The following is a 72,089-nucleotide window of genomic DNA, read 5'->3' on the forward strand; positions in this document are numbered from 1 at the left end:
GAGCCTGGCAACTAATTTGGTGGCCAGTCAGAAAGCGAAGGGAAACTTACTGACCTTAGTTCCCAGTCTGCACGGCCACATTCCTGTACAGCCCAGCTAAACGAAAAATATCCATAGTTCTTCACGGGATTAGGGCTGCTTCAATAAAATTTAAAGTTCCAAACAAGATTTTATTATCTTAAAGGCTCACACAAATTACTCGAAACTTCTGAAAATGCTAAATACATTAAATATTGTTAATTCAGCCAATCGTTTAATAGTTCAGAGGCGACTTCTACAGCAAGTTCCTCCCGAATAGTTCATTACTCTAATTAACGGTGCTCTATTAATAGTTCGCAGTAATGTTAAAAAAAAAATTAATGCTCGCCTTAAAAGTGGAGTTAGTCACCACTTGCCACGCGGAATTATACTTCACACGGACGTCACAATAACAGTTTGTTACCGAAGTCTAAACGATCCAGGACGGTGTACAGTCCTCGCGATTTTCAATGTCCGTTTACATTGCTAAGTACGCGCATGTCACAGCCCGCTATGACGTCACCCGAGGCGAGGCGCGATCGGACGTTAAGCTCGCGTGGACTAGGTGTTGGTCTAATGCGGAGTGAGCTTACTACTGCCTCTGCCGCTCTTTTTATATAGCTCCGGCGCGTACCGCCAAGAGAGCATCTGTTCTTTCCGTTCCTATGCAGATGCCTGCAGCCTCCAAATGATCGCTATCTCAGGCACATAATCTTAAATATCACATTTAATAATAGCTTTACAAACTTCTCAATTTTTGTATACATACATCTGAGCAGTACAGAAGCACGTAGAAAATCTCAGCCCGCTAAAATTAAAACTTTACTCTCTAGAATTTTTACAATGGAACTAATGGTAGATTGTTACCTCTGAACCATAGCTTTATCAAGACTTGTATCAGCTGTTAATTATGCTACAAGACTAAAACTTGGTGTAGCTTTGTTAATTGTCCTATCTGATCATTGGTCTTAAAGAATTTGTTTTATCATTAAAATTTAAAGTACTTAATCTATAATGCTTATGTACATTTTACTCACAAAAGTAGTTTTTACTAAATTACTAAAAAAACTAGAAGAGGTAACTGATTGTGGTATTTCCATTATTATTATTAGGGTGAACTGAAGCATCCTACTAATTTTCAATATTGTAGCTCTATTATTTCGCGCCTCTGATTTTTCCGAAAAACGCGGATTCTGGAGTCAATTTTAGTTTTATGGTTTTGGAAACCAGCACCACTCATTAATGACTTCTTACTGCACCTTCTCACCAAATTTTGGCTTCCTAGCGACATTATTTAGCGCGTCCTATTTTTCTTTCAAAACGTGAATTTTACGTAAACTACTAATTTTATAACATTAAGATTTGTTACCTGAAACATTATTACATAGAACTATACTTTAACAAAGTTTTACACACAAATCTTAATTTTTACTTTTATGTTAAATGTGGTGCAATACTATATGCAGGCGCGTTACGATGACGTGACGCTACTAGCAGTGAACTAGGGTAAGTCCCGTGCACTCGCTCGCCTCTGATTTCTTATACATGATACAGCGCTTGCTTTGCTTCAAGTGGGCCGCGTCTTATAGCGAGGGGTAGTGACTTCGCGGTCGACAAGAGAGCAACAGGAGTCAACCCAAGACATCGGTCTGGCAGGCGCGAGCTGCGGCGCCGTGAGACAGGAGATCGGCGCGCCTTCCTGCGTCCGTTGACGCGGCTGGTAACGGACGGTTCAGGAAAGCGATTTTGGGGTGCTGTGCCAGGTCTTCTCGAGAAATCGCAATTTATTAGAAGTTAAGTGACTGGTGATATGTTGTTTGATTTACTCTTGTTAAATTCTACTTGTTTGCTTGGTGAGGTCACCAGCCGTTTTGCTTTGGGGTCGTCCCACCATTCTTCTGCGTTTGCCCAGGTGTCAGGGAGGCGTCCGCCCTTGATGCTCGGCCCCGCCCCCTCACGTCGCGCCGAGGTGGCTGTTTATGAATTGGGTGGTCCATTTTTCCCTTGTGGGGTAGGAGTGTGTTAGAGCAACCTGCGGTTCGGTTTGTTCGGTAATCTCCCTATCAATCTACAGTACGCTGGTAGCTGCCTCTGTTATGTTTGTCGGATTCGGTGTGTTAAGGAATTTATTGCTTGAAGTGTAACGGCCTAATTCCTGAAATATTTTTTTATCTTCCCTGTCATCTTGAGAGGCAATGTATGTGTACTGCAGAGCATGTTTGGCCAACCTTGTATAATTTCATATAAGATTGGATTTCATTGGCTTTTATTTAAATTGTCATTTTAGTATATAAATTTGTCACCCTTCCCCCGTAAGAATTTTCTTAGAAGTTAAAATCAAGTTGCACCTTCGGTGGCAAGTTAATCTTTAAGTTTTAGAGTTTTGTACCATTTCCGTCTATCCTATGGGGTGCGTAGTTTCTGAGCTTGTGTGAATTGGTAAAACTTTTACTTTAAGGTAATCTGGTGTGTTGCAGATTTGCATCTGTGTAGTCTTTCAGAGGTTGTTGTGAGCGGTCGTGCCTACGGGCGTGTCAAAAGGGAGCGGCAAGGTTCTTAGCCTGAAAGCTCATACACTCAAAAATTGGTTTCTTTCTGCCTCTGAATAAATTGTAACTTGATATTTAGAGCGTGCTTTCTGCTTATAAGTTTAAATCTGTTTCCAAAAAAAGCTTTTAGGAATAAAATTCCCGTTTGTTAAAAGCAATTTCATTTTGATTTCATCAGTTACTCTCTGGCAACTACTTCCACGCTCACATAGTGTGATTAAATGATTTAACGTTCTTGATGAATCGCTAGTAAATAAAGTAAATTCTTAAGAAAAGGTTTTAAAAGTAAATTCACGGTTCACCAGTTGTGACTACTTCATTGTCCTCTACAGCCAGAAACGTCACAAGGTCAGCCTTGGGCCATGGCGGTCTCAATAACGCGGGGACAGACTGCATAGAGAAAGGGTCTGATCCCCTTCTTCCAAACTCCCATACTGGTACTGATTCCTGCCGTGATGACACTCCTGCGCGGGGGTGACACTGAATGGATGTTCTTTGAGCCACCTCTGCAGCAAAGGGCGTCGGCCAGTCTTCTTCCGTCATCATGACCACGCAGGCATGACCAGCTCATGCTCTACTTCGAACAACATATGTAGCTCTAGCCTGATCAGAGCACATCAAGGGCAGCCACGCACCTCCAAGTGTCGGGCTAATTGGTTATTAATATTCAGCACTACAAATGGATGGTGGAATGTCCTCGGGAAGGGTGGCACTAATAGGCTCTTCAGCGTACCACAGACAAGCACCGGACACGGATCATCCCATTGCTCCATCGCCCACTGTGAACACAGCTCCGACACGCCCTACGAAGTTCTCCTCCTGTTGCGTTGACACCTGACACCGCCCGCTGTCAGTTTGCGTATCGCCCGTGAGCCGTCCATCACTGTCATTAGCCTCCCTATCGGCGGTGCAGTTGTGTGGCACACACCCTCGGCGCGAGGGGAGGGGGTGGGGGCTAGCACCAAGGGCGTCCGCCGCCCTAACACCTGGGCTGCAGCAGAGGCGTTTACGGGAAAGTGGGTTTCCTCCACAGTCCGCTTCTGGTACTCATTGCAGCGCGGCTGGCGGAAACCATACACCTAAGACTTTCTGCACTCACAAAACAGTACATTTTCACGTCATGATTTCAAACAGTCTCTTAACTAAGCTTAATTTGCGAAGTAACAGAATATTATCTTTATTTTATTATCCTCGCTATAACAATCCTACTCGGCCCACTACACTTTACAAAAAGGGAACAAACTTAAGAAACAATGAGCATAATGAGCTGCCACTTGGTTGGTTCTGCATCATGACTAAGTATGAATAAACTGAGATTCTAAGAATGAATGTCCAGTGGTGACTCGCCAGGAATTAATTTAACAATACACCCTAGCTGAACAACACAATGATAAAGAGGTTCCTTAATACTAGATGCCCAAGAATAACTTCGCAGTTGGCAATCATCATACATAAACTGAAGAGCCAAAGGAACTGATACACCTCCCTAATATCTTGTATGGCCCCTAAGAGCAGTCATAAGTGTCGCAAGACGTCGTGGCTTGGACTCGACTAATGTCTGAAGTATTGTTGGAGAGAACTGACACCATGAATCCTGCAGCTCTGTCCATAAATAGGTGTGAGTACGAGTGGGCTGAGATCTCTTCAGAACAGGACATTGCAAGACATGCCAGATATGCCCAATAATGTTAATATCTGGGAAGTCTGCCGGCCGGGGTGACCAAGCGCTTCTAGGCGCTACAGTCTGGAACCGCGCGACCACTACGGTCGCAGGTTGGAATCCTGCCTCGGGCATGGATGTGTGTGTTGCCCCTAGGTTAGTTAGGTTTAAGTAGTTCTAAGTTCCAGGGGACTGATGACCTCAGACGTTAAGTCCCACAGGTCTCAGAGCCATTTGAACAATTTTTGGGAAGTCTGGTGACTAGTGGAAGTGTTTAAACTCAGAAGAGTATTTATGGAGCCCGCCTCTAGAAATTCTGGACGTGTAGGTTGTCGCATTGTTCTGCTGGAATTTCCCAAGTAGGTCGGAATGCACAACGGACATGAATGGATACTCGTTGATGCTTACGTATGTGTCACCTGCCAGAGACAAATCTGGGCGTATCAGGGGTCCCATATCACTCCAACGGCACACGCCTCACACCATTACAGAGCCTTCACCAGCTTGGACAGTCCCCTGCTGACATGGACTTATCAAGTTGTCCCCTTACCCGTACATATCGATCCGCTCGATACTATTTGAAACGAGACTGGTCCGAGCAGGCAACATATTTCCAACAGCCCTATCTCGTTGTTGACGGGCCCAGGCGAGACCTAACGCTCTGTGTCATGCAGTCATTAACGGTAGACGAGTGGGCGTTCGGCTCCGGAAGCCCATATCCATGATGTTTCGTTGAATGGCCGCAAACGAACACTTGATGGCCCAGCATTGTGAATCTGCAGCAATATACGGAAGGGTTGCGTTTCTGTCACGCTGAACGATTCTCTTCAGTCGTCGTTGGTCCCTTTCTTGCAGGATCTTTTTCCGGCAGCGGTGACGTCGGACATTTGATGTTATATCGCATTCGTGATTTTCACGGTACACTCTTGAAATAGTTTTATAGGAAAGTCCCCACCTCGTCGCTATCTCTAGATGCTGTGTCCCCTCGCACTTGCGCAGACTGTAACACCAGATCTTCATTTATAGTTAAGGGTAACCGGTCGTTGACTATCTTCTTCTGTGCTGGATGCACAAGCATTGCCCGAACTCTTATGGGACTGCCGCGAGTAATGAGTGTAGTGGGAAGGGGCACAACGAATGAAGTGTGTGGACAGTAAGTTGGGAATGTGGGCCTCACGACGTGCGTCCGAGGGATAAATCCCTGCAGTCGTACGATCCCCTGTGCCCTCGGTGGCTCAGATGGATAGAGCGTCTGCCATTTAAGCAGGAGACAACGGGTTCGAGTCCCGGTCGGGGCACACATTTTCTACTGTCCTGTTCATGTATATCAACGCCTCTCTAGAGCTTAGGGATTTGATTTAATTATCATGTCATTCTAAAAGAGCTGCATGGTCCCAAATGGTATCTGTTCTGTCGGGTATGTCCGAAAGAACATATACCATCTTTATATACACTCCTGGAAATGGAAAAAAGAACACATTAACACCGGTGTGTCAGACCCACCGGACACTGCGAGAGGGCTGTACAAGCAATGATCACACGCACGGCACAGCGGACACACCAGGAACCGCGGTGTTGGCCGTCGAATGGCGCTAGCTGCGCAGCATTTGTGCACCGCCGCCGTCAGTGTCAGCCAGTTTGCCGTGGCATACGGAGCTCCATCGCAGTCTTTAACACTGGTAGCATACCGCGACAGCGTGGAAGTGAACCGTATGTGCAGTTGATGGACTTTGAGCGAGGGCGTATAGTGGGCATGCGGGAGGCCGGGTGGACGTACCGCCGAATTGCTCAACACGTGGGGCGTGAGGTCTCCACAGTACATCGATGTTGTCGCCAGTGGTCGGCGAAAGGTGCACATGCCCGTCGACCTGGGACCGGACCGCAGCGACGCACGGATGCACGCCAAGACCCTAGGATCCTACGCAGTGCCGTAGGGGACCGCACCGCCACTTCCCAGCAAATTAGGGACACTGTTGCTCCTGGGGTATCGGCGAGGACCATTCGCAACCGTCTCCATGAAGCTGGGCTACAGTCCCGCACACCGTTAGGCCGTCTTCCACTTACGCCCCCACATCGTGCAGCCCGCCTCAAGTGGTGTCGCGACAGGCGTGATTGGAGGGACGAATGGAGACGTGTCGTCTTCAGCGATGAGAGTCGCTTCTGCCTTGGTGCCAATGATGGTCGTATGGGTGTTTGGCGCCGTGCAGGTGAGTGCCACAATCAGGACTGCATACGACCGAGGCACACAGGGCCAACACCAGGCATCATGGTGTGGGGAGCGATCTCCTACACTGCCCGTACACCTCTGGTTATCGTCGAGGGGACACTGAATAGTGCACGGTACATCCAAACCGTCATCGAACCCATCGTTCTACCATTCCTAGACCGGCAAGGGAACTTGCTGTTCCAACAGGACAATGCACGTCCGCATGTATCCCGTGCCACCCAACGTGCTCTAGAAGGTGTAAGTCAACTACCCTGGCCAGCAAGATCTCCGGATCTGTCCCCCATTGAGCATGTTTGGGACTGGATGAAGCGTCGTCTCACGCGGTCTGCATGTCGAGCACGAACGCTGGTCCAACTGAGGCTCCAGGTGGAAATGCCATGGCAAGCCGTTCCACAGGACCACACCCAGCATCTCTACGATCATCTCCATGGGAGAATAGCAGCCTGCATTGCTGCGAAAGGTGGATATACACTGTACTAGTGCCGACATTGTGGATGCTCTGTTGCCTGTGTCTATGTGCCTGTGGTTCTGTAAGTGTGATCATGTGATGTATCTGACCCCAGGAATGTGTCAATAAAGTTTCCCCTTCCTGGGACAATGAATTCACGGTGTTCTTATTTCAATTTCCAGGAGTGTAGTTAAGCCTAACCGGCCATTGACCTTCTTCTTCTGTGCTGGATGCACACGCATTGCCCGAACTCTTACGGGACTCGGTAAGAATGTCTACTGCTAGCAATGAGTTTCGGGAGGAGGGGCGCTAGGAATGTTGTGCGTGGACATTAAGTTGGGAATGCTGGACTAACGTGGAGCTTTCAAGGGATAAATTCCTGCAGTCGCTCTATCACCTGTGCCCTCGGTGGCTCAGTTGGATAGAGCGTCTGCCATCTAAGCAGGAGAGACCGGGTTCGAATCCGGGTCGGGGCACACATTTTCAACTGTCCCCGTTGATGTATATCAACGCCTGTCGACAGCTTAGGGTATCATTTCATTGTAACACCATGTTCAAACTCACTTAAATCTCGATAACCTGCCATTTTAGCAGCAGTAACCGATTTAACAACTATGCCAGACACCTGTTGTCGTATATAGGCTTTGGCAACCGCAGCATCGTATTCTGCTTGTTTACTTATCTCTGTATTTCAAATTATTCAAATGTGTGTAAATTCCTAAGGGACCAAACCGCTGAAGTCATCGATCCCTAGACTTAACGCTACTCAAACTAACTTCTGCTAAGAACAACACACACACCCATGCCCAGGGGAGGACTCGAACATGCGGCGGGAGGGGCCGCGCAATCCGTGACATGGCACCTCCAACGGTGCGGTCACACGCGCTCTGCTAAATCATCACAAAGAATGACTTGCTTCCTCTAAACGTGCACAAACGCCCTGGATCGATTCATGGTGATATGTTACACACATTCTCTCAAACCAAAATAAACTATTCATTATGATAGTGGCATAATATGCTCTACTTCAGTGCTACATCAATTTACTTTACTTTTAGTCTCAATCGACACAATTAAGATAAATTGGAGAATACTATTCAAATGAATAATTCCACAGACTATACTTTACATCCTACAATTACTGGAATTCTGTCTCTTCTTCTTCTTACTCGTGGTATCGCTGTCACAGACAGTAGTCCACTTGCTGGCAAAATTTCCTTAAATACAGTCCTTGTTTCAACAGACAACAACATTTACATATTGTCACCGACACATAACATTATGAAATACATGAGAACACATGACACACATCTCTAACAACGGCAAATTGACATCTTATCCCTAAACAAATGACAACAATATTCACAAACAACTTGATCAAAAAATAACCACATTGCATGAACGGAGCTCATGCCGTTTTGGGTGCTTTTACTCTTTAAACGGTTTCACTTTATACTTGTGGTGTAGCCCTTTCGGTTTTCACGTATGCAATGCTTCACACAAATTTTTACGCGCTAAAAGTGTGACCCGGTAAAGTCCGATGAAAAGGTTGAAAAACTTCTTACACACACCTTAACTTCTAAGGTCATCAGTCCCCTAGAACTTAGAACTACTTAAACCTAACTAAGGACATTACACACATCTATGCCCGAGGCAGGATTCGAAACAGCGACCGTAGCGCCTAGAACCGCTCGGCCACTCCGGCCTGCTTCACTCTGGGATCAGCCACCTTTCTTATGTCTTGCAGCGAGATCTCGTTAACCATCCTATGTCAAAATCTCAGCTCTTCTGATCAAGGTACAATCTCCTTAATTTTTCTGGGTAGTTCAATGTTCTTAAAAACTAACACAGGTGATAGCATTGATGATGTATTAGATAAGTCATTCAGTACGTTTTGGAACGCCCTCATGTAAGTGTCCCACGTGCGATCGTCTCTGCCTGCAGAATTTAGGCTGGACGAAGAGGAGTTTAATTGTTCCTCATTGTCCGTCTTCAGTGGTTCGACCAAAACTGCAGCCCATTGTCTGAAATCATGCGTTTCACCGGGCCAGCTTCTCTCAGAAAGTGGTTGGCAAAGGCTGTCGCAACTTTCGTTCCGGTGTCTCTTTATAACGGGGTAAGGCACAAATATCTGTACGTGAGCTTCACAGCCATTAAAACATAAGCAAGCTCTCTCTGTGAACGTTATCACCAACATTCCAGGCTCTGGCGTTGATAGCCAGAGACTGTGCTCATGTGTGTGAGAGAGTTGTATTTGCGTGAGTGTGTTGTGTATGTATGTTGCCTATTGTGATGAAGACCTGTTTGACCACAGGTTTTGTTTACAGTCTTTTTGTTGTGCCTATCTGCGACTCAGCATGTCCACTATATGGCGAGTAGCAACTATCAATTTCATAATATTGTCGGTGTATATTGGTAATACATAGTTTCTGCTTAGTTCCATAGTTTCATTCATGAGTTTCAAATGGCGCATGTCACTACATCCTATTGTAAATGCAGCTAATCGTTTCCTGATGAAAATAGAGTGCTGCTCCTCTACTTGTTTCTTATTTCAAAAATGTCAGGCTCTTTCACATAGTATTATTCCCCATTATGGGCTCAGTTTCTAGATAACCATTTCATGATGTATAAATCACAGTCGCTTTTGAAACATCGTTACAGCGCAGAAGCGTCGAAACAAGCGTATACGAAAAGGCCGAGCGCAGAATCTTGGTTTGGAGGGGGTCTTGATACATCACTCTAAACATCCGTCTAACTGTAGTTATGTTACAGTATCTTACGCAAGGCTTGAACGTTGAACCAGAACTGACGCTCAGGTAGACTAGCTGCTCGTTTAATTCCTTTTCCAAAAGATTTTAATTGGGCTGAAGTTAGTGCTCAGCTAGTGGCACCATTTTTATGTGCGCTAGTCAGGTTTTACCTGCAAAAACAGTCACCCTCGTTCGGCTTTTACGTGCAAAGGGAGTCACTCTTAAATAACTCGGGGCTGTAGCGCGACTGACAGTTCAAACTTGGTCCACCGGTGTATCTGACCTGTATCAAAGATACGTTTTAACTGTCTGAATAAAACCTTGCTTCATTTGGATTTTCTAGGCAAAAGAGACGTGTTCTTGCAGGTTTTGAAGCGCCTCATTTCTATAGTTCGAAATTGTACGAATCCGTTAAAACTCTCCAGGAAGCTAGCTATAAGGATAAAATGAAAACTAGCTTTCCTATATTCAATAACATCTACCCGTTGTAACGATAAAGTGCTAAATGTAGCACGTAAAATTCATTCTTACGTGAACTTGTAAGTAGGCTGTTTAGGCTTGTATATTGGTAACGCCACGTAGCCTTCTGTATGAAAGTCACTGGCTGTGCTGTGTGCAGTCTGTGGCTGGTTGGCATTGTTGAAATATTCTCTATTGTAGTGGGCAGATGGCTGTTAACAGCGCGTAGCGTTGCGCAGTTGGAGGTGAGCCGCCAGCAGTGGTGGATGTGGGGAGAGAGATGGCGGAGTTTTGAGAGCGGATGATCTGGACGTGTATCCATCAGAGGCAGTAAATTTGTAATACTGGATGTCATGAAGTGATATATATATATATATATATACACTCCTGGAAATTGAAATAAGAACACCGTGAATTCATTGTCCCAGGAAGGGGAAACTTTATTGACACATTCCTGGGGTCAGATACATCACATGATCACACTGACAGAACCACAGGCACATAGACACAGGCAACAGAGCATCCACAATGTCGGCACTAGTACAGTGAATATCCACCTTTCGCAGCAATGCAGGCTGCTATTCTCCCATGGAGACGATCGTAGAGATGCTGGATGTAGTCCTGTGGAACGGCTTGCCATGCCATTTCCATCTGGCGCCTGAGTTGGACCAGCGTTCGTGCAGGACGTGCAGACCGCGTGAGACGACGCTTCATCCAGTCCCAAACATGCTCAATGGGGGACAGATCCGGAGATCTTGCTGGCCAGGGTAGTTGACTTACACCTTCTAGAGCACGTTGGGTGGCACGGGATACATGCGGACGTGCATTGTCCTGTTGGAACAGCAAGTTCCCTTGCCGGTCTAGTAATGGTAGAACGATGGGTTCGATGACGGTTTGGATGTACCGTGCACTATTCAGTGTGCCCTCGACGATCACCAGAGGTGTACGGCCAGTGTAGGAGATCGCTCCCCACACCATGATGCCGGGTGTTGGCCCTGTGTGCCTCAGTCGTATGCAGTCCTGATTGTGGCGCTCACCTGCACGACGCCAAACACGCATACGACCATCATTGGCACCAAGGCAGAAGCGACTCTCATCGCTGAAGACGACACGTCTCCATTCGTCCCTCCATTCACGCCTGTCGCGACACCACTGGAGGCGGGCTGCACGATGTTGGGGCGTGTGCGGAAGACGGCCTAACGGTGTGCGGGACCGTAGCCCAGCTTCATGGAGACGGTTGCGAATGGTCCTCGCCGATACCCCAGGAGCATCAGTGTCCCTAATTTGCTGGGAAGTGGCGGTGCGGTCCCCTACGGCACTGCGTAGGATCCTACGGTCTTGGCGTGCATCCGTGCGTCGCTGCGGTCCGGTCCCAGGTCGACGGGCACGTGCACCTTCCGCAGACCACTGGCGACAACATCGATGTACTGTGGAGACCTCACGCCCCACGTGTTGAGCAATTCAGCGGTACGTCCACCCGGCCTCCCGCATGCCCACTATACGCCCTCGCTCAAAGTCCGTCAACTGCATATACGGTTCACGTCCACGCTGTCGCGGCATGCCACCAGTGTTAAAGACTGCGATGGAGCTCCGTATGCCACGGCAAACTGGTTGACACTGACGGCGGCGGTGCACAAATGCTGCGCAGCTAGCGCCATTCGACGGCCAATACCGCGGTTCCTGGTGTGTCCGCTGTGCCGGGCGTGTGATCATTGCTTGTACAGCCCTCTCGCAGTGTCCGGAGCAAGTATGGTGGGTCTGACACACCGGTGTCAATGTGTTCTTTTTTCCATTTCCAGAAGTATATATATATATATATATATATATATATATATATATATATATATATATATATATATATTGACTTTTGAACACTATTAAGGTAAATACATTGTTTGTTATTTATCAAAATCTTTCATTTGCTAACTATGCCTATCAGTAGTTAGTACCTTCAATAGTTAGAATCTTTTATTTAGCTCGCAGTATTTCCGTAGCACAACAGTACTTACTTCATCACGGCAATAAGCGTAATAACTACGATATCTATAGGCAAAGCATATCACTGTTGTTTATTACGGGGTAAGTACATTGACTTCTACATAACTTTCCTTACGGACGACGATAATTACGACACTTGGCATATTTTTTACCCTCAAGTAATGACAGAGATTATCTTACAACAAGACGCACATTTTAACACTACAGTACACGTATTTGAGTGATTAATTGTGTACTTAAAACATTTATTTTTAGTGATATTTGAATTACAAAGATACTAAGGTTTTCCATGATACATTTCATTCCATTTCTGTGATCTGTAACACCTGACAGTGTAATTACATTAATCCTCGGAGGGTACACGCCTACTTTGTGTACCATGTGTTTGGCAAACACAAGGAGCCCTAGCTAATATGGTATTTGCTTATACAACTTTACACATCGGTATCATATTTCTCTAACACATAATTACACAGCTATCTGATGATTTAAAAGAGAGAGGAAAAAATTTTTTTTACTGCATCAGTGACAGATGTTTGCGTAATTACACATTTGGATAACTTCACACTTACGAAATTGTATTTTGTTTGTACTTTGTGCACAGTTCACATTTTTTCGGAACCACTGTGATATTATGAGAGCTTCGAATGATGTATTCGGTATGGGAACATGATTTAAAGTACGTTTGAGGTAGATGACACTATTTAAATAAGCAGAGTATTTTTTTAGGAGTTGAAATTATTGGAGAAAGCTACGACGTTTATGAGATTTGACTGAGGTGCTATGATATTATTACGACAACAATGTGTATTACGCTCTTGAGGTATGTTTATGATCAATAAGATGATGCTATATGAGGAATCTGATTATGCTACGTATTTATTATGATGAAATATTGAAGAAGTGTCGACGAATATGTATATCTGTAATAAGGTGAGGAATAATGAGTAGTGGTTAGGGACTCTGACTTGGGAAAAAGGATGTTGGGAACCAACAATCATACTTTAAGAGTTATGAAATGTGTGTAAATGTGCGAATGTATCACAATCCCGGCGAAAATTTGTTGGACACTGTAATATTTATAGGATTTTGTTTCTACACATTTGTAAACAAATTTTCGACCTGTGAAATTTTTTATGAGACTGTCACTGCTGTCGTAAATATTTCGGTAAGAAAGTTAAGTGACCTTCATGTAATGCGTCATGGGCGCCCAGCTGTGCCATCTGGCTGGAGAAAAAGCCATTAGGTGGAGAAAAAAGGAGACCATTAACCTCGATATTGACAATCCTTTGTAGAAAGCATTGCAAATACGACACTTTCTGATATTTACTGAAATGACTAATGAAACGATGAGAAACATCTCATGGCTGCTGTCTTGCTAATTGAGAGATTTTTTAATGCCTTATGAAATGCCATATGGCTGGTGAATGACGTTTCACCCCTTGCTTTATGTATTTATTTGCTCATTTTGTTTAATATCTAGTTTCCAGTTGCACTGCAGCATTGGTTAAAATAAAATTTAATAGATGTACTAATATCACTATTTTCTGTCTGCAGACCCAGTAAAGAATAATTGTATGATGTACTTTCTTAGAAAAGAGAGCACAAATAGACATTTCCCTTCACAGGAATTGCATACATAATTTTTGTCTGCGGCTGGGTAACTTGTTTCGTAGAGTAAGTTAAGATGATGCATAAATGTAGGGTGAAGATGTGACATAGGTATTAGACATTTCCTATCGTTACTGTAATATTGTTTCTGCTTGTGGTTTGGTCAAGTTTAGGTATAAGGTATAGTATTTGCTGCTTTTGTTTGGCAGGCATAGTTATACTGAATTTTACATTGTATTCAGCCAGTTTTACTACAGATTTATTTTTGTTTTTGCTGCACATTGGCTCATATTAGTGGTAATGTTGCATTTGCTTTGCTAATTTAGATATACTGCTACTTGCATTGCCAGTTTGCATTTTTTTCATTGCTGTTTGTGTTAAATTGTTTTGTGTTTTGCTGCATTGCCCCTTAGTACATATCTTAGCTCAGTAGATTTAAGTTAGCTTAAGATGGGGTAGGCTACATAAGAGAACGAGTTGTGATGAATTGAAATAAATGCATTGAGAAGCTATAAGAAAATGATTTGGCCAGAAAAGTAGTATACAGTCGAGAAAACCATTTTCAAAGAGGATATGAATAGAACACAAAAGCATGCTTGGATAGGATTTTGTTTTTTGGTGGAAAGAAATGTTGAAATGAGAGAAAAGATCTATGGAATGAAGTTTTGGGTTGGACTGCAGTACCAGACGTGTCACTGAAAACAAACCCTGTCCTTTCCTTTGTGTTATTCCGCTATGTGTTTGTGTACTCTTATGTACTTGTGTTTTTCTTGTCTTTATTTGTTTAGCTAATAAGATTTATGTTGAAAATTTTTCTAATACTAAGCTACCTTCACTATGATGAGGAATACTGTTATCCTCAAAGATAATTTGCATTAATGATATGTTAAAGTAAATAAGATTAGACATTATTTTCGAAAGTTATTCTGATCTTTGATGTATTTACTTATGTCATAATTCCTGTAACACTGATTTGTATGCTTATTTCTTTTCTTTTGTAAGGCCTGTATTACTACAAATGTTATCTGTATTGTTATGTTGTTTAATTATGTATTTTTTACCTTTGTAATTGTATTCTTACGCTGTAAATTTATAACTGTATAGACACCAGTTCTTCAAATTAAGTTACATTTCTCTGCACACGTTTCTATTGGTCATAGATATGCACAATATGTGAAAAGTTGGGACTGTTAGTGTTTGCACCTGTGTTAATAATTCAGCAAGGGACTGGATAACTCATTGCCAGCTCTAAGGACAATTCCAATAACTTTGTGAGTGCACATGTGGTGGTTAATGGACTTTTTATATTGTACGCACGTGCACAGTCGCAACAGATGGCTGGTGGCTATCTCTACAAGGATTACAGTGGGTCTGCACCTTTGATGGCCCACCAATACCATAATTTCTACAAGGACTACGGTGGGTCTACACCTTTGCTGACTCACCAGTACCATTATTTTTACAAGGACTGCAGTGGGTCTGCACGTCTGGTGGTCCACCAATACCGTAATCTCTACCAGGACTACAGTGGGTCTGCTCTGTGATGACCTACCTACCAATCTTCTTCAGCTTCGACTGACTCTGCTGTTGGTTTGCTCTGTTGTGGCCCATTACCTGTCTGCATGTCAAGAGTCAGCACTGTCTTTCCGTTGGAAGGAAAACACTATTTCTTCAAGACTACATGGAAATCCACTACATCCGTGTGCATTTTCTTTTACTACCCAGACTTTGAGAAAAACACTGCAATTTTACTGTGAAGAAAGATCAGGACTGTCTATGGACTGTGAGAATATTTTAGCTTTTGACCAACATTGTATCGATAAGTGTGTGCATTTATATATTTGTTAGCGGTAGTATAAAATTTTTTTAACACATATGTATTGGGCAGTGGCCAAAGCAATTTGTAAATTTTTTTTGTGGGGAGCATTGGGGCTATGTAAGTAGGCTGTTCAGGTTTTATATTGGTAACGCCACGTAGCGGTCTGTGTGAAAATCACTGGCTGTGCTGTGTGCAGTCTGCGGCTGGTTGGCATTGGTGAAATATTCTCTATTGTAGTGGGCAGTTGGCTGTTAACAGCCCATAGCGTTACACAGTTGGAGGTGAGCCGCCAGCAGTGGTGGATGTGGGGAGAGAGATGACGGAGTTTTGAGAGAGGATGATCTGGATGTGTGCCCATCATAGACAGTAAATTTGTAAGTCTGGATACCATGAACTGATATATATATATATTATCTTCCAGGAAGTTTCATATCAACGCACACTCCGCTGCAGAGTGAAAATCTCATTCTGGAAACATCCCCCAGGCTGTGGCTAAGCCATGACTCCTCAGTATCCTTTCTTTCAGGAGTGCTAGTTCTGCAAGGTTCGCAGGAGAGCTTCTAAAGATTGGAAGGTAGGAGACGAGATACTGGCAGAAATAAAGCTGTGAGGACCGGGTATGAGTCGTTCTTCGGCAGCTCAGTTGGTAGAGCACGTGCCCGCGAAAGGCAAAGGTCCCGAGTTCGAGTCTCGGTCGGGCACACAGTTTTAATCTGCCAGAAAGTTTCACAATCGATTATATTTCTATATTCTGAGCCGAAGCAAATGGTTATGACCATAGAAAAGGCTAAAGCGGTCATTGAGTGTAAGGTTTGTTAGAACACTGCAGCAATTTACTAGTAATGGCCACTTGTAGGTGGTAAGACTTCTGAACTGACTTATCCATTCATGTATGCATTTATGGAAGAGTCTGCAGGTTAACGTTGATTCCGACCCGACGGCAAAATACGAAATTTTCACTAACATAAATAGCTGTGAAAGAAAGAAGAAGCGGTAAGTGAAGGAACAAAATTGTCAAACCTACTGATCACCTATTCTAGGAAATTTGGGTTTACAGTTTGTCTCCCACTTAGGCATCAGGCTTCACAATGATAATTCAGAGTCAATTAAATCCTTGTTGCGGTTACTGCTAGATGATCTACCGAAAAAAGTGCTCAAGTCTTATACCTCAAAAAAATGCTGTATACGCAGGGAATAATTATGGGTCAAAGCTATCAGTTTACAGTTAGCTCATTGCCACGACGGCCAAGACTATGGATTCTAAATTTTCAAGCGGACATGTCGTACCCAAAGGAACTCTGAAACATATCACACACTGCTGTTTTAGACATTTAACTGATGCCGGTCAAGTTAATACGTCTGTAAGAAGGAGACGTGAATCTCATATCACTGTTTTTAATTGGCAACAATTTGATAAAATTTAAGTTGATGACTTAAGGTAACCTCCTGAATCATAATGTAGGAAAGGCGACGTTCGTGGGTTGTCAAATATCATTTGGTACTGTTGTAGTTGTACCTCCCAATTCAAGTTGTTCTTAGCTCGCAGGCAAACTTTATCACTAAATTCAACTATTTGGCTATAATTAATTCTTTTACTTCAAAAAATATTTAATAAACGTACCACCGAAGAAAGTTTTTGAAAAAATTGCACTTGCAGTATAATAGTGAGCAGCCAGAAAGTATGGAATAACTTACTAGAAGGCAGATAATCATGCAAATTTAGGGAAAAACATAACTAATGTACACCAAATAAAATCCTTTCTTTAACTTCAAAAGGAAATTTTGAAATAATTACTGGTTTGAGGTGTAGAAGTGATTCGTTTTACATGAATCCGTTGGCATAAGTCACAAATCTAATCTTTGCTCTCAGCACCTACAGAACTAAGGTGGGTTTTATGGATTACGAATTATTCCGTGTCGCCTGAGATTCCATCATGGACTTCACAAAATATCGCTAAAACCAACTATATCCATAGTCAAAAATCGCACCATACATAACGATCTAATAGCCTATTACTTAGTAAATTGTGTAGTTCTAACCGTTAGCGTACATTTTCAATAGTTATTGCACATGAAGAGGTTGAAAAATCAGCCAACCAGTTGCAAATAAAATTTTTTAGCCCTTGACCATGGTTTTGATATTTTTAAGAATATCTTTCTCAGAAGTATTGGTCTTATTAAATCACACGATGACACAATAGATTAGACAAATCCGAGCGGTTCTCATGTAACCCATTGTGCCATCATGTGATGTAATGTATCTCTGAAGAAGATATTTTCACAAACATCTAAACCATGATCAAGGGCTAATAATCCTTTATTTGCAATGGGTTGGCTGATTTTTCAACCTCTTCAAATTTACACAGTTGATGTTTGCAGCCATGTTTAAGATTTTGAAATTATTGCGTAATTTTGAAGACCTAAAATTTTGCCAAGCAACGAAAACAGTTAAAAACTGAATTTGAACAATCACAACTGCAATAAACTTTCTTTTATAAGATTACCGGTTTCAGTCTGTTTTAGACCATCTTCAGACTTTCGCCTTGATGGTAGATGGTAACTGTGAACGGGGCAGGCGCTACACCTCCACGAACACTCAACGCAAACTTCCCACTCGTAGCTCTTCGTGAGTTGCTCATTACCCAGTTTTTGGTGAGTGGTCTACATTGTATTAATTGCATGCAGGTGGACGTGAAGTGGTATACTAGTAGTCTTTGACGAGCGTAATGTTCATATTCCACCCCTCTCCAATCAATAAATCAAGTGCGACTATAGCCACTTTCGTAGACACCAAATTTAAAAGTGACTGAAGGCTTTACCAGTCTGTGGGCTAGAATATCGAGGTAAATTCTCATTTCAGTGTTTGCCTGCTTTAGTATAAGTTAAATGTAAATCAATCTGACGTTGATATATGTGTTCCCCCAATTTTAAGTAGTTTATAAATATAATTCACTTTGAACGTCTTCTGAAAATATAGTTAATCACACCATATTTTTTAAATTTAGTAGTTCAATATTTTTTGTCCCAGAACAATGCATTGACCATCAATACAAACTTCCTATTCGTAAAATTTAAGCTCAGAGCTGAGGAGACTAACGAATGCTCAGATTCAACTCTGAAGAAAACAGCTCTTCTGTAGCGTACGTTGGCTATTTTCTGCTGCTCATTTTGGACAGTTCCTGGAGAAAACAGCTTCCAGCCTCAGAGTGACGAGGAAACAGACGCGAAGCGCTGTGTTAAGCTCGTTGCCATCTCCCGGCTTTCCGCCTCATAGCATTAGGAAATTGGTTTCGATCGCTGCTTTGCTGTATTCCAGGGAGGAATTCTTCATCACAGGGAACCACATTTGACGTATGTATTTCGCAGATAGTTCAAGGGAACCATATGTCATTAAGGGGCAATATTTTCATCCACGTAGTAGTACTGAAATGGTAAAATTAGGCAGACAGCGTGACGTATTCAATGATTTACAAACCGAACAGCTGAACCGCCCATCACCATCGGTCGTATTCAGAAAACTTTTACTAGGTAATAATAATGATGTTGTTTATACCACATTAACGTAAGAAACTATTCTTTTCATGTGAATTGGCTCCTCCAGCGTAAAATGAAATGAATAAGACAATAGAAAACCAAGGATTAAGGGTGTATATAAAACTATGAACTGCATACCAGAGGGAACAGGCACGTATCCAATGATCACTGCTGTTTCGAGACATACTTCCGGAAATAGTTTAACTTCCACGACACGTTGACCGATATTTAATTACGGAAGAAGTAACAGAGGATGATTAACCTCAATGCTGCATCGATGACTAGATCACTGCAGACGGAGCAAAGTTTCGAAATTGACGTGGATGCAAAGTCAGTCAGGATTCTCCTTTTAAGATCATAATCCCCCTGGGTGTTGTGATAGACTTAGGTAATCATAGATCTAGATACATTAGTGATAAAGTTCTCCCGAGCTTCCAGCCGCGTCAGGTTGTCAGGAACCCACGAGTACCGGCTGAGTACTCCATTTTTTCCCCTTCATTTCGTTCCTCATTGTTCTGGACATTCAGTCTGGGCGAACGTCACATGACGTCTCATCTAGTCTGTCGTAGAACCCTTCACTCACTTTTCTTTTTCTTTTCATTGTAGAGGGCAACCAGCCCTCTGATCGAACACTCTGGCCTACCGTGCCGGCACAAAAAAAAACATCTAAACATGGCTCTGATAACTCTCGTTTTTCGTCGGCCATTGTCAAGTAGCGACTATCATGTGGTTGCTGGAGCCGTCCTTATAGAGACGGGCTACCGCCTATGTAATACATGGTCTGTGCGGCAACATTTGATATTCTGATTGCAATGCTGCCGCGTCTGCTTTAACATTCAGTTTGCTGAATCGCAAACCTTGCTTAGCTGCAGACCGTCACTTCACACCCGCATTCGTCTGTATATCTCTGGGATAATGAGGCCAACATAGTCTTTCACAGACGTCATGAGTTTTCGAAATTTTGCTGGAGAGCTGAAGACTGAATCAGTTCCATGCCTCTGTAGGAGCCCCTAATTTTACCTCTTCCCATGTAAAAGAAAGGAAAAATGTAAGCTGCACGAACAAATACAGTGTTGGGAAAAATATCACACAATCAGTGACAAGGTCATTTTATTGGCAAGTGAGATGACAAGTAGTTCATCATTGTAGGAAGTACATGCCAAAATTCAGACCAAATGAAACACACGTGTCCCAGTAAAGGCTGCCCAAACAGTCGCATCAGTACTCGGTGAAACTCACTCTGGCAACACTGCAGGCGTGTATTCTCGCATGAAGACGATGAGAGTCCAAAGACATCCTGCGGTAGATTGTCCCAAGCGTCTATCGCCTTCTGCTTCATCTTTCATGCAGGCTCTGGAGAACAAGTAAGTTCCCGCTTTACTGTGTCCCATACCTGTTAGTTTGGAGAGAGATCTGCTGGACAGGGCAGATGCAAATCACAAGAGGCACCTTGGGCTGCAGCATCAGTCTGTTAACAGGAATCGTCGTGCTGAAAAAGCTCATCACTATCGTAACAAAAGAATGACTATAGTACGAGAATAACAACCTGTAGAATGTCTAGATAATATAGGAATACTGGTTACTTTATTTTGTAGGAAAACTGAAGGCGACAGCGAGCTCTATCTGCTGGTTTCCCACATAGTGAAGCCTGCAGTTGGAGCGTTGTATCGCGGGTGAGTGCACTCCAGAATCAGCCGCTCACCAGATCTGCGCCGTATGCGTGTACTTATATCACCTAAACGTAGACAGAATCAGTGAAGATAACACAGCACCATTCCGCTCTCCAAGCGACTCTTTCACGACACCACAGTAGCCGTGCTTGGCGATGTCAGTGGCAGCCTGCCCAGAGACAAACGTGATCTTAGTTCCGCTGCAAGCAGCCGGTTCACAATAGTCCTTGGTGACACAGCACTTTCAGTATGTGACCGTATTAGAATCACTAGACGCTGTTAGGTTGGCCACCGCCGCTCACACAGTGCGTCGATCTCGATATGCATCCGTACTACGCCTACGTCCAGAACCTGGTCTACTGCTGTAGGTATGTCCCGCAGACCACTACTGAAGCGTCACGGATATCCTGTGCCCGACATGTGTAGCAGTCCGTCGATGCGTCCATCCACCTTTAGTCCAGTCAAATTGCAGATATACCTTGCAAAAGGTGGGGTAAAATATTTAATTTTTTAACTCGTTCATATTGTTGGAAAGGTTACAAAACCAAGTTTTGCCAACCAAATTTCTCTGGGGAAAACTTTCCGCAGTCAAAAAACTTCGAAAATTTCGAACTTTTTTCAGTTTTTTCAAAATATCTCAGTGTCATTTGCTCCAATCGCTTTAACGTCTATTTTCTCTTTTAAAGAGCACAACATTATCTACAAAGCTGATTTTTAGAATTTTCTTCTACTCCCAGTATCAAAAAATACCAATTTTTAAAATTTCGAGCAAAGTGGCAAATTACCTAATTTTTGAACACAATTTTTTCAGTTTCTGTTTGTGTAGTATAAATACATTATACATCATGCTGTATGTTGGAATATACCACCTCACTTTCAGGTATTCTATTTCTCTCTATGCAACATCAGGATTGCTGGGCACCCAACTACTGTGATTCTTGCATCACTACCTGAAGTTCACTAAGGGCCACCTCAGCCCTTGTATTTGTAAAACTATAAATATAAAAATACATCACTAAGAGATACACACACAGACACACACACACACACACGCGCGCGCACTCACACACACACACACACACACACACACACACACACATGCGCACACACACAAGATAAATTGTCTCGGGAAACTGAACTATTATTAGTGCAATAGACAACCTAATTAGGTAATTATTCTTGTGTATAAAGGCCACACAGTTGACATTAAAAATAATTAGCTTTATTACAATTAAAATGGATTGTCAGTTACTAAAAATGTTGACAGTTCTGGGTGTGTAATACTTGTAATATCGCACTTTAGCGCACTTGAGACAGATATGAGCATAACTTCCAACGTTTCGATGGCCAGGTTCCTCAGTGTCACCGGAAATACCGTGAGTTAGGGGTTCAGGGTCTGTACATAGAGTTAATCCCAGATTGACCTCTTCTTTAAACAGCGAGTCAGCCTCAGCAAGTTCGTTGATTTCGTCAGCGGTTTCCTCAACACGCTCCATAACATCTTCTTCACTGTCTTCACATAATAATTTTGGCACGCTTTCACAGTTGACCCCAATACATTTCTTGCAAATTGAAAAATATTTCAAATCCTCTTTTCTGCAGGAGCACGCTCCGCCACAGTTCAGCTTGCACGAGCATGAAACAATGTGAAGAAGTGCTTCAGGTCCTGGATCTTGGGTCATTATAACGAATATTGGACCGTGGTCACTGTGATTCCAGCCCCACTTCTCAGGAGGTTTCCAGTTTCCCATCCAACTTTGGACTTGTTGGTAAGTCCGCAACGAATGATGTTGTGCAGTATCTTGTGTAGGTGGCAACAGTGCAAGATTCAGTTTGCTTTTTGTGGCAGACTTGGCGAATAGCTGGTACCGGAAATGGTCTAGTGTGTGGGAACTGCTGACACCTCCACTATACAATGCGATAGTAACCTGTTCTCCTGCTGTTATTATTTCTTCACGGGTAGCATGTAGTTTATTGAACGTGCAAAGCGCTAAGGTTAGGTGTTCATATTTCGCAACAATATTGTAGCACTTAAATTTTCCTGGACCAAAAAAAGCGGAAGTTGTATCACATCCGCTAAAGGCGTGAATGAACAGAATATATTCACTGTCAGATTTGTAAGATACAGTGGAAAACCACTTTTATTCTGCATTTCCTCTTCCTGGCTTTAAGAAAAATAAGTTTTCAATGCCTTGCCCCAAACCGGTCATGAGCAAAAGCAGGTCAACATCATCTCCTACAATGACAACACCTCCAAAATCTTTGGTTCTTGAAATGGCAGATATTACAATCATAACGTCAGCATCTTCTCGTGCCTGGCTTTGAAGCTGTTTCAGCTATCACCACAGCGTCATCATATTTCTGGAAAAGGCGAGCCTTGACAGTTCGAATATCAGGACGGGATGATGTGGGTATTTGCTCTAACAGATCATCCATAGAAAACTGACATTCTTCCGTATTAGTTTCCAGGTAGGCAAATATAGCCTCCATGCCTTAATCTACTTGTGCTGCAGGTTGGTAACCTCGATTCTGTCCAGTAGCTGAAACACGGCGAAAGAACATTATGTAGCAAAATCTGTGGTATCACCCATCTGCAGCAACCAAATCATTTACATTTTGAATCCGCTCTATCACTTGTTCACCAAATTCATCACCACGTCGTTTAGCCTGTTCTAATGCTGTCGATTGCACTTCCAATTTCATTACTTTGTAAACAGAATTTTGTTTGGCATATGGCAATCTTAACTGCTTGGTTAAAAAGTCATCAGAATTCCATTTTGCAAATAAGAAGCATTTCTCTTTGAAATTGAACTGACCTTTTTTCCAGCGTCCGACGTAGCACGCCTGTTGGTTCCTGAGGATGTCGAAGGCTAGCTGCTATCATTCTCTCATTAATGTACTACTTGTAGCATGCTTCATGTAACATGACTTCACTGAGCGTTTTCAAAAAACGGGTGTTGGCAGACTCCCTGCGTTTAGCACTACAGTCGATAAGTGTGCTCAGTCCTTTCTTTTTCACAAATGGTTCAAATGGCTCTGAGCATTATGGGACTTAACATCTGTGGTCATCAGTCCCCTAGAACTTAGAACTACTTAAACCTAACTAACCTATGGACATCACACACATCCATGCCCGAGGCAGGATTCGAACCTGCGACCGTAGAGGTCACGCGGTTCCAGACTGAAGCGCCTAGAACCGCACGGCCACTCCGGCAGGCTTCTTTTTCACATTGCGTCCACCACTCACCACAGTTTTTTCGCAAATGAAACACAGATTCATGTCAGACATACTCATTTTTAACACCACAACATACACTGAATGGAAGTGACTCCAAACTGTAGGACTCTTATTGTTGTGTGCTAATAGCTGTCAGCGCGCTGTGAACAATCACCAAAGATAATCGCCTTCAACCCGCCGTAGAATACATACGCTTTTGTCCGCTAAAGAACAATTCCTATATACTTTTTCTTATAACCGATCATTAACGTCAATCAACTGTAGAAAATGTATGGCACGTGCATTCAAACGTATTACATATTGTAACATATATAAACTTCACGCAATCCGACGTGAATGTGTTCGTAGTTACTGAATATGATGCTGTTTGTCCTGGCCCTGCAGCAGAGTGAGATGGTAAATTCCAATGAATAACATGATGAGTAATACGTTTATACTACACAAATAGAAACTTAAATAACAGTGTTCAAAAGTTAGGTAATTTGCCACTTTGCTCGAAATTTGAAAAATTGGTATTCTTTGACGGGCTGTAGCGCCTTAGATACTGGAAGTAGAAAAATATGGTATGAATAAAATTTGTAGAGAATTTTGTGCTCTTTAAAAGAGGAAATAGACGTTAAAGCGATAGGAGCAAATGAAACTGAGATATTTTGAAAAAAAGCTGAAAAACGTCCGAAATTTTCAAAGTTTTATGACTGCAGAAAGTTTTCCCAAAAGAAATTTTGTTGGCAAAACTTGGTTTTCTACCTTTTCCAACAATATGAACGAGTTAAAAAAAATAAAATCTTCTACCCCACCTTTTGCAAGGAACAGGCTTTTTTTCTGGCAGTTTCACTGGACTACTTCCCGGAGGTGTGTGTATGTCATTCTTCAGTGATACCAACCCGCAACGTCGCAACGCTATGCGGGTCATCGCTCCTACTCCGCAGGCGCCCCGGCCGGAGTCATCCGAACTTCGCATGGCCTTCGCCCTATAGCAATAGGCTAATTCCGAAGGCCCGCTCAAGTGCAGTTGAGGCCGTCACATATACGGACCTTTTTGGTGCATCCGCCGCACCATTTTCCTTAGCCAATTCTATCCGACATAGCTGGACCAATAGCTACTTAGTAGTCGTCTGCAAGGCGGTGTAAGTGCCCTCGCCCGGCGAGCAGCTGTCGGCTCTGCCTTCGCCAGCAGAAGCAGAAATTCGCCAGCATCACGCCACTGCCCGGACTCTGTATCGCCCTTGCGACTCCTGGACCACCTCCCATGGTGACCCGCTGCTCTGGCTCTGGACTCTGAGTCTTGAACCCCTTGTATTGCTCGTGATGTGGGACTTCATTTTTCTGCCTACTGTGCATGTCCAACAAGATAAACATTTACTCAAAATGATAGTCACAATCGCATTATTTATTTTGCCGCCAACCAGTTTCAACCCTCGATGGGGTCATCTTTACGACAGTTTACACTGTAAAGTTATAATATTAGTAAGTAATCTTGTACGTAATCTACAAGCAATTAGTCAAAGTTACATAAATAAACAAATTTTATACCCATTTGGTCGTTATTTATTTATGTAACTTTGATTAATTGCTTGTCGTTTACGTACATCATTGCTTACTAATATTATAACTTTATAGTGTAAATTGCCCTGAAGATGACCCCATCGAGGGTCGAATCCGGTTGGCGGCAAAATAAATAATGCGATTGTGACTCTCATTTTGAATAATTGATTATAAGTGAACCAATCGCTTTTATCTCCACACAACTATGTTGTTTAAAAATTTAATAAGATAATCGTTTTCGCTGCCAAAGAACTTTCCTGAATATAGTCTCACGCATAGTTTTATTTTTCTTGTTTTTCAGATACTTTTAGTTGTCAAAGAATTCATTTCTTTATTTAATTGTTTTGGACTGCTAACAGAGCACAGAATTTAAATTTGTGGACATAAACTGATTGTGCCAATAAATTGATTTGCGAGCGTAAACGCTGACTTGCTGTGAACGTTTCCTAAGCCGGGACAGTTCATCGACCCAGTTCAAGTGGCTCAAGTTGTTGAATAGGAGAACTCTGTCGTGGAGAGTCATAGTTGCGCCCTAGAATGAATAATGGAAACAGAATTCACCTCTGAACTGATCCCAGATACTGCCAGCAGGGTCAAAACAGAGGGCAGACAGTCAGACCTGGCGATGACTGTGCCAAATTAATGATTAACGTTGCCACCACTCATATTATACCTTGGTGCCACTTGTAATATCTCTTTATATTCTACTAATTATCCCTGCACAATTCTATGAGTGAATTACGTTTCCTACTTGACCATCTACATACTCGCAGGATCGATGAGCAAAATAGTACAGTACTATTACTATTCCATGAGCGCATAATTATTCTTTGTAATATTCTCTCTGGTGTGTGTTGAGAGGACTTCTAGAATTTTCTCCGTACCGAATAGCCGCATTGAATGATTGCAATTTTGCTGTCAAGATTATTGTAAGAAAGAGATTGAAAATACACTCCTGGAAATTGAAATAAGAACACCGTGAATTCATTGTCCCAGGAAGGGGAAACTTTATTGACACATTCCTGGGGTCAGATACATCACATGATCACACTGACAGAACCACAGGCACATAGACACAGGCAACAGAGCATGCACAATGTCGGCACTAGTACAGTGTATATCCACCTTTCGCAGCAATGCAGGCTGCTATTCTCCCATGGAGACGATCGTAGAGATGCTGGATGTAGTCCTGTGGAACGGCTTGCCTTGCCATTTCCACCTGGCGCCTCAGTTGGACCAGCATTCGTGCTGGACGTGCAGATCGCGTGAGACGACGCTTCATCCAGTCCCAAACATGCTCAATGGGGGACCGATCCGGAGAGTTTGTGCTCGCCAGGGTAGTTGACTTACACCTTCTAGAGCACGTTGGGTGGCACGGGATACATGCGGACGTGCATTGTCCTGTTGGAACAGCAAGTTCCCTTGCCGGTCTAGGAATGGTAGAACGATGGGTTCGATGACGCTTTGGATGTACCGTGCACTATTCAGTGTCCCCTCGACGATCACCAGAGGTGTACGGCCTGTGTAGGAGATCGCTCCCCACACCATGATGCCGGGTGTTGGCCCTGTGTACCTCGGTCGTATGCAGTCCTGATTGTGGCGCTCACCTGCACGGCGCCAAACACGCATACGACCATCATTGGCACCAAGGCAGAAGCGACTCTCATCGCTGAAGACGACACGTCTCCATTCGTCCCTCCATTCACGCCTGTCGCGACACCACTGGAGGCGGTCTGCACGATGTTGGGGCGTGAGCGGAAGACGGCCTAACTGTGTGTGGGACCGTAGCCCAGCTTCATGGAGACGGTTGCGAATGGTCCTCGCCGATACCCAAGGAGCAACAGTGTCCCTAATTTGCTGGGAAGTGGCGGTGCGGTCCCCTACGGCACTGCGTAGGATCCTACGGTCTTGGCGTGCATCCGCGCTTCGCTGCGGTCCGGTCCCAGGTCGACGGGCACGTGCACCTTCCGCCGACCACTGGCGACAACATCGATGTACTGTGGAGACCTCACGCCCCACGTGTTGAGCAATTCGGCGGTACGTCCACCCGGCATCCCGCATGCCCACTATACGCCCTCGCTCAAAGTCCGTCAACTGCACATACGGTTCACGTCCACGCTGTCGCGGCATGCTACCAGTGTTAAAGACTGCGATGGAGCTCCGTATGCCACGGCAAACTGGCTGACACTGACGGCGGCGGTGCACAAATGCTGCGCAGCTAGCGCCATTCGACGGCCAACACCGCGGTTCCTGGTGTGTCCGCTGTGCCGTGCGTGTGATCATTGCTTGTACAGCCCTCTCGCAGTGTCCGGAGCAAGTATGGTGGGTCTGACACACCGGTGTCAATGTGTTCTTTTTTCCATTTCCAGGAGTGTATATTGTATGCTACTCAAGAAAATATATACTGAGCATATACATCAAAGGTGTGTATTATATATGTATTCTGTAATTGGAAATCAACGCGGAGGTGTCGTTTCGTTGGTAATCAGAAGGGAGTTTCTAATGAATTGGAAACGAACCTGCAATTATTAGATCCATGAGCTCCATTATTTCATCGGATGATTGAACTCTATCAAAGCAAACTTTCCGCTTGATCTGAGGTTTCCCAACTGACTACGCAACGCAAGTAAACCAAGACATTTTATTTAAAGAGGATTGCAGATTGCTTCGAATCATCAAGACTGCGGACAAAGAGTGTCATCGTCCGATTGTGACTAAACAAGTAAAGCTTAATTATAACTTTCTTGAGCGACTGTCATGACTGTGATATGGCTGCTTATGAATCATATCATTAATAAAATACTAATAACTAAATTTCCTGCCCACCAGCAACCAATATAAGCACAAAAATTAATTAAAATTAGTCACTGACTGCAGTGCTGTAGAGTGTTGCACTTTGTATCCGGCAGTGTAGTTTCTGGGATATCGTTATAACAGAAGTGATTACGATAAGAATTGCTGATAAATTCACCGATAAAAAACGAGGTATGCAGCTACGCACAGCTTGACCCCTTCCACATGAATCTTGAAACGGTCGACCCTGTCTTCGAGACAAAACATTACTCTATTACCTGGCGCCATTACCCGGACACCAGCGACATCAAAGATTGCAGCATTGTCATACAACGACAGCAACAACAACCACACGAAAATCATGACTTGACACGGGCCAAGGAACACGGCGAAGGTAGTTCACGAATACTTTAACTACTTCAAACAGCCGGAAACTCGAGATTTTTATCAGTATACGTCGCCGCAACTTCACGCATTAGTACAAAAATCTAGGGAGCACAGAGCTAATTGAATCCCGGCATTTCCGAATGCGGATGTTGTGCGTTAACTCCTGCACGACTTTGCCCAGTGCAGTTATCACAAATTAATCATTCTACCGTCAAAGCTATGATCGGCAGAGAATAATAGACTTTTGCGTTGTTGGAACAACCATAACTAAACAGCTATCCACCTCTTATACCACCATCCACTTCCAGCCAGGAACCACAAAACATTACAGGAGGGCACAGGCACAATATCAAGTACGTTTCGCTGTGAGTATCTGGGCCGACAAGTACGCGACAATCTCATTGGACCGCATCTTTTGCCTGCCCGTCTGAATAGCCTCCTGTACTTCATGTTCGTGCTAAGAGTTCTGCCACAGTTGTTGGAGAACGTATCCTTCGCTTTTCGTGAGAGTATGTGGATACAGCATGGCGATGCACCGCCTCAGTTCAGTGTTGGTATCCTGCAATCGTCTCAGTGCTGTATTTTCTGGTCACTGGATAGCAAGGGGAGGTGCTATTCAATGCCCTGCGAGGTTATCTGACATGAATCGCCTTGATTATTTCCTATGGGAATATCTAAAGTCACCTGTGTATGAGAAATGGTTCAAATGGCTCTGAGCACTATGGGACTTAACATCTGTAGTCATCAGTCCCCTAGAACTTAGAACTACTTAAACCTAACTAACCTAAGGACATCACACACATCCATGCCCGAGGCAGGATTCGAACCTACGACCGTAGCAGTCCCGCGGTTCCTTGTGTATGAGACTCAAGTGGAGACGGAGATGGAATTCGTTTCCAGAATTGTATCTACCTGTGATGTTGTTCGAAATACATCAGGGATATTTGTCAGGGTGCGTCAGAAACTTGTTCGCCAATCTCATCATTGCGCTGATATTGATGAGCTTCAGTTTCAGCACATTTTGTAAGATACGGTACAGACGGTACGTTCATTGTGTCAGTGAAGGTATTTGCAGTCAAATGTAACTAATCTAAATAAACAAGTATACAACAATGTGGTTTTATTCATATTAACTCCTTAACCTGGCTTCTCCGACCCCAGGTTCCCTACCTCAAATTGTTCATTGCAGCATCTTCTACGTCCTGTTAAGTTTCTGGCCGCTCTTACGGAAACACCCTGTCTATATTGATGTCGATCCGACCACCAAAAACAGTAGAGACACTAATCGCTGCTTACCACGGAATGCAACTCAGTGTCGCACTTGATTATGGCTCTACACGACGCAAGTCTCTAATTATTGTGAAATTCAGTCAGCTGTGACTGGCGCACAGAATTTCGAGAACTGGTGGATCGTGCGGACACTCTGTCTTTAACCTCTGCCCGAACTTCAGCTGTTCTCATCCGTCTGTTCGTTACAGCCATTGGAAGGCTTCTGCAATCTTCTTGCGGTGTAGTCCTTCTGGAAGAAACGCTGCCTACCATCTTGTCGCAATCCTATTCTATCTCTGCAATCATTACACAACAGCCTACTGCTCCCATGTCACTCTTGCCAATGATTCGACGTAAGGCTCAAATTTGGCGATAACCTGTACTGCACATCCATTGCACAACGTCCACCTGAAAATTTGCAGTAACTTAGCACGAATCCAAAAGCCACCATTTATTAGGTCACACTTATCCTTTCTGTAGTAATGGATTTTTCTGATGTATTAAAACTAAGATCACCTAGTGATTAAATTATAATTAATGCATCCCACAGGTGTGGAAATACCGGAGTGTCAGTGTAACATTTTCCACTTTAGTCAGTGTTTTACTAAACGAAATGGTCTGCAGTTTATTAAAATTAATTTCTTACGATCGATACATTTTGGGTCTAATACATTAATTTTTAATTTAATTATGATTACACAAATTTGTTCTTCATGAGAATTATTACTACTAATAAGTGAATTTCACAATCTTAAATCATTGCACACTATTTTGTACTTCTTTTCAGTCACCCTAATGCGATATATTTAGATGTTTACTTTCTAACTCACGTGTTTCTTTAATTTCAGTCAGAAGCCATACACGCTAATGGATGCTGCACAAGACTCTTCATTTCCGTCGGAATAATCGTTAATTTCCACTTGGCAACAGTCCACATTCACTCTGGAAAAGACTCGTACTTGAAGTTCTGACCTGAAATTGTCTTTCTTTCAATTATGTAATTTATCTGTAATTTTTCATTTGTACCCCGTCTTCTCCTCGTATCCAGCTTTCTTTTATGGTCCTTAAATCGAGTGTTTATTTATCAGTTAACACAATAGAAATTTCACTAAATGTGTTAACGCTAGCTCACTCTCATATACATTCACGTTTAGGGAACCACTAATCCAATTATATGTTGCATTTTTTCCATAGTATCTTATCACACAAAAAGCTATGAATAAATCAGTTGATGCTTCTCCTTTAGATCTATCGTTGGTCACACTGCATAGCTTTGGTATTTTAACTATTGAATAGCTATTACATTTAACGTCTTTAATTAATTAGGTACAATACAGTTTAATAACCGGAAGGCAGACGAACGAGATCTATACATTGGATTGTTTAGTGTGGTATTTGTTTGCATTTGGTACCTTTTGTTTCATTGTAATATGAACGCTACGTACACTTTCATTGTTTTTTCATCTTAATGCAACATCATTTGTGTTCAGCAACTGGGCGTCATGACGTCACGTTGTGTGGTGGCGGCACGTGAAATGATTGAATAGATGTTTTCTATTTATGCTGTTTGCCATTCTCAACACTGGCTCTCTAACTACAATATTGGCAACCAGAAAGTGACTAGCAAAACGTGAATCCTGTAATCAGAATTCCTAGTGACCACTTCATCTGAGAAATACAATTATAGCTACAGCTTATAGCACTCAGGAATTAGGAGATTGTCTGGGATTCATAATCAAAAACCATTCTCTCTAAAATGTTCACTATATTCTGAAAGTCACAGACCAAAAAGAATTCACACAATCCAACTACCAGAGCAGTTCAGAGTCTAATACGCTGATGCCACTATAACTGTTCAAATTAAATGTTGAAGTGAATGCTCGCCATAAATTGATAATAATGTTCATGAAACGCCACGCTAATAATGGTAGAATGTCTGTCCTGCGGCGGCACGTGAAAATACGACATACGCAAGCTATAGATAGATCATTAACGTCATCCCAAAATTAACACTTCTCTTGAAAACGTATCCCAAGTAACTTATTACTGCATCTGAGGCTGCTTATATCAACGATACCGACGCGACGCGACTCCTGACACACGTGGTGCGCTAATCAGCGTCTGGAGAGAACTGGGGCCTTCCTTCCTTCTCGCGCAGCGTTCTTACATTTAAAGCCGCGGTGCGGACGGCTAAGGGAACGCCTGATTAAATCTGCTCTCCCGACTAGCCACTGGGCTAGTAATGCACCACTTTAAGTTATCGAATATATCATTGCTTCCTTTGCTGATGGCCAATGAAGCTTTCAATTTACTTGTGCAATCAGCACACAAGTAAGTAATCATAATAAAAGTCTGACGTGGCTAAGACAAATATTTTGGGCGAGAGAATTAATTTAATTACTCTACACGCAGAAGACGAGCTCTGAACTTGCTCTTTGGAGATTCGCTATAGCTATAGTTTTACAGATATTCTGTTGAAACTTCTCACATTTTTATGATTATAGCGGATCTCCCTTCTACTTAGATTAAGTAGGCGAATAAATAAAGCTAGGATGTTTAAATTTATCTTGCTTCCTTAATTTCTAAGACATAAACCAGAAAATCATGAATTTCAACTAAAATTGTAATTTGTGAGATCCAGAATACTGTTTCTACTAAACTATTATGCAAAAGAAATCTAAATATAAATTTTTAAGTTTCTAGCTCTTTTCTGTTGCGGTACTGATTTTTACAGAAAAACATCCAAATTTCGAAAATGGTTAAAGTTATTGAACGGATATCCTAAACATATTGAATTTGTGTTACTCCTGACATGCTAGAAACGTTTCAGGTTATTTACTTGATTTTTAAAGTATTACGCAACATTTATGACGTCAGAGCTAGTTACAGCAGACTGGCTGGCACACAATGGAAAGACTGATGTGAATTTTTTTGGCGTGAGTAGGCTGCTTCCCTACATCACCCTGTACTTAATTTTTTTGAATGTAAATGAAAAACAATTTATTACAAAAAGGGAAGCAAGAGTGCAGCTTAACTCCCTATGAAAAATTAAAATTGAAATGTAAACATATAGAAATATTAAAAGAAAACTTATTACCTACTCCAATCATTTAAATTGCTGGGATGCTCACTGTCTCTTAAGCAACATTATGACTTGAAATTTAAGCAAAAATCAATGAAACACTTTGGCATACATATTGCCTTAGACAGACAAACACATAAAAATATGTAAAGTTATGAAAATCTTAAATCCATTAAATTGTCTGTAAATATTTTTACATACACTAATTCAAAGAAAATAACACAGTTATTCATGGTACATAAACAGATAGTTATATCTTAGCAGTCTTTTATAAACCTGAAAGAAAGTTTCACAAATCATGACAATTTCATTTTTACACACGTTGTTGTTGACGCTTTGGCTGGCGTTCTACACTTCCATTCAGAAGGGTAGAGGAGGGGAAGTTGCTATGGTGTGCGTCCTTCACGTTCAGTCTAAATTACATGGGGAAAGGGGAGGGGGCACTGTGAGTTGTGTCCAAGTCACTCCACGCTTTCACGCAGCTACCAGGCTGCCATTATCTGGTTTGTCCTGCAGAACAAACAAAAAAAGTGCCTCAGACTCTCTTCACTTAATGTCTAAGGCTGGGTCACAATGAAATGGGGATATATACATTTTATCTTTCAATATGTTACTGGAACAAAGTTAGCACCACTTTTTCAATTTTACTCTCGCGGTTACTTACCTGTCATAAAATCGGTAAACAACTGGCTCAAAACGCCGTTAGTCACGTACTAGCAAAAATTTATGCTCAGAGCATACAATCATAAATCCTATTTAATCTAAATTTATTATTTCTGGGTCAGAACACTGAACCAATGCTCGGTACATTCTTGATACATTTGTATTTTATTTACTTAACTGACTCATCTTCGATTACCTTATTCTTAGAGATAGTATGAGTAAATTTGATTAGCAGTTGTCTTCTCAGCCTCTTTGTACATGTGAGTATTCTGTGGTAATAGTACAGTTCTGAGAGTTCAAAACACACTACGTTTAGTTGACTACTAAATCCACTTATTGGTCCTCTGCAGCTGTGTCAGTTCCACTTCTTCGAAGTGTGTTTTTGCTGATCTATAAATAATGTTTCACGTCTGCCATTATGTTACTCAACTATGTTGCTAGTGTATATAACCCTATTAACATTTAACACATAGGATAGCACATTTATTTCATATCTATAGTGTATAGCAGCTGATCAGTTTGCTCACGTGGCAATCCATTTTCACTCGATCGGACCCTGAAACCACAGGTAGTCTCTCTCGACTTACCAGTAATGTGCATTAAGTAATTATGGACGAGCGTAATGCTACATTCCTTAAACCTATAGGACACCATGAGCTGCTCTGTCTCATCTAACATAAGGGTACCTATGGTCGCATTCACGCCCCCAACTCATAACCTCCATATGTGTAGGTATGTTCTGTCACACATTACACCAAATAATGGCCAGCTCCAGCCTTATAAATATTTCAAGGACATGTCCTTCACGTCTCAACCACAAACAGTGTTCAATTCTATTACACTGCCATTCCTTGCTACACAAGGTGAGTTCATTCTTACAACTTATCTGCATATTTTTCATAACACTAAACAATCTCTTTTACTATTAATTAGTTAGCTCTACAGCATACAATAGGTTTCACTGCCACTTCGGATCCTGCTTGTACACGAATCTGTATATCTTTTTAAATTGCTGTTGGTGGATCATTTCCAATAAAACAACAAGTCTGTACTTATAATATTACCAGGGTTGTATACATACTTGTTACTAAAATACCTTTGTATCTTAATTACATCATACTTCTCTGTTTTTTATGTCACTGTTAGGTTTGTCACATTAGGTATTTTCTTCACTAATCGGTGGATACAATGGTTACAGAACTCATGGCTCGATAGTCATACCGGATTTTAGTATTTGAGAGTAATAGCGGAATTTTTAGTGGATATGAAAGATGAAGAATGAGTGAAACCTGAAAAGGAAAGAAGATCTCACACAGCTGGGACTGCACAACTGCCACAATGCGTAGAGGTTACAGAACAACCTCCTCCCTACAGAATTCATTAGCTTAATGCTGGCTTCATAGTCATGCCGGAAGATTTTAATATTTGAGAGTAAGAGCCGAAATTTTGGTGGATAGGAAATATGAAGAATGAGTAAGACCTGAAAAGGAAAGAAGATCTCACACAGCTGGGACTGCACAGCTGCCACACTGTGTAGAGGTTACAGAACAACCCCCTCCCTACATAATTCATTGGCTTCAGAAAATTTTCGTATTGGAAAGATGGGATCGAAATTTTTGTAGATAGGAAAGATGAAGAATGAGTGAGACCTGAAATGGAAAGAAGATCTCACACAGCTGGGACTGCACAGCTGTCACACTGTGTAGAGGTTACAGAACAACCTCCTCCCTACAGAATTCATTCACTACCTATGAACTTCTTTGCGTCGATCACGTTCCTGAGACCGAATAGCTTTTTACTCTTAGGGTCCTCTAGCCTAAATGCATTGGCATGTGGTTTTCCTATGATCGTGAAAGGTCCTTGGTATACGAACATGAATTTCTTTGTTTATGCATTTATTTTCTTTGATTTTTCCTTGGTTTTGACAAGGACTAACTGACCTATTTCAAAACTGGTGGGTAGAACTTTTGCGTCATGACGCTTCTTTCTTTCTAATGTTCTTTTCCTTATATTTGTCCTAGCCCTTAACTTCCTACTACTGTTACCTTTATTTGCATTATAGTTAACTGGCACAGCATTGTTTTCAACACTGTTGTTTACTTGCACATTTTTTTAGGAACAAAAGTAATACCATTTAGATGCCATTGTTGGTTCTGGTAATTATTTCTCAAATTCCTACCTTTCTTAGGATGGCTAACATCTACTGTTCTGATGTTTACATTGCCATTCTGCTACTTCTTAAAATTACTACTAGTGTTATTAGCATTTCTGTTTTACGCGCTTGCTCCCCATTGGCAGCCACACGCTCTACATGTTCCAAATATTCAATGAAACGATCCAGATTGTCTCTAGGGGCAGTTATAATTCTAGTTTGCCAATACCATGGCAGTTTCGCTTCAAGACCTAGTATTATCATTTCAGGTTTTACATTTTCGGCCAAATGTGACAAACGTGAGATCCATGACCTGGCAAACTCTTTAATAGATTCCTTGACTGCATTGAAGCGTTTCCCACTCCAAAATTCTCTCTTCATTTTCTTTATTGCTAGACCAATACTCATAAATGAAAGCTGATTTAAATTCCGCTAATGTTTTACACTTCAACATAACATCAGCTGACCAACGCATGGCGCCACCCGCTAATGGCTTCTAATAAATGAGATTTTCTCTCGTTCAGACCAAGTTGGTGGAATCACATCTTCAAAATTGTTCCAGAAATCTATCGGGTGGATATTTTTATCTGAATCGAACCGCAAGAACTGCCGACACCCGATAAAAGCGGCGTTTGCAGCTACAACTTGTTGCATACTACCATTAGCAGAAGTTAGTGAAGCTACTTTACTATCAATGTTAGCTATGTGGGAATTAATATTTTCTACTCTGATTTCAACATTATGTACTCTTTGCACAATGTAAGTATGATCAGTTTTGATTGCGTCTACTTCTGCTAGACATATGTTTAGTTTTATATTAACATCTTTAAACCTATCTGAGCACAATTCAGATTCCGCCTCGATCTCATCTGTTAACTTGTGCACCAGCTTCGCATCTTCCATTTGGAAGTCTTTGCGAACCTCAGCAACTTCGGATTTTACTGTTTTATGCATTTCAGATTACTATTGAGCAACCTTTTTCTTAATATCCTCATGGTTGTAATAAATTTTATAATTTAAACTGTCCAGATCCTCTTTCCACTTATTGCAGCCAGTCTTGAAGGAAGTTTCTAATTCAGTTTCATTGGATTCTAATTTATAGTCCATTGCCTCAAACCGTTTATTAAAATTGGTTTGGCTGGCCACAATCCTGTTATTTACCTCAATTACATGAGATGTTAATTCAGCTGCCATTCTAGCATTACTGGCTGACATTTTTGTATTACTGGCAGCTATTGCTTGTAATATTACATTTAAATCAATAGCCCCAGTATCTCAGGGTTGCTCACTGGCTGGCTTTTTATCACACACAGGTGACGAAAAACTAGCTCCAACACCAGAATCATCAAAACTAAATGAAACTTCTGATTGATCAGTCATATCTAACTTCTCCTTTTGAAACTCGACCATCTTTGATGACTGTTTCATTTTTAATTCATCAGAGACTATCAAGCAATAACTTAACACTTTCTGATTTCTGCTTTACTACAAGGGTCTCTACTATCGAATCGTTGCCCTTTTTCACACTACTGTCAGGAGACACTAGTTCGGATTTCACTTTAACATTGCTATTTTCATGCATATTTACACTTGAACCGTTGTCTGGATTTACAGTTCCTTCAATAGGTCCTGATTTAGGTTTAACTTCTGTTTCTTTTTGCGGTTCCGTCGCCGACAGTCTTTTAGTGCAGGTTAGTAAAAGTTTTAACAACTTTTCACTTCACCTATTTCCTTCTGCACGACGTATGGCGTTGCCGGCACGGCGTACCAGGATTACTGATGTGACGCGATGCGCTGAACTGCAGACGGCTCCTCAACAACTGCTGTGTTGTGGGCATAGCCCGCAACAGCAGACGCGGCTCCGGTCGCTCCGAGGGATGACGGCTGTGCGGCGAGTCTGACTTCTCTAGCAGTGCAGCTAGACTCAGCACCAGCTCCGTCAATCCAGGTGCGTTGTTAATCCAATTGCGTCGTCCACATGCACACGTAACACTATCACTGTTCCACTGCTCAGTTGCGATTCGCATTTCACTTCCGAATCCGAATATTTAAAAATCACTTTCACTTTTACTCAGTTTGCTTACCGGCCGATTAGCAACGTATATGAGGCGGTGGGTGGAATATCTAAATAGATGTTTTGTATTTATGCTGTTTGCCATTCTCAACACTGGCTCTGTAACTACAGTATTGGCAACCAGAAAGTGACTAGCAAAACGTAAAGCCTGTAATTAGAATTCCTAGTGCCGACTTCATCTGAGAAATACATTTATACCTACAGGAATTAGGAGATGGTCTCGGATTCATAATCAAAAACCATTCTCTCTAAAATGTTCACTATATTCTGAAAGTCACAGACCAAAAAGAATCCACACAATCCAACAACCAGAGCAGTTCAGAGTCTAATGCGGTGATGTCACTATAACTGTTCAAATTAAATTTTTAAGTGCATGCTCGCCATAATTTGAAGATAATGTTCATCAAACGCCACGCTAATAATGGTACAATGTCTGTCCTGCAGCGACACGTGAAAATAAGTCATACGCAAACTAATGATAGATCATTAACGCCATCCCAAAATTAACACTTCACTCGAAAACGATTTTATGGTTACGCGTATCCCAAGTAAGTTATTACTGTATCCGAGGCTGTTTATATCAACGATAGCGACGCGACGCGACTTCCAGCACAGCGTCTGGAGAGAACTGGGGCCTTCCTTCCTTCTCGCGCAGCGTTTTTACATATAAAGCCGCGGTGCGGACGGCTAAGGGAACGCCTGATCAAATCTGTTCTCCCGACTAGCCACTGGGCTAGTAATGCACCACTTTAAGTTATCGAATAAATCATTGCTTCCTTTGCTGATGGCCGATGAAGATTTCAGTTTAATTGTGCAATCTTCACACAAGTAAGTAATTATAATAAAAGTCTGACGTGGCTAAGTCAAATATTTTGGGCCAGAGAATGAATTTAATTACACTACACGCAGAAGACGAGCTCTGAACTTGCTCTTTGGAGATTCGCTATAGCTATAGTTTTACAGTTATTCTGTTGAAACTTCTCACATTTTTGTGATTATAGCGGATCTCCCTTCTACTTAAATTTAAACATCCTAGCTTTATTTATTCGCCTACTTAATCTATCTTGCTTCCTTAATTTCTAAGACAAAAACCAGAAAATCATGAATGTCAACTAAAATTGTAATTTGTGAAATCCGGAATACTGTTTCTACTAAATTATTATGCAAAAGAAATCTAAATATAAATTTTTAAGTTTCTAGCTCTTTTCTGTTGCGCCACTGATTTTTACAGAAAAACATCCAAATTTCGAAAATGGTTAAAGTTATTGAACTGATATCCTAAACATATTGAATTTGTGTTACTCCTGAGATGCTAGAAACGTTTCAGGTTATTTACTTGATTTTTAAAGTATTACGCAACATTTATGACGTCAGAGCTAGATACAGCGGATTGGCTTGCATACAATAAAAGACTGATGTGAATTTTATAAGGCTGAGTAGGCTGTTTCCCTACAACGCCCGTGCTGGATTCAGGCTAGGTAGACGAGCGCGCATGCGCCTCTTTCGGCTCTCGTGACGACCCATTGCTCCGCCTGCAGACGGCAGACTTCCAAACAAAACACTCGCGCAATAGGTAGACTTAGCAGCTGAGAGACTACTAAACCTGCCCGCGAAATGCGAACGCTGTAGCATTTCTGCAGGTTTGTACCTTTGTGTTACCTCACTTGCTTCCAAACTATAGCGTCACCTTCACGTTGCAAGAAAAATATATTCCTTGCAAAAACCACTCAGTACATAGATATGCTATTTGTGGTCACCTCCGCACTATAAAAATGAGCAAGGTTAGGAGTCGCTTCTGCTTCAGAATATAAAATTGAAATACTTCTAAAGTGAATTGGTCAAAGTGCTTTGAGGCAAAGAGGTCTTCATTCTTACGACTGTCGCTAAAGCCACCCCGAATCCTGTTTTAATACCGAATGGCCCTCCTGTCACTGAAATGTTCTTCTTTTGGCACCGGTGGAGAGGTAGTCAACTCCACCGTGCCATCTGAGACGGGCCAGAGTCAACGACGACCATTGTCTCACACGGACTAAGCATGTCCTCATACCTATTCCTTCCTTCTCTGTATTATGGTAGCAGTTTCATCGCCCCTCTGAGCCCGTTGAATGTAATTTATGTCAGTCCATGACTTCGTTTTAGGCTAAAGACAATTCGCCTCTGCCGGCCTTGGTGGTCGAGCCGCTCTAGGCGCTTCAGTCTGGAACAGCGCGACCGCTACGGTCGCAGGTTCGAATCCTGCCTCGGGCATGGATGTGTGTGATGTCCTTAGGTTAGTTAGGTTTAAGTAGTTCTAAGTTCTAGGGGACTGATGACCTCAGATGTTAAGTCCCATAATGCCCATACCCATTTGAATTTTTAATTCGCCTCTGCAGTGTTGTCATCTTAGATTTATGATAATCAGTGCGTGGTAGCTGGGTGACAGGTTGTGTCCCATCACACGACATGGAAGCCCCCTGTCTGTGCGCGTATAGTCGAAGTGTGTAGTTGTCTTTTATGTCTTCGTGCCATTGACTTTTCTCTCTCGGTTAGTGGCCAAAGGAATCCTGGTTGCTTTGCCAATAAACCACCTTAAGCTGGAATACTTCGAATATCTCATAGCTATCGTTACTACAAATATCCCGACTTACATTTCTCTATCGCGAGTGAGATCATAATGGGATGTCAGCTACGAATTTATACAGCCGTAACGTCATTTAATTACCTAATGACATGTACAGTGCAATATACTGCGTGAATTCATACATCCACATCTACATCTACATGACTACTCTGCAATTCACATTTAAGTGCTTGGCAGAGGGTTCATCGAACCACAATCATACTATCTCTCTACTATTCCACTCCCGAACAGCGAGCGGGAAAAACGAACACCTAAACCTTTCTGTTCGAGCTCTGATTTCTCTTATTTTATTTTGATGATCATTCCTACCTATGTAGGTTGGGCTCAACAAAATATTTTCGCAATCGGAAGAGAAAGTTGGTGACTGAAATTTCGTAAAAAGGTCTCGCCGCGACGAAAAACGTCTATGCTGTAATGACTTCCATCCCAACTCGTGTATCATATCTGCCACACTCTCTCCCCTATAACGCGATAATACAAAACGAGCTGCCCTTTTTTGCACCCTTTCGATGTCCTCCGTCAATCCCACCTGGTAAGGATCCCACACCGCGCAGCAATATTCTAACAGAGGACGAACGAGTGTAGTGTAAGCTGTCTCTTTAGTGGACTTGTTGCATCTTCTAAGTGTACTGCCAATGAAACGCAACCTTTGGCTCGCCTTCCCGACAATATTATCTATGTGGTCCTTCCAACTGAAGTTGTTCGTAATTTTAACACCCAGGTACTTAGTTGAATTGACAGCCTTGAGAATTGTACTATTTATCGAGTAATCGAATTCCAACGGATTTCTTTTGGAACTCATGTGGATCATCTCACACTTTTCGTTATTTAGCGTCAACTGCCACCTGACACACCATACAGCAATCTTTTCTAAATCGCTTTGCAACTGCTACTGGTCTTCGGATGACCTTACTAGACGGTAAATTACAGCATCATCTGTGAACAATCTAAGAGAACTACTCAGATTGTCACCCAGGTCATTTATATAGATCAGGAACAGCAGAGGTCCCAGGACGCTTCCCTGGGGAACACCTGATATCACTTCCGTTTTACTCGATGATTTGCCGTCTATTACTACGAACTGCGACCTTCCTGACAGGAAATCACGAATCCAGTCGCACAACTGAGACGATACGCCATAGCTCCGCAGCTTGATTAGAAGTCGCTTGTGAGGAACGGTGTCAAAAGCTTTCCGGAAATCTAGAAATACGGAATCAACTTGAGATCCCCTGTCGATAGCGGCCATTACTTCGTGCGAATAAAGAGCTAGCTGCGTTGCACAAGAGCGATGTTTTCTGAAGCCATGCTGATTACGTGTCAATAGATCGTTCCCTTCGAGGTGATTCATAATGTTTGAATACAGTATATGCTCCAAAACCCTGCTGCAAACCGACGTCAATGACATAGGTCTGTAGTTAAATGGATTACTCCTACTACCCTTCTTGAACACTGGTGCGACCTGCGCAATTTTCCAGTCTGTAGGTACAGATCTATCGGTGAGCGAGCGGTTGTATATGAGTGCTAAGTAGGGAGCTATAGTATCAGCGTAATCTGAAAGGAACCTAATCGGTATACAATCTGGACCTGAAGACTTGCCCGTATCAAGCGATTTGAGTTGCTTCGCAACCCCTGAGGTATCTACTTCTAAGAAACTCATGGTAGCAGATGTTCGTGTTTCAAATTCTGGAATATTCCATTCGTCTTCCCTGGTGAAGGAATTTCGAAAACTGCGTTCAATAACTCCGCTTTAGCGGCACAGTCGTCGATAACAGTACCATCGGCACTGCGCAGCGAAGGTATTGACTGCGTCTTGCCGCTTGTGTACTTTACATACGACCAGAATTTCTTCGGATTTTCTACCAAATTTCGAGACAATGTTTCGTTGTGGAACCTATTAAAGGCATCTCGCATCGAAGTACGTGCCATACGCGTATATGTGGCAGAAAACCAGGATCATGAATCTCGGTTCATTTCCTATCCCAGTGCAACAAGTCGTCCGATATCTTGGACTGTACATTTGCCACAATGTTCCCAATCGAATTGGCCAGCATCCAGGATAGAAGAGGTGCAGCGTTTTACTGGTAAATCGGCTCATACTTTCAAGTTCTTTATAAACTTTACTCCATTTCGACATCACTGCCGGCCGTGGTGGCCAAGCGGTTGTAGGCGTTTCAGTACGAAACCACGCGGCTGCTACGGTCGCAGGTTGGATTCCTACCTCGGGCATGGATGTGTGTGATTTCCTTACGTTTAAGTAGTTGTAAGTCGAGGGGACTGACGACCTCCGATGTTAAGTACCATAGTGCCTAGAGCCATTTGAACCATTTCGACATCACTGCAGTAACAACACATGACCCCTCAATCTTCTGGGAAAGTTCGTTGCATTTCCTCCTGGCCTGGCCCTCTGTCTGCTTAAATCTTTGTATCAAGCAATATATATATATATATATATATATATATATATATATATATATATATATATATATATATATATATATATATATATGAGATCTGTCTTTGCATGGGCAGAACTACAGAATTAGTGGGAACTCAAGGTAGCGAATAGTGAACATAAATTTATATGTACAGAACAGATAAACAACGTAACATAAAACCTGCCCTTTCGTACGTCCTCAAGCCAAATTGCTTGTGAAATCGGATGGAGATTTTCCGAAACAGTCTGTGTATAGAGGGTACTCAGGTGAATTAGCACTGTTCACTTGTGCCTCCACGGCTATTTGTCTACAGATGTCACTATTTTTCTTTCCGTTCGCTGTTGCGCTACCAGTGGTGTTTTACCCTTGTCGCTGTACGTCGCACTCGCCTGGAAGACCCTTTGCGTACCTTGTCTGACAGCAGCAGCTGCGGTCACATGGCGCAAATGACTTCAGCCTAACGACATTGATGGATGTGTAGCCACCTGGTAGAGTGCCTATATAGACAGACTCTGGCAGTCCTATGGCGGCTGAAACGGTTATACCACACTATAATCAGGTAACGCCGAAAGGATAAATCAAGTCATTTACCGACAATACCGAGGTGACCACCTGACAAATATCACCAAAGCAGCACTTACGGTATATAATTTGATAATACAAGCATCGTTCCCACATCGCTATTGATTTAAACGTGGGACTGAACGAAACAAACGTCCTCAAAGCAATGTGGACTCGTAAGTTGAACAAATGGGAGAATGAGTAAAATATTAGTCCGTTAATTCTGTTTTCTAGAATCAGCTTGATCTGAAAAGAAAAAATAAGTTTAATCGGTTTTTCATGGAAGTCAGTGACAGGATTTCACCTTTTCCTAACGAAGTATTCATCGCTGGAGTTAGCAGGCACTAAGCCACGAGATTATTCTCCCGTATACGTATCTGTGTTTTCGTTTAATCACTGTGGCTGTAATAACTTTTGTTGTCTGGAAAATACAGGATGCGTTTCTCTAAACTACTCATTTGCATCAATGCCATACAAACTTTTAATGCTGCGTGCATGCATCGTTAAATGTTACAAAAAGCAATAAGACTGTAAAACTTTTGGCAAATTAATTTATTATGTCACACAAATAATGATTAAGATCGTAATGAGGTTTGATTCGAGTTTTTGTCCATAAGCTGAAGTGTGTATTGCAGTAAATGAGAATATATATTAACAATTTGTACACTGAAAATTTACATTATAACCATTGCTTGACAACAAATAAATGGAATTTGTTATCTTTTTTTATCAACAGAAAAATAGGAAATTGCAGCCTTCTGCGAGTTTTTGAACAGCAGATGCTACTCGTATATAATATTTTGTGCTGAACGTTACTGCTGATATACACTACGTGACCAAAGTATCCGTACACCTGGCTGAAAATGACTTACAAGTTCGTGGCGCCCTCCATTGGTAATACTTGAATTCAATACAGTGTTGGCCCACCTTTAGCATTGATGACAGCTTCCATTCTCGCAGGCATACGTTCAATCAGGTGCTGGAAGGTTTCTTGGGGAATGGGCACCCATTCTTCACGGAGTGCTGCATCGAGATAAGGTATCGATGTCGGTCGGTTAGGTCTGGCACGAAGTCGCCGTTCCAAAATATCCCAAAGGTGTTCTATAGGATTCAGGTCAGGACTCTGTGCAGGCCAGTCCATTACAGGGATGTTATTATCGTGTAACCACTTCGCCACAGGCCGTGCATTATGAACAGGTGTTCGATAGTGTTGAAAGATGCAATCGCAAGCCCCGAATTGCTCTTCAGCAGTGGGAGGCAAGAAGGAGCTTAAAACATCAATGTAGACCCGTGCAGTGATAGTGCCACAACAGGGGGTGCAAGCCCCCTCCATGCAAAACACTACCACACCATAACAATACCGTCTCAGAATTTTACTGTTGGCACTACACACGTTGGCAGATGACGTTCATCGGGAATTCGCCATACCTACACCCAGTCATCGGTTCGCCACATTGTGTACCATGATTCGTCACCCAATACAACGTTTTTCCTGAGGCTTGTGTAGCTCACGGTCCGACGTTTCGTGGTTGAGCGAGACAACTGGCCGTTGTCCACGCTGCCTGTTGTGTAAGACGCTCAAGTCTGTACGTGGTTGGTGCCTCGACTTCAGATATATCTACAAGATAAGTGTCAAGTACTGGTCCAAGGTTCACAAATTTAAGAAGAACTTCTGTACATGTAATTTTTGCTGGCTTTTTCAGGCGTAAGCTGCGTTTCATATGAAAGACTTGCATGTTTAAAGTTACTTATTTTATTTACTCAGTTACGAATGCACTCGATATGCATGTAATTTATTGTCTGTAAGTCTATTTTGTTACTGTTCAATTTGTCTTCAGTCTAGTCCTCGAGATGCTTAACGTCGAAAGCAGTTTATAATCCCATTAAAGTTACATTAGCGTACATCGGCTGCTGCCTTCCAGTATGCAATCATTGTAACGACAAGCTGTTCAGAAGATTGTTATTTAATCCTAGTTTGTTCATTATATTGATTGGATCTTTATGAAAATTGTTTCAAGTGCAGACTTGTGCCTGATTAGGTATCAGGTAATCATTCATTGGAAAATATTTTCATTATAATTGTTAATTGAATTAATTTTTTACATGAATAAAGCTTCGTGTGTAATAAAAGGTGAGTGAGGTGCTATCCCCTCCACCTAGGTCCAGTCCTTCTACTTAGCCTTTTATAAGCGTTTTAGGAGGCGCCGATATACCCCCTTATCAATTTGTTCACGATTCCTACTGTCTGGCAAATTGAACATTACTGCATCATGAATCATTGAATCACTGCAGTACTGTCCACATTTACAATGAAAAGACACTGTCGTAGCGAACCCTGCAGATCAGTGAACCATTGAGGGGGTATATGTTCTGGCTTTTTTCTCGGTCGAAAGAACTTGTACAAGTTACAGCGAAGTGTACATGATTCTCGTAATCCTTAGTGAGGGCGGAAATTAAATCTTCAAAATTTAGCAATTCCAGCCAACTAGGTGGGAATAACTTCTGACTGAGGCGGCAAACACCTGTGCTGGCCATTGACAAGAAATAATGAAGTTTCACAGTACCTCGCACTTGATGTGTAGCATAATGACCGATGAACTGAGCTTAGTACTCGTTCCATTCCCCTTGTTGTTTATCGAAATCTCGGACTGTGGAAATACACTGAGGCGGGGGCCGTGGATGTGGATGGCTGTAGTAGAGGAGTTGATGAGCGGTGTGTGTATTAATGAGCTGCTGGTCGGCCGTCGCCAACTGCGACATTTGGTGACTCTGAAACTGAAAAAACTGCATTAGATCAAAACCAGCAGGAAATGGAGGCTTAGGCGCAGATGGTGTAGGAGGTGGATTAGAGGCCATTTCAATGTAAGTGAAGTAATAACAGAGAATTGTGTGTGTGAATTTTTAAGGAACCAAACTGCTGGGGTCATCGGCCCCTAGACTTACACCCTACTTAAATTAACTTAAAGTAAGTTATGCTAAGAACAACACAGGCATCCATGCTCGAGGGAGGGTCTGTGCAGTCCGTGACATGGCGCCTCAAACCACGCGGCCACTCCACGCGGCTGACACACAATTAGTGAAAGCGTTTCGGCGAGTTTGCAAAAAAGAACGTAATTAGTAGCAATGCGACTCTGAAAGAGAAAGAGAGAAATATTAGTGACTCGCTGTGACGGATCGGCATAAAGCGAAAGCAGCGTTCGTACAAGAATCCTAGCCGCCAGCTGTTGTCAGCAACTGTGGGGATTAGGACCGACGCAAATTAGTGAGGAGAGAAAGTGCAGGTTTCGGAAAGCCAGCAGTTGGACAGAGTAGGAGATGTGAGCCGAGATGTGCTGCTGTGTTGATGGTGACCTGTAAAGAACGCGACGACCGGGCAGACGTAGCAGGTATTTGTCGGCCCGTATAGTTTTGTCTCGGCTTCGCTCTGGTACCTGGAGCAAACTTCCTCCTCGTGCTTTAGAAAACGGCGCACAATGCCCGAGTGCCACTGAATGCTCGAAACAGTGAGCCGTGAAAACTCGCCCTAGCTAATAAAAGTCCATTTTACGGCGGGGACCGTTTGTCAAAGGCCTTCTGCTGAGGACTTTGTAATTTACCCTGTGAGGCCTCTGAAGGCTGGTGGAATGGGCACCCCTCTGTCTGTCGCTACCGAAAGCAGCCAGACTATTCAGACTCAGTTCGTATTTTTTCACCGTTTGATAGAAATGCGTTGTGACAAACAGAGCAAAGACATGCTAGGGTGGGAGTCTTTTTTTTTCACATACTTACAAGAACGAAACGCATTGGGCGTTGTTAAAAACAGGTAGAGTGGGAGATCAGGAGCCGTTTCTAGAATTTTCGCACACGAAAAGACTGTACATTGGTGGAATATAGAAGAGAGACGATGACGTACACTCACGAGCCCGAAATTCTCGGAAAAGAGCTTGCGAAATGATTTTTACACAGTTTTTGGTTGGAGGAAAAACAGCAACAAAACAATTACGTGATTGGTTAGGGCTGCACAAAGATTTTCTCACTGGTTGGCGATTTTTAGACGTGAACTCTAAGCAGGACAGGTACATCAGATGCTTTCTAATGTTACTTAGTGGCATGGAAACGAAGGACAAACAATTTCAGGTGGAGGTTCGAAGCCGGTACTTGCACTTACACTTCTTGCTGCTGATGACGCAACCTGAATTGGAAGACAAATTCCATCCGCATCTATCTGCACTATTAGTAGTCTACTCGTCAACGGACAACGGTTATGGTGAAAAGATGTGGTGGCATGGGGCCTAGGACGAAATGAAGTTCGTTAATGACCATGCAGACAGCCTTAGTTACATGTAGTTTCATTTCTCTAACTAGTGCAATCACACAATCAATGATACCCACCAGCGGCTGTGTCGTTGTGAATTAATAGGTTAGGAAGTTGATTTCCTCCGACCCCATTTCCTTGCATTTAACTCTGCCAAACTTACCAGTGTGTATTATACCCTAATATCACATTTGAGTTAGACGTTCTTTGCCGTCTATTCAAATAAATTATACGCAATGTCTTCATTAATTTGTGCACAATAAGGATTTTGTAATAGAAATTAGGTTCACTTGGGTCAAGGTTTTCATTTCATAGTTACCAAATTCCTTCCTTTTTAATGCGGTTTGTTAATATTGATTTAGGGGAGTGTAAATACGCAGGACCCCATTTTAGGGCCACTTTTTTCGTGTAATAGCTTTAAATACCGTTGCGTAACATTTGTGTAGAGCATCTGACTTCTTCAGTGAGCAATCTGCCCGTCAGAATCTCAGCTGATGCAGACGGTTACAGCATTCCACAAAGAAGGTTCATCTCGATTGGCGCTTTACAATACTGACTTTCAAAGTGGCATATCTTACGGAGTTGTTTGTTGAAATAAATAGGTTTAACTTGTAGGGAAATCTCGTGAATATTTTGACAGCACGAGATAAAGTCACCAATTTTTTTCTCAAATTGAAGTTTTAACAACAATGGACAGACGTTCCCAGAACTGACAGTGATGCTCGATGCCAGTATTGAGAAGTGCTCTTTCAAACATGAAGTAAATCAATACTTATCAGTGAAAAATTCTATTAGTAACTATTTTCGCAAATTGGAGATACGACAATGTGAATGGTTTTATTTTAATACCGTTTGAAGAAAGGAATATTTTCAGATACTGAAACAAAATTTCTTTGGCTGTGTAAAGATAACACACAGAGAATAGATTTTTATAAGACAGAGCTACAAATATTTTGGAGAATGTCGGTTGAACAATATCCAAATTAATCATAAACAGTCCTGAGGATACTGGTTCCATTCGCTACATATTTTACAGACCATTAGGCGCTGTGGACCATAAGACACAACTTAATTTTCAAGCAATTTTTTTAAAAAAATAACAATTTTGCTATTTGTATTATTAGATTACAAGCCAGTCTACAATGCCTGAATATGGTCTCCTGAATTTCTTCTAATTATTCTTCTTTTTCGTCATGTTCTTGATATATAAGATGGTCTCCAATGATATTGAGAGTGTTACTTACGCCAGATTTCTTGAAAGATTTAACAATAATATCTTCTCTCACTCTAGCCTACGACTGGTTTACGGCACATTTGTTTGATATTGTAGGTCATTCTAAAGCTCCCTTTGGCACGAATTCATGTTGGGTTCCATCCACCATCCACAAGTTCCATTCCTCTCTCATATACACTTTAATGGGATACTTATTGAGACATTAAGAGGTTGCACCTGTCAAGGAAGTCCTCCCTGAATGACAGCCAGCTCAGTATTTCCTTGACTCAGGTTCTCTTTCACAAAATTTTTCAGACGATTGCTAAACTGACTTAACATAAGACCTCTTCTTAAATGTATAACCTTTTCTCTCCCCATTCTAGGTCAATTCATAATTTCATACCAGCCTCGTCCACACAACCCCTGTTATCTACATGAAAACCACCACCTTGTAGTATTTCAGGTTCTGGCATTGTTTCGCATTTGAAAATGATCAAGGGATGGCCGGCCGGGGTGGCCGTGCGGTTCTAGGTGCTACAGTCTGGAGCCGAGCCACCGCTACGGTCGCAGGTTCGAATCTTGCCTCGGTCATGGATGTGTGTTATGTCCTTAGGTTAGTTAGGTTTAATTAGTTCTAAGTTCTAGGTGAGTGATGACCTCAGAAGTTAAGTCACACAGTGCTTAGAGCCATTTGAACCATTTGATTAAGGGATGAAGCTTACTACAGTCAACACAACAATAAAGATAACACTCTAGTGCATTTATTCATGTTGTGAGGTTACGTGTGTGTGTTAGAGCGTGTTTATGGTCCAGCCATTTGAATATTTATTTCATTTCAATTTATTTAAATGCAAATCCAGTATTTCATATGTGTTTTAATATGTTTGTGAGTGCACATTGGCTTGGAGACATGGAGGGAGCGCTATAGCCAATCACAGTACTCGTTACTAATGGAGACAGATGTAGGTTGGGGAGGAGCATCGTTTCCGGGGAGGCCATAGGGGAGTTTTGAGAGGTACGCCACAGGACACGGGAGGTGCTGGATGTTACGGCGCGATGGATGGGCGGTCAGCGGAAAGACTCGGATAGTGGAGCAGTTTGCATGTGGTCGCAGAGGATAGAAATATTCCGGAGTGAGGAACTGTGCTCTTGTGTGATTTCCATGGCTTCTGCAGTGAAGATCTAGTATGCATTCAAAAATGAATACCTCGTGAGCTATGTTGTTGTTCATAACTAATTACGTGCAGTAGGAATCTATTGTTTCCCTGTTATTCAACTTATATTTCATTTAATTGCTGGACCATCGACAACAAAAAGTGTTATGCAGAAATATACTCCATTCTCAAAAGTACTTCTACTGTCGTACTCATCATTTAAAGTATTTAGGATAGTGCCTGCATATTTTATTTAATTGCAATCTTTCATTCATAAATTTATATGTTAGATTCATCATTCGCAATTGCCGAGCGATAGAAACCTTCGACCATTTGATTCATGTGTGTATTCTTATCGTATACTGTAGACTCAGTAGTATTGGGCCAGCCAAAACTATTAATATTTCAACTCTGAGTCAGAGGGTACGTAGTTGAGTGGCACAACACATCATTTATTTTTTCTGAAAGACCGCAATGTCCACTTATTCTTGTAGTTTTTTAGCACCTTTCATGGCAGCAGTTCTGTTACTCGGCACATTGAACGTCAGAGTAGTTTTGACCATATTCGCTATTTGGCTCAGTTACGCACTGGTTTCCTCCGATTTTGGATAATAATGCGATGGAGAGATATTATTTTCTTTTCATACTCTTGCGGCATTTTCTGACATTTTCGTTTTAGTTTACATTCTACACCCGTGGCGCTTCATAAACCTGTAGCACCATCAAACTCCAACCGTAGCACATATTAAGTACTGCTGTAGCTCTAGCTTACGCGTGTGTATTTAAAACAATTTTATATTAAATCCAGTACCATTATAAAGCTGTCCTTGAATCTACTTAAATTTGTCATCGTCTAGCTATTCCCATTTTCCATTCAGTCCTCTAGTTCCACATTTAGTCTGTCTCATTCTTTCGGCTCTACTAACTTACCAACCGCAAAGTTTTTTTTCTATTAGTGGAGGGCCGAAATGCCCCTCAGCTATTCTGTTTCTATGATGTTCTGCATATGCTATTGCTATCGATTTATATCCCACATCATACACTGAAGCGCCAAAGAAACTGGTATAGCCATGCGTTTTCAAATACAGAGATATGTTTACAGCTAGAGTACTGCACTGCGATCGGCAACGAATATATAAAACAAGTGTTTGGAGCAGTCGTTAGATAGGTTAGTGCTGGTACAATGGCAGGTTATCAAGATTTAAGTGAGTTTCAACATAGTGTTACAGTCGGTGCAGAAGCGATGGCACACCGCGTCCGTGAGGTAGTGATTTTCCCGTACAACCATTTCATGAGTGTACTGTGAACATCAGTAATACGGTAAAACATCAGATCTCCGACATCGCTGCGGCCGGGAAAGGATCCTGCAAGAAGGTGACCAACGACTACTGAATAGAATATTTCAACGTGACGAAAGTGCAACCCTTTCTCAAATTGCTGCAGATTTCAGTGCCGAGCTATCAACAAGTGTCAAAGTGCGAACCATTCAACGAAACATCATCGATATGGATTTTGGAGCCAGTCAATCACCCTTGATGACTGCACGACACAAAGCCTTACCCCTCGCCTGTACCCGTCAACACTGACGTTGGACTGTTGATGACTGGAAACATGTTGCCGGGTCGGACGAGTATCGTTTAAAATTGTATCGAGCGGATGGACGTGTACGGGTATGGACACAACCTCAAGAATCCATGGACCCTGCATGTTAGCAGGGGACTGTTCAAGTTGGTGGAGGCTCTGTGATGATGTGGGTCTATGGCAGCTGCAGTGATATGGGACCCCTGATACGTCTAGATACGAATCTGACTGGTGACACACTCATAAGCATCCTGTCTGATCACCTGTGTCCATTCATGTCCATTGTTTATTCCGTCGGACTTGGACAGTTCCAGTAGGTCAATGCGACACCCCACGCGTCCAGAATTGTTACAGAGCGGCTCCAGGAATTCTTTTCTGAGTTTATACACTTCCGCTGGCAGGTACACTTCCCAGACATGAACATTATTGAGCATATCTGGGATGCCTTGCGACGTGCTGTCCAGAAGAACTTCACCCTCTTGCACTGTGACTGATTTATGGACAGCCCTGCAGGATTCATGGTGTTAGTTTCCTCCAGGACTCTTAAAGACATTAGTTGATTCCATGTCAAGTCACGTTGCGGCACTTCTGCTTGCTCGCGTGGCCCCTACACGATATTAGGTAGGTGTGCCAGTTTCTTTGGCTCTTCGGTGAATGAACACCTTTTATTTTCTTCCATTACGAACCTGGTAACTAACATAAATATTCTACTCTTAACTATAGCACAAATAACTTTAAATTTCACTGGCATCGTGGGCTAACGACGCATCATAGGCTAGACAGAGTTCTGGATTTGTGATGGGATGGGTTAGTTGACATGGGTCTGAGCACTATGGGAGTTAACATCTGAGGTCACCAGTCCCCTTGAACTTAGGACTACTTAAAACTACCTAGACTAAGGACATCACATACATCCGTGCCCGAGGCAGGATTCGAACCTGCGACCGTAACACTCGCGGGGTTCCGGGCTGAAGTGCCTAGAACCGCTCGGCCACCGCGGACCGGCAATGAGATGGGAGGGTGACACTTTTAGCAAGCTTGTTAATCCCCGCAACTCAATTTCGTTGCATCGGTGCATTGCTGCTGCCAGCTGAATCCAGCGAATATATGGCCATTTTTAAGTCTGGTGGGAATTTTAAATAAAACATAGGACATTTTCATCTTGATCTCAAGTATACGACGCACCTGAAATTTGGAGACAGTTTTTCGAAGAAGAACTATGTCTTAAAGTCCTGAAATAGGTATTTACAGATCAGTGTGATAGTAGATTTGCAACTACGGTCACGATGCAAACAAAAGCAAAAAAAAAAAAAAAGAAGATTGATCGTGAAATACAGTGGTTGACAGAAAATCAAATATAAAGAATCAGTGACAGAAAATGCAATATATTGTCTCGTGGATTTCATTAGTGCTTGGTTTAATGTAGCACCTACAAAAGAACGTAAGTTTTATTTGCCGAACAGTAATAAAATATGATGTACATTCTTTTAATTTTAAAAATAGACAGGTTAAAATAATTTCTTTGTAATCTATACTTTAGGTATATACTGCACTCTATTGGTTTCTATACGATCTCGTTCAAGTGTAATGGGCTCAGGAAAGTTTAGTACCCTTGTGTCAGAATCATTTAGTAGGTCAGTTTTGAGAGAACGTATTAGAATTGTGCTAACAACCCCGTATGCAATGTGATCTCTAAATGACAAGCTGGCGTAATCCACTCCCTTACTTCCGTAAGCGCGATATACATTAGAATTCACACACAGAAAGCATCACCTGTGTCCCAAACGCCGCTTCCACGCTTTGTCGCAGTGGACTTGGCGCAAACTGTGAAGTTATTACGAATGGTTTGGTGGTGGGCAGCGAGCAAATTTGAGAGACACTGCTCGATCACCGGCCGCTGGAATCTTCGGTGCTTATTAACCGATGCCAGCAAATTCAGTCCGAACACGGCCGGTGCCCTCGGGGATAACAAAGGCGCCTCGTTAATAATTGTGTGCATCGGAAGCACGCTTCATTGGCTTTGCTAATGAGCGGTTAGACAAACACCGGATGGAAATTCTAAACAAAGGTGCAGACGAAACCAAGAGCTGGGCGATCCTGTGTGGAAGTAATTCGTTGTTGCGGTGTTCCACTGTTATATTCTATATCCGAGTAAAGACAGTCGAAAAACTGACATCAAATGTCCAACTAAATTTCGTGCTGTGTTTGACAAGAATGACAATACAAACAAATCATATTTATTTTATCCGATTTTTACAGTTTCGTAATGGTGTAATCGGCGAATGATACTTTCCGCAACACCATTTCCTAAGTGGTTATCGACAGCACTGCCTTTACGGCTACAATAATGCCACCATCAGCAACAGCTCTAAGGCACAAGTTCTCCCATCCTCTGGCCCAAAAACAGCTTGGCGCCCAGGGCTAACTTCGACTTCATTCCCCTACCCAACCGCTCAGCCGAAAACTCCCCAGTTTTTTTTTATTCATTCCCATCGTTATTTAACTCTTGCAATTGTTTACTGATATCAACACAGCAAGAAGTTTACTACATATCACATATTTCAGTAATTCATTTTTGTACAAAACAATTCAAAATATGTAACAATGTTCATAGTCGTTTTGCTTTCAACAGTACGGTACCGCTGTTGGTTTTTCATTGTTTCGTTTACAGCCACGACAAACGCATGTCGGTCAAACGTCAAAAGGACAAGCGTTAAAAATACACTTTTTACAGTTTCATTGGTCGAACCAGTTGGTGTAACGGGAGTTCTTCCAACCAGTAGCCGAAAGTAAGAAACGGGCATCTCTATACTAGGTAGAGGTAGGTCTTCCGGAACTGCTGCTCAGCACAGCTTAATCCGCCTCTCCTTATAGTACTCTTCCAAACATCTCCTACCCTTTCTCCTTTTTCGAACCCCTCCCCCCTCCCCTCCATGCATTCCCGCCTTCATCTTCTTCCTTCTTCTCCTTTTGCTTCTCTCTTCTCCTATTTCGTCTTTCCATACCCTTCTATTTCACAGTTCTTCGCTTTATTCGCTCGTCACAAAACTGCGTTCCGAGGCAACGCACCCCCGCAGCCACACCTCTGTCACTCAGCTGACACTTTGTACGATCCTGCTGACAGGTTCACAGAAGACCGCAGTGACATTTCGAATGGCAGAAAGTATCACGGTATAAGTGTATATTTTTATTTTTATAATTATATATTTTATGATTTTGGTTGGGGTGGCTTTAAATATTGTGGGCTAACATGAGACTTTTAATTAACTTAAACCACGATAACACTCGTATGGACATCGGCTGCCCCGAAGTACGTACGATATAATATTTTTTAAACACAGCGCGCGACTCACCGCCTTCTAATAAATAGTTTGCGTGAGCGCTGCTATTTACGAAAGAAAATATGCGTATTGTTACGCCAACTGTAATTATTAATATGGGCCTCAGGGGCTACTGTTTATTTATGTACCAAATTACACAAAGATTAAGTGAGATATTGCGGAATGTAATGCTTTTCAATATTTCTAGTTCATTATTTGCAGGGCATAGCTGGAGAGAATCTCGTCTGCCGTTAGGCGGCCAAAATAAAACATACTGAACCCATTCAATGCTGTGAATTTTAGTAACTGAAATTAATTTTAACTTCGAAATTAATGAAAGATCAAAATTGAGAAGTATCTCGCATTTACATTAAATAAAATGAATTGTCAGCGTAATGGCTGACTAAATCCTGCTAGGGGAGATGTGTTCCCTGCACTACGTAGTCCTGTATAAACTTTGTTAATTATAATTAATGGTTGGGACCATGAGAGGTGACAACTATGTCAATAATACACACTTTATAATAACAATTTCTACTGTATTTTTCAAAAATACAGATAAAACTTACGTTAATCATCAGACAGCACTTCAATGGCGACCTACCTCTAGGCGAAACACAACAGGAGAGATAATTCAATCAAAGCATTGTGTCTGATCTTCAAGGCCTATGTTACACAGAGATTATACCAAAAAAACTTCTTTTTGTTAATTAGATCGATATTTGTGTTTTGATTATAATAACTTACGTTCTTTACTATTTGTTATACATCGCGCACAAGTACACAGTCTTCAAATAATTTATAATTCACACGTCTCATAACAAAAACTTCATTTCCCTTTCTCCAAATCTCCATTATTTGACGTACCGTCACAAAAGGAACACTGACTGGAAAGAAATGTGTACAATTTCCTGATATGTCAAACGGCCTTTGAAGTTTAACTTCTGTGTAAATGTACTCCATAAATCAAAGTCATCCACACAAGGCGACATACCAGCCGTTACACAAGTGGGAAATAATTATTTAATCCCTCACCAAATAAATATCGTGTTGTGTGACCTTAGGCTTTTCCGTTTTCGTAACACGATATTTCGACAGCTCACCTTGCCGTAATCTTCAGGAGATATCCATAGGTATCACCTGAAGATGACGACAAAGTACGCTATCGAAATACAATGTTAGTAAAACGACTGCACCCGTATGGACACTCGATAACAGAACAAAAAACCGCGTGCTGTTGATGTTGTTGTTATAGTCATTAGCCTGAAGACTGTGTTGATGCAGGCATCCATACTAGTGTATCGTAACACACAAAAAACTGCATCCTACATCCATTTCAACGTGTTACTGAATTCAAACCTTAGTCTTCTACAGTTTTACGCTCATAGTTGCCTCATAACCAAATTAACTACTCGTTGATGTTTCAGGATAAGTCCTATCGTCTTTCTTAGTAATGCTATCAACTTCTTCCCTCCCCAAATCAAATCGGTACCTCTCTATCTTAGTGGCCTTCTCTTCCCAGCAGAACGACGAGTCCTGTATCATAAGCCGTCGGCTAGATATACCACAGTCGCCCTCAGGTCTGAAGAAAATGTCTTGCTGAATTGCTCCAGAAGCACAATTCTTTTCTGTACACGCTTAGATGATGATGATGATGATGATGATGAGTCCCATACTCCGTTTACCGAGCGTAGGGGAGCGACGCGGGAGACCCGCGCCGCCATACTAGGCAAGGTCCTAGTGGAGGTGGTTTGCCGTTGCCTTCCTCCGACCGTAATGGGGATGATTGATGATGATGATGAAGACGACACAAACACCCAGTCATCACGAGGCAGGTGAAAAATCCCTGACCCCGCCGGGAATCGAACCCGGGACCCCGTGCTCGGGAAGCGAGAACGCTACCGCGAGACCACGAGCTGCGGACAAAAAAAAGCAGATAAAAGTAAAAAAAATGGTTTTTAACTCAGCCAGCGGCAGTCCAAAGCCTGCGTCGAAAATGAGGATGGGAAACCATTAAAGTAAACCGTACTGAACGTGACGGGCTGAAAAAGAAGACAGCGAGCTAGAAGAAGGTAGGCGTTTACTATCCAACGCTTAGAGACTTCGAAATTTAACAGAAACAGTACACAGGTCATCTGCTTAGCTTCTAGTGGAACACACATTTGGAAGAAGGAAGTTTCTGAAACATTGTGGTCGCAAGCAAGTTTTAATATCGCAGCTATATCCGACAAATTATTTCTGTGCTAGCATTAGAGAATAAAGATCCAGTGACATACCGAGGTGAATTTGCCACATAAAAGCTAGAATGAGCTTGAATACAGTAAACATAACAGGAAACGATTTCTGTGTCTTGTATTAAGTCTCAAAGAGCCAGGGACGTAACGTCCCTTCATTTAAAGACCTGTAGAAAAGACACAAATATTATTTATGTCACTCGGTTGTAAAGTCGTACGAAATGTGATGGAATCTCGTGTACTAGACTTGCATCATATGGTAGAGAACTGCAGAGCCTCCTAAACGGGTAACATGTGTGCTACATATTACAGGCTGCTACCAGTTAGCTGACTGTGTGGAATGTACATAAGGTATTTCTTTTAGACCTGGCGACTCTCCATCCACTGTGGATAACAACAGTTGTAGAAGACGCCGAAATGTCAGTGTAAGATCCAAAGAAATGCGCTCCACAGGCAAAAGTGTTAAAATCCTATTTCTCAACTGCCGAACCGTTCGGAATTAAGTCCCGGACTTTGAAACCTTCCTAAAAGGCAATAGAGCTCACGTAATACTAGGTAAAGAACGTTAGTTCAACTCTAAATTACTTGCAATGAGATTTTAGGGAAAAATCCATTCAATTTCGAAAGGATATGCTTTCAGGAAACTGAGATGGTGTATTTGTCGCAGTAAACAACAAACTCAAATTCACGCACATAGAGATGGTAGCTGCATTGTTAGATAATTGGACAAAACTCATTATCATCTCTTGGCGTAAACGTACTGTAAGGATCTGTCGACCACTAAATTCACCTCCATATGCAAGCGAAAACTTTGGAAAATGCCTCAGTTCACTGGAACATATATTCATTAGTGCTCCCATCACTCGACAACCTATTGGGATAATTACAGTTCTGCAGAAGGTGAGCACGACACCACATCCTGCGAAACAGTAGTAAATGCTACATAGAACACATATGCGGATACAAATAAATTGGAGGAAATACGCCTGACGTCTTTGAGGACGTCCACTTTAAATTCGAAATCAGTCATCATGAGGCAGTTGTAGCAACAACGATTACCAGGAACTCATGGTAAGCAAAACAAGTAGAAAAATGCATTTCTCCAGCCAACTAGACAAAGAGATAATAGATGAAAGCCTGTCGTCATCTATAAAAATGTTACTAAATGTTATACTCAAATTCTGAAACAAGTTTTATCCTGAATTTCAGCCGATTTTGAGGCATGATTATGCAATTTGACTCGGAAAGTTTAGTGCCAAAGATAGTTTTTTCGCCACGCGCAACGGTAATTTCTTTTCAAAGCTTCTGAAAGAAACAGAAGAATGAGTTAAAACGAGGAACGAGGTTGCATTAAGACATACTTCTACACTAGACTTTATCTTGTAGATGAAGCACATGCAAGATATATATTTGGCATCTGAACGTTTTGAAAACACACCGAGGACAAGAAAAATCAAATCTTAGAAAAAGAAATTACGAAATTTACTTTGAATAAGCTGATCTGAATACCTCCTTGCTCCGAATGCTTGGATCAGGGAACTGGAGCACACTGGACTCGCATTCGCGAGGCCGACGGTTCAATCCCGAGTCCGACCATCAAGATTTACATTTTCCGTGATTTCTCTAATTCGCTTCAGGTAAATGCCGGGTTGGTTCCTTTGAAAGGCCACGGCCGACTTCCTTCCGCATCCTTCTCCGATTGAATGAGACCGATGACCTCGCTGTTTGCTCTCTTCCACCCAATCAAGCCAAGTACACTAGAACACATTTGCTCCATATCTACACTCCTGGAAATTAAATTAAGAACACCGTGAATTCATTGTCCCAGGAAGGGGAAACTTTATTGACACATTCCTTGGGTCAGATACATCACATGATCACACTGACAGAACCACAGGCACATAGACACAGGCAACAGAGCATGCACAATGTCGGCACTAGTACAGTGTATATCCACCTTTCGCAGCAATGCAGGCTGCTATTCTCCCATGGAGACGATCGTAGAGATGCTGGATGTAGTCCTGTGGAACGGCTTGCCATGCCATTTCCACCTGGCGCCTCAGTTGGACCAGCGTTCGTGCTGGACGTGCAGACCGCGTGAGACGACGCTTCATCCAGTCCCAAACATGCTCAATGGGGGACAGATCGGGAGATCTTGCTGGCCAGGGTAGTTGACCTACACCTTCTAGAGCACGTTGGGTGGCACGGGATACATGCGGACGTGCATTGTCCTGTTGGAACAGCAAGTTCCCTGGCCGGTCTAGGAATGGTAGAACGATGGGTTCGATGACGGTTTGGATGTACCGTGCACTATTCAGTGTCCCCTCGACGATCACCAGAGGTGTACGGCCAGTGTAGGAGATCGCTCCCCACACCATGATGCCGGGTGTTGGCCCTGTGTGCCTCGGTCGTATGCAGTCCTGGTTGTGGCGCTCACCTGCACGGCGCCAAACACGCATACGACCATCATTGGCACCAAGGCAGAAGCGACTCTCATCGCTGAAGACGACACGTCTCCATTCGTCTCTCCATTCACGCCTGTCGCGACACCACTGGAGGCGTGCTGCACGATGTTGGGGCGTGAGCGGAAGACGGCCTAACGGTGTGCGGGACCGTAGCCCAGCTTCATGGAGACGGTTGCGAATGATCCTCGCCGATACCCCAGGAGCAACAGTGTCCCTAATTTGCTGGGAAGTGGCGGTGCGGTTCCCTACGGCACTGCGTAGGATACTACGGTCTTGTCGTGCATCCGTGCGACGCTGCGGTCCGGTCCCAGGTCGACGGGCACGTGCACCTTCCGCCGACCACTGGCGACGACATCGATGTGCTGTGGAGACCTCACGCCCCACGTGTTGAGCAATTCGGCGGTACGTCCACCCGGCCTCCCGCATGCCCACTATACGCCCTCGCTCAAAGGCCGTCAACTGCACATACGGTTCACGTCCACGCTGTCGCGGCATGCTACCAGTGTTAAAGACAGCGATGGAGCTCCGTATGCCACGGCAAACTGGCTGACACTGACGGCGGCGGTGCACAAATGCTGCGCAGCTAGCGCCATTCGACGGCCAACATCGCGGTTCCTGGTGTGTCCGCTGTGCCGTGCGTGTGATCATTGCTTGTACAGCCCTCTCGCAGTGTCCGGAGCAAGTATGGTGGGTCTGACACAACGGTGTCAATGTGTTCTTTTTTCCATTTCCAGGAGTGTATAAAAGATACGAACGACAGCAGAAGAGTACGTAACGAAGTAAGGAAAGCGCCTTTCTTAGGGAAGGGGCATAGTTCCAGCACTACGAGCAATCCCAACACTGATACAAACGTGTAAAGTCACGTGATTGCAAAACAAGAGGAACGGATTAATGAATTTATAACACGAACGTAAACTGCAGTACATACGTAGTCTGACTGCGTTGTCTAATGCTCGAAAAGATACACTGTCCTATCATTTTAACGTCACCGTCTGTCAGAAGCCTGAATAAGCACCTTTTGCAACGTGGACCGCTGTAAGATGTGCAGGAAGAGTCACTGTTGTTCTGGAACGTGCTGTCAAGGATGTGGGATCGTGCTGTTCTATGTTCCTCAGTTGAGGATTCATTCAGCCCGATCGCGACCAGCGCGATCACACATTCTCGAATGGGCCAAGTCCGGGGAGTTTGATGGCCAGGGGAGTACACGAAACACATCCAGGAAGCCTGCGAACAACGAACGTCCTCTAAGTGCTATGTGACATGTCACATTGCCCTCTACTAGATGCCATCACGCCGAAGTAAAACAAACTGCACGAAAGGGTGGAAACTGTTCACAGGGATAGAAGCATTCTTTTGTTGATCCATTGTCCATTCCAGAGTGCCGATATCTCCCAGAGAAGGCCACGAAAACATTCCACAGACCATAAGGCACATAGGCTGTTTGGTTTCAGACGTTTCGCTCCGTACATGCCCACAGCGACCTGTCCGACGGATCATAAAACCTCATGCATCTGAAGGGGCCACCTGTCGCCTCCCAATGGACGTCCACTTGTGGTACTAAGGTGCAAATTGCAGCCTTCGTCGCCGACGAGCATCAGTCAGCATGGCTGCCAGAGCCACAAGCCTTCTTCTGAGGCGCAAACGTAGCAAAGTTGGCTAAACGGCCGTTGAAGAGACACTGTTGGTAGCCGTTCCTTCACCTGGGACATCGTTTGCTCAACAGTTACACGTCTATTCACCTGTACACATCATCGCAACTGTCCCTCATCCCCGTCATCTAGGGCCCGTAGTTCACCACAGCTGCATCGGAGCAGGTTTTCGATAGCGCTACTTTGCCATGTACGGTGTACTTTAACCACGGAGGCACACGTCCAGTTAACGAATTTAGCTGTTTCGCAAATGCTTCCGTCTTTGTCTTGAAAGCCAATGATCATGCCCTTTCGGACTTCAGAGAAATCGCTCAGTTTCCCCATTACAGCCACAACTTTAATGTTTTCCAAATCCCCTGACACGTTTTATGCGCCCTCCACTGCTAAGCTGACACCTGCTGTCTGTGAGTGGTTATTGTAAGTTGACGTCTAACATGTCACAGTAATATAAATGAACTGTGTATTTTACATCTCGATGATTACAGTTTGTCACAAATAGCGAAAAATAATTGTCACTAACAGCTACATATAAAAAACCAGAAAATAATACAATGAAATCGTCTTTCCAGTTTTTAATTGAGAGAGAGAGTTAGAGAGAGAGAGACAGAGTTAATTTGAATTCCAGCTTTGTGCATTGATGTCTCACTCGCAGGTCACAATGGTTCGAAACTGATCACAAAGGGATTCTGGTGACATAAGAATTAGCTCTTCATAAAGACTCAAAAACAAAACAATTCTCCAGAAAAGAAAGTGATAAACGTTAAATGTGCGGATAAGCCAAAAGCACGCAAAGACCTCAGCCAAGTAATGAGACGACGTGTTGAAACCCCAGATGTGCATCGTCTGTTCAAAAACGCGTCCACACCAAACAGAAGCTGGGCCCGGAATGGCTTCCTTTGCGACCAAGTCATCTCAGTAAGAAACTGTCGCGGTTAGCACCTGACTGGCTTCCGCACTCGGAGGTCCAAGAAACCCCGTGAGATGTTCCATTCGCGGCTACACACAAACACGTCGTACGAAGCCGGGTTGTGCAGTCCCTCAGAGGCTCCTTAACCTGTCAGTAGTATTATACACTGGTGTGAAAATCTTAACCACGAAAGTAAATTTCGCATAATGTGTCACCGCCTAGTAGCATAACAAGATGGAGCTTCGACCATATATAGAAAGAATGGTTACTGTATAGTAAGGATCATAGTTGAAAGAAGTACGCAGCGAAAAGAGCGGAAACAATAACACAATTTCAAATACAGTAATTACACTGTACTCAGCTTGATTCATGATGGTCCCCTGGATGTTACAAACGGCAAGACGTGGTTCTTAATATGGTGTGTGATCACCAGAGATGGCAATGCATACTCTGAAATCTGCACTATTCAATGTGATCGCGCATTGCCATGCACAAAAGCAAAGTGAATTGTGAAGGGGTGCATGTGTCACAATAACGTAGACCCTGGAACTGCAAAAATTACAGACTAATTGGTAAATGTATACCTTCGAACAGTGCATAAGCTGCAACCCAAAAAGAAGCAGCCAAAATAAATGTACCAATATAAAATATCATGAGACAACTGTCAAACTAATACTTCTAATACTAATACTAATAGTAATAACTTCTATGTCCTTTTCTTTTGTACAACACAATATTCGTAACCATTTGTATATTATAGTGTTATGTAAATAACATCATCTGTAATTTTTTGTGTGCAAGAAACATCATTAAGTACACTAAAACATACGTGTGACATATGTAGACTGTGAAAGAAACAACTGCATGTGTGTCAACAGTGTGGACATTAAGTACGAAATATTTATGTCAAAAAGCACAAACATTTTTATGACCTAAACATTTAGGAGGACAATATACCGTCCCTAATGAAATACTAAGGAAACCAGTATTTATAAACAAGAGTCATTTAAAACTTCAATAATAAGTGGACACTAGCCACTCAGCTGAACATACATTTTTATCAGTATTAAAATAATTTCTCTGTGCAAGTTTCGAGGGCAAAGAAATATACAAAATGATCTAAAGAGACAAGATACGCTTGTTTGCGTGTAGATGGACATCTTGCGCGTGCTGGCCAATGTGAGCATGTTTGTACTATTTAAGCAGATAATATATTGATTTCATATTATTGTTCACTTTTAATTTGTAAGAGATGATCCCGATTTCGTGTCCGCCTTCCTTGAATTAACCTGCATTCGTGTAAATTACAGTGCAACAATTGCAGCGGCCGATGAAGCCAACGACGCCATTATGTTGCGATATTAACTTATAAAAATTAACGGAAGAGAAAAAGTCTCCCTCTATTAATATAATATACATTTTTCTACACAGGCGCCCTATGTGGCAGAAAATACGTAGCTTTAAGATTCTTATTTTCAGTACAACAGCCGAGAGCCAGACCAGGACTCCGACTACAATGCAATGGTTGACGGAGGTAAGAAAAAATACTCTCTCGCGTGTGTTGTAGTTATTAACTAAAGATTTTTTGCTTTAAAGTGAACTGAATAGTCGAGGAAATTAATATGAAAAATTTATTGCATTGTTCAACATATATGCTGATGTTTTAAGATTCAGCGAGTCTGACATTCATTAACATAACAAGTAATTTACATTGAAGATTAATATTGTTACAAAAAAGAACTTCACAAAAGCATTTAATTGTACATCAAAATTGAATGAAATATCATAGTGATTAAGGCCCACCACGTAAGTCGGCAACAATCATCATTACCAATCAATTTGGGTACTGAATAATAAATTAAATTAGGGCAGCTGACGGAAGCAAGACTTTGAATTTTTTTAAATAATCTTTTTGAAACATTTTTAAAATGAAATTTGTAAAATATTCTTAAGCCTACGTTCTTTCAAAATGCAATTGTTTTCAAATTACTGTTATTTCTTAACATCTACATAATTTAATCACACTAATCCTGTGTGCTTCCGTGTCTTTACCTGTTACACTAAAATCAGAACATTTACACACAGAAAAGAATACACTGTAAACTTCATCTATTATTTACACTTGGAAATGTTTCTCTATTGAGCAAATTTCTTCATCTGTATTCGCTCCTGCCGTAAGTGGGTTGCTGTACGGAGATAGAGATGGTTCAATTATCCCCCAATCAAGCATTTTTCTTATATCCTTCGTAACTGCCTCGTTCTTTAATCACGGGATGGTGACGTTTGCCTGACAGGAAATATCGTGAGGTACCACTTCGACGTTATAGGTGTAGCCCCCGATAACATCGGGTTTTTTCCGAAAACATATTCTCATAATCTGTAAGTAACTGAATAAATTCGTTCTGTTGTGCTTCAGTCAAATATTCTGACTGCATTACTTTCATGGCTATGAGCGTCCGCCCCCGGTAGCTGAGTGGTCACCAGTACGGTACCCAACGTGTTCGGTCAGAGAGCTGGTTGGCCTCTGTAATAAAAAAACTGAGTGAAAGCATCAACAAACGAACTTAACCGGATGTCATGTGACGTCCGCAACGACCAAAAACACAACGATCAACAACGAACAAAATGAAAAAAAAGAAAAGAAAGAAAGTGGCCAGCGCGACATAATGTCAATCCTAAGGGCCCGGGTTCGATTCCCGGCTGGGTCGGAGATTTTCTCCGCTCAGGGACTGGGTGTTGTGTTGTCCCTATCATCATCATTTCATCCTCATCGACACGCAGATCGCCGCAAGAGCGTCAAATCGAAAGACTTGCACCAGGCAAGCAGTCTCCTGACGGGACGCCGTAGTCACACGACCTTTTTTTTATGGCTATCTGTTTTCTTTTTTCCTCTGTCTCCCGTAATAAACTCTTTATAATATACTTGTCTTGTACTTAAGGCAGAATGTAAACTTGCTACCTGTATTCTCCCGAATCTAGACTGAAAGCTCCGGCAAAATATCCCGTGTCCTCAACAATGGCAAAATTACACGTCTACCCTCATTCATAATACTTACTTACCCGCACAAGAGGTCGAATCTCGCGTCCCTATGGCGTAAAATTTCCTTCCCCAGGATGCAACCAACACCTAATCCCTTAACTACTAGGAACGAGTTTTTCTTGTTTCATTTCCTACCATAAACTCGACTTGCACCTGATGCTCAATGATATGAGATTGTGCCACTATTTCACCTGTTACACGACAATTCTTCACTGCCAATACTGGTATTCTATTGTTATGTCTAAAGTACTTGTAAATATTTGCACTCATGACACTGGTTGTCAGCACTGGTATCGACTATTATTTGTATTGGTGCTCTGTACATATCTGCATGGAATAAAGCCAGCACAACAATTTTGTCAGTTCGGTTACATTTCTGCGGTATGTCTACAAGTTCCTTTTCTATTTTTATTCCTTCATTGTATCTCAGTAAACAAAGTTAATGGCTGTCATCAGTCAATGTGCCCTCACTACACCATCCTGCAGCCAACAACGGAGAGCGAATTGTGGCTCTTTTTAGTTTAACGGATGAGCATTAGTGGGTTGACAGTTGTCTGTCAGTTCCACTGATCTCACATTGCCGTTGCAATGGTGTATTTTGATACTGTGTATGGCTCTGGTTTTGCTGTGGGCGGTTGTAAATTCCTGACATGTTCTGTGATGGACCTGTATTGGCGTTCCATTGTTGCGCTGTGTTTTGTTACTTCCGATTTTGATGATTATAACTGTTGCCGTTATAACCATTGACATTGTTTGTGCCTCGATTCTGTTGCCGGTGCTCTTGCCTATTCCCGTTACCATTTGGTAGTGAGTTACTAGCGTTACTGTTGGTGTCATTGTAATCGGCTTTTTGTTGATTGCAGCTTGCGTGGTTACCCTTGTTTTCGGATTTCATGTCTTCGGTCAATAAGTCAACAGAATCCACTATTTCCATGAATTGTTCTACATCATAGTCCGGCAAATTGATGAAATATCTTTTAATTTCACTGGGTAACTTCATTTTTATTAATCTCATTATGTAACGATCGGACATGTGTTCGTCCAACTACCTGGTATTGTTTATATACTTTTGAAAATATCTGCTTAACGTTCCCACCTTGTTGTTGTTGTTGTGGTCTTCAGTCCTGAGAATGGTTTGATGCAGTTCTCCATGCCCACTCTATCCTGTGCAAGCTTCTTCATCTCCCAGTTCCTACTGCAACCTACATCCTTCTGAATCTGCTTGGTGTATTCATCTCTTGGTCTCCCTCTACGATTTGTACCCTCCACGCTGCCCTCCAATACTAAATTGGTGATCCCTTGATGCCTCAGAACATGTCCTACCAACCGATCCCTTCTTCTGGTCAAGTTGTGCCACAAACTTCCCACCTTACGATTATATATATTTGGACTGTACAATTCCTTGCGTAGTCTCTCTTGGATGCTATAGGCGCAGAATTTTTGCTAGAATGCACCTTCAAACTTTTGCATCGTTAGACATTCTTGGGACACGTCGGTGGCCCACAGTACTGCGTCACCTTGCATGAGGGAGACCACGAACTGTATTCTTTGTCTTTCCGTCCATGTCCTGGGAAATACATTCCTGAAGCTCTTAATGAATACCACAGAGTGGACATTTAGATTTTCACTATTGAAGGGCTGGAATGTCCTATGTTTTATCACATTGTCCTCCTTTTTGCACATCTGATAGTTACCTTCTATGGCATTCATTACTTCGTGATGTGCGCTGCACGGTATCGCATATTGTTCGTGTCGTAATTCAAGTTAGGTTGCGGTTGCGCACTTGCGCCCTGCATACCGTCTGCGTTATTGTAGTAAACAGTACGCGGAGTCGGATTCATTATCTGTCTGTCACTGTTTACAGTGCTTTCAAACGCAGACAGTCTCCGCCCCGACCTCTTGTTGCCAATTCGGCAACTCCGCTGTCACACGGGAATTGATCTGTGTTAATTCGGCGTGTAGTGCGGCAGCGCCAACGTCAATATTTACACTCACGGCCGCAGTCGCTTGTCCTACAGCTGTTTTCACATCGCTTCCAGTCTTTGCAGACGTCTCGCGATCCTTTACTCTAGCCATTCATTAAATTATTTTTCGATTTTTTGAGCTTCCACTTCCAAATATGTATCAATACTTTTCTGTGCATCTATCTCCACAATATCCACGCGGATGGTTAAAGTCTGTACATTGTGTTCAAGCCTAAGCCTGCGATATCTGTAATTTTTGCATCTCGCCTCCTAAGCTTTGCACAAGATCCGGTATTTCTTTGCAAGCGTCCAGCACCTCGGCAATTTCGCTTTGGATAATATCGTAGTTTCGCTTCACTGCGCTGCTCTTGCTCACTGAGCTTTTGACTAAATTCTTTCCCTTGCTCATGCAGTATCTGAGCCAGTTTTCGTCTCTTTGTTGCCCTTGCTCATGGAGCTTTTGCGTTGCTCTTTTCTTTTGTTCATGTAGCATGAGAGGTGGTTTTCATCCCTTTCTCTGTCTTTTTCTTTTTCCCTCTGTTCTAACATTCTTTCTATTTCCCTTCCTTTCTGCTCTCTTTGTTGTTCTTGCTCATAGAGCATCTGAGCAAATTTCTGATATTTCTCCCTGTCTCTTTCTTCTAACCTGCGCAGAAACTCTGCAAATGGGTCTGCACTCGGTGAACGTACTGGCGCCCCGCTTAATCTAGCACTCGATTCGCCCCGCTGCCCAGGCAGTGGGCTTCTTGTTCTATTCCCATTCTTCCGTCGAGCGTCATTCACCACCCACAGATCCTCGCCACCCGCTCGGAAATTATGTTATCCGAGGCGGTCGCTTGGGATTCACTTACGTTTTGCAAATGATCTTCACTCTACATGTCAACAGAAATTTGTTCTTCTGTTACAGTTGCCTTAGGTTGTCCTGTCGTACCCACAATAAATTCACTTTAAGCCACTGACAAGTCTTTAACACTGATACACTCACGAATAATTATCCCCTCCAAAAATAAACACATAAATACACAAATACACACAATTTAATTAGCACTCTACTTACTATTTTTTCACCGAAGGTATCTCATGTTAATATGGGTTCGATATTCCACACAAAGCTACACAGGCCTGCCCTTTGTTATTTCTCTTTCATGTAATCCTTTGTCCTTTCTACACTTTTTCTTCTCCTGATGTACTTAGGGCGTGGTTTTGTTGTTATACATGTAAAAGAATTCGTATATGCATTAATAATTTACCACAATTAGGAAAATACATAATTATATTCATAACAATAGTAAGTATCATAATAATAGTTCTCGCATTTTCTTTGATCGGGCCCCGAAGTTGCGCCGCCAATCTCGCGTCTGTCGGCCGCCGTAATTTTATTTATTATTTACTACACTAATTGATTGGTAATGGTGATTGTTGCCGACTTACATGTAGGGCCTTAATCAAAATGATATTTCATTCAATATTGATTTACAGTTGAATGCTTCTGTGAAGTTCTCTTTTCTAACAATATTAATCTTCAATGTAAAACGTAACAAGTAATTTACATTGTTGTTGTGGTTGTTGTTGTGGCCATCAAACCAGTCTGAGGACTGAAGACCACAACAACAACAACAACAATGTAAATTACTTGTTACGTTAATGAACGTTAGACTCGCTGAATCTTAAAACAAGATTATATAAGGTGAACAATGGAATAAACTTCTCATATTAATTTCCTCGGCTAGTCAGTTCACTTTAAAGCAAAAAACCTTAGCTGTCACGCGGTTGCAGACTATAGCGCCTAGAACCGGTCGGCCACCCCGGCCGGCTCTAGTATGTTGTTCGTGGCCCTCCCTTCTACCACTGCTCAAGACTTGCCGAACTTTTCCCGGTATTCGACGTTTTTTGATCTCTATGCATTGAGCTATTACGTCACTACCATCCTCGGCTATTTGGATGACATTATTAATTAAACGTGCCCGTGAGAGTGATAAAAGATGAACCATTTTTGTAGACATTACGCTAAACTAGTTACGTTGACAATTCGATCCAAAGTTAATTCTTACAAGCCCAGCTGTTTCGTAGTCAGACATTTAACAATGTAATTGTTTACTTTATCCCCTTTAAAATTCATAAAACTGTTAGACAGACTTTATAAAAAGTCAATTTTACAATTTGTAAGTACTCGGATAAGCCTGTGGCGTAATGAGACCATTCCATGAAGACTAAAAATAGTCGAATGTGAAAAATAATGCAGCCAGTAGCAAACTTTTGTACACTAGTAGCAGGGAGTACCACGAACAACATGCAAGAAATCCTGATCGGTTGGAGCTGAGGGTGGAAATGGGGGTGTGTTTGAAGGTCACTCATGCACGTATTTGTTGAATAACTGGAGAACTACGACCTCTAAAGAAAACATGTCCCAGCACAGAATTTAACTTCATCAGATTTCCTACACAAAGGTCCTGTCTATTTCTTCTGCAAGAGTTATCGCGTAGCCAGCGAAAGAACATGGAAAGCTCGCTCGCTGTTTTTCAGGACCAGATACTGAAGTGCGGGTCGCATAAAACGACATCGGTATGGGCAGCTAATGACCCTGTTACTGGAATCACCGAGATCAGACAGTCCAAGAACTCAATTTGAATGTAGCAAAGTGTAAAGAAAATCGCTTAACTCTATTTTTAAATGTTGCTTTACAAATGAAAATCAAGAGTTATTACCCCAATTATATTCTTGCACCACTCGAAAGACGAGTGATGTATATATCTCAGTGGTGTTGGGAAATAGATAAAATCACTAAGCCGGATCAAAGATTCAGGGCCCGATGGACACGCTGCTAGATTCCGTGCTGAATTTGCGTTTGATTTCGTTATCTTTTAGCCGCAAAAAAATTAAAAATTGGAAGACCACACAAGCCACACCCATCTGCAACATGGTATCAAAAGGCATCCAGAAAACTACCGTCCCATATCCTTGACAACGATCTGTTGTAGAATCTTAGAAAATGTTCTGAGCCCGAACGTTTGGGGTGTTTCGAATAAAATGCTGTGCTATATACCAAACAGCTTGGAGTCCAAAAACGTCAGTCAGGTGAAACTTCAAAGTGTGCTTTATTCATATAACACCCTGATGCAGCGATGTAGAACTAGTATTTCATAACTCCGGATAAGTATTTAACTCAGCACCACATCTGTACTTATTAAGGAAAATACTAACGTATGCTATATCGGTTGAAATTTGTAATTGCATTAAGGACTTCTTGGCAACAAGCATGTAACATTTGTAATGGAGAGTCAGCGACAATTGTAGAAATAACTTCAGGTGCATCCCTAGGAAGCATGTTGGTGCCATTGCTGTTCATGTTGTAAATTAATGACCTTGCAGATAATAGTAACAGTTTTCTTAGACTTTTCGCAGATGATTATGCATGTTTCTGTAATGAAGTAACGTCTGAAATATCCGAATAGGTTTGCAGCAGAATTTTGATACGATTTCAAAATTATAGAAAATTTGGTGACTGCTTTAAATGTTCAGAAACGTAAAATTTGGAAGAAGTAGTATTTTCGACTAAGATTTCAAACTGGTAGAAATCTTGGTAACCTGTTTAAATTGTCAGAAATTTAAAGTTGCACACTTCACAAAACGAAAAAAATGCAGTATCTTGAGACTACGATGTCAGCAAGTCACAATTTAAGTCTATAAAGTCATACAAATAGTTAGGTGTGCCAGTTTGTAGGGATACAAACTGAAAATACCACGTAAGCTCATTTGTAGGTGAAGTAGGTGGCAGACTTCTCCTCACTGGTAGGATACATAGAAAAATGCAATCAGTGTACAAAAGAGATTCCCATCCTAGACTATGGTTCAAGTGTGTGGAATCCTCGTCAAGTGATAAAGACTGTACGTGATGCAGGGAAGCGCAATTGTTGTAAAACTGTTTGACACATGGGACAGGAACACGAAGATGTGGCAATAATTGAACTATCAGATGCCTGAGAATAGATGCGAGCCATCCCATGAATGCATAATTGCAGTGTTTCAAGAAATTATTTTAAATGAGGAATTTAGGAATGTAATTCAGCCCTGTACATATTATTGTCTTAAGGATCCAGAAGACGAGATTAGACTAGTTACAGGTCACAGAGAGGGGTTTAAGTAACCATTCATTCAGCACTGCATATATGAATGGAAACAATAGAGCCTCTAACAACTGGAAAAATAGGAAGTATAGCCTGCCATGCTCTTCACAGTCGATTGCAGTTTATAAAGAGTGAGCCACCTGCCTTTACTGAAACGTTTTATGCTACCCGCATTGCTTTCAAAAACCTCGGTGAAGATTTTTATATTCCTTAGCTTGTTACATGCAAACTGTTAGTCCTACAGAAGAAATGAATAGAATCTTTTTGTTGGAAATGTACTTAAATTCTCTACTGCGATACATTTACGATAGTGGCTGTAGTTCTCGAATTAATCAAGAAAAAGGTATAAAAGTGATCTTAAAGTACGTTTTTCTTGAATAACTCGATACCATGGCCTCCAGCGGAAACGTATGTCAGTACAATATTTAACTACATTAATGTTCTCCTAATTTTCTCTTTAGGGCTATTAGTTTGTATGTAGCGAGCGAGAGAATATGAAAACCTGGCGTTGGCTTTTAAGGGCGTTGTGGTTTGCATAAAACCTAACGGAAGAGGCGGCTGAATTACCCTGCTTATCAGAAT

Source organism: Schistocerca gregaria, chromosome 6 (genome assembly GCF_023897955.1).
Source record: "Schistocerca gregaria isolate iqSchGreg1 chromosome 6, iqSchGreg1.2, whole genome shotgun sequence".
Classification (NCBI taxonomy): Eukaryota; Metazoa; Arthropoda; class Insecta; order Orthoptera; family Acrididae; genus Schistocerca; species Schistocerca gregaria.